At 47.4% G+C, this 72,089-nt stretch overlaps 1 protein-coding gene across 1 annotated transcript; it reads right to left on the bottom strand.

Moving 5' to 3' along the window:
- Window positions 1-24,024: 24,024 nt before the first annotated feature.
- LOC115409134 (tripartite motif-containing protein 16-like) lies at window positions 24,025-48,232 on the bottom strand. The gene is made up of 2 exons (XM_030120132.1): window positions 48,114-48,232; window positions 24,025-25,866 (listed from the first exon to the last, which is right to left on the bottom strand). The coding sequence occupies exon 2, from the start codon at window positions 25,690-25,692 to the stop codon at window positions 24,025-24,027; it is 1,668 nt and encodes a 555-aa protein (XP_029975992.1). The 5' UTR covers window positions 25,693-25,866; window positions 48,114-48,232.
- Window positions 48,233-72,089: the final 23,857 nt, after the last annotated feature.

Raw genomic sequence — 72,089 nt, forward strand, 5'->3', positions numbered from 1 at the left:
TAACGCCGTGATGACCAACATTGATCGTGAGGATTCTGAGCGACAGAACACTCCCAGATAGCATACGGATGTGGGCCACTTCAGGCAACAGTCTGGCACTGTAGGCATTCTTCTGGGCCACAAAAAACAGATGTAAGCCTAAACTGGCCCATGTGGTAAATACTACATTTGGCCCATACCTCATAAAACAAATATGGCCCAAGTTTGTCAAATACGTGGCAGAGTAGGGAATAGTTATTCTGCAGGTGAACCAAGGCTGGGCCACATATGGTTCGGCACACATGGCCCACCTTTGCTGAAACTCATTTGGGCCACTTTTGGCTGAAAGACGGCAATCAGCATCGACTAATCTGGATGTGAGCCCAAAGTGGCCCACATATGAGAAAATGCACATGGCCCATCTTTGCTGAAACACATTTGGGAAAGTTTTGGCCGAAAGACAGTGGTCAGCATCGACTAATCTGGATGTGAGCCTAAAGTGGCCCACATATGAGAAAATGCACATGGCCCATCTTTGCTGAAACACATTTGGGAAAGTTTTGGCCGAAAGACAGTGGTCAGCATCGACTAATCTGGATGTGAGCCTAAAGTGGCCCGCATGTAACATGGTGGGGTCCATACTTTGTGAAGTACAAATGTTGCAGGGCAAGAAAAGACAAGAAAAGCGATGTTAGTTTGCTTCTCTCATTGAACAGCTGTCCACTATTACTTGCTCCTAGTTGTATCTACAATTTCAATTAGCAGACACTTTTGTCCAAAGCAACGTACAACAGATATAACATACAACCATTACACTCACATTTAAAACTAGGGACAATTTAGGGTGACCAATTAATCTGACATGCATGTTTTTGGACTGTGGGAGGAAGCCAGAATAGGGAACCCATGCAAACTCCACACAGAAAAGCCCCAAGCCCTGGCCAGTACTTGAACCCAGGACCCTCTTACTGTGAGACGAGAGCATTAACTACTACGCCACCATGCATAGCTATGCAAACTGCTACTGCTTTTCTTTTGTCCAGATCATCCGTTATTAACTAAACCATAAACATAAGATAAGATAAGATAAGATAGGATGACTTTATATTCCTTTTTCAGTGGAATGTTCCATGATGTACCTGAACATATCACCCACAGTGACAGGTTTTTTTTTGTGTTTTGTTTTGTTTGTTTGTTTGTTTGTTTTTCTGTTTTTTTTTTTTGTTAATGAAGTCCACTACTAAGTCTGTATGCCGTGAAGGATCATATCTTTATTCAAACTCTACTTTCCGTTATGGTTTTTCCTACTTCAAGTCGGAGTTTTCCAAATTACCGAGTCCTTTAAATGCATCATATTTGAATTGACAAATGGGCGCAAGGAAGCAATTGCTGCAAACCTGCAGCTGTGACTTCTATCCAGAACAGAAGAGAAGTCATGGTGAGGTAAGTCCCTCAACAAAAAATAAAAGAATGAATTAATCTGTCTGTTGGAAACATTTAGCTCTTGTTGTTGGAACGTTACATTGTTTTGTCAGGTTGCCAGTGCTGCAAAAATGTTAGGTAGTTAACATTCACTTTTATGTAAGGATAAAGTGAACAGTGCTGAAAAGGCGTGCCACACAGCTCACATGTAAGTCAGCTACAATACCTATTTGCAGTATCCGTGTGATGCTGTTCTACAGCAGAAATCAAGATGAAGCTGTCACCATATGTAAAAAAAAGAAAAAGAGGGTGAAGTACAGAACAAATCTCCCCAATTCTAAATGAATTGAACTCTATGTTTTATTACTGTAACTTCAGGTTAAATGTGAAGTTTGTCAGAGTGTTTGATCAAACTGCTTTACTCAAGTTCACTTGGCATGTATCAGTGCCATCTTTCATTGTTGTCTGAGCAAGCAGATATTGGGTCAGTGATCAGATGCCTTCAGATTCATTTTATTTAAAAAAAACCTTTTTTTTTGTTTGGTTTCATGATAAGGTTTTTGTAGTTAGCACTTCACTGCAACCGTGTCCAGTAACCACAGAGCTGCTTTACTGAGTCAACAAAATGTTCTTTTGTGCATTTCTTAAAGGGCCAGATGAAGATGAGACGATGCTGGGGCCGTGATTGTTTTGCAGTGAGCGTTGGAGGTCAACAAGTGTTCCACTGAGTCAGAATTTTGTTTTTTTTTTATTTTGTTTTGCCTATTTTGGGGCACAGGTTAAAAAAATAAAGGATCATTAGTTCTCTACTTTTCACAAGTTGTTTCTCGTGTCTGGTTATTTCTTCATTTCTTCAGAAGGTATCTTCATCTTTGACCCTGATGAGTCCCAAGACTGGACCACTGCATGCCACCATTTAACACAATATCTGGAGGTACCGAAATAATATGTAGCCACAAATTCACACGACACCAGTTCTGCTTCATTTATATGATGTGTTCATGTTTGACCTAGAACTTTGTCATGGTGTAGGCTCGACAAGATCTGCCCAGATAGCAAAAATTTTTCGGCCTATATCTGGCCCATACCTGACATGTTCACACGGCCCACGTACCCCATGGAATGATGGCACTTGGGAGGTCCGCTCCTGTTTGCCAAAAGTGGGCCACAATCAAGCCTTCACACTGCCAGATGTCAACCATAAACCGGCCAAATAAACCAGCACTAAACCAAATGTGGGCCACTAGCAAAAATTTTTGTGGCCCATGTCTGGCCCATACCTGATATGTTCATACGGCCCACGTACCGCATGGAATGATGGCACTTGGGAGGTCCGCTCCTGTTTGCCAAAAGTGGGCCGCAACCAAGCCTTTACAATGCCAGATGTCAACCAAAACCAGGCCAAATAAACCAGCACTCACCCAAATTTGGGCCACTAGCAAAATTCTTTTGGCTGATATCTGGCCCATACCTGACATGTTCATACTGCATGGACTGATGGCACTTGGGAGGTCCGCTCCCGTGTGCCAAAAGTGGGCCACAACAAAGCCTTCACAATGCCAGATGTCAACCAAAAACAGGCCAAATAAACTTGCACTCAACCGAATGTGGGCCACTGTATGCTTTTATTCTGACCCATATACGATATGGAATGATGGCACAAAGGTGGTCCACAGTTGTTTGCCAAAAGTGGGCCACAACCAAACCAGCACTGTGCCAAATGTCAGCCAAGAGGAGACCAAATAAATCAGCACTCACCCAAATTTGGGCCACTGTGCACAAAATTGTTTTGCTGGTGGCCCACATTCGATTGAGTTCTGGTAGATTTGGCCTGTTTATGGTTGACATCTGGCATTGTGAAGGCTTGGTTGTGGCCCACTTTTGGCAAACAGGAGCGGACCTCCCAAGTGCCATCATTCCATGCGGTACGTGGGCCGTATGAACATATCAGGTATGGGCCAGACATGGGCCACAAAAATTTTTGCTAGTGGCCCACATTTGGTTTAGTGCTGGTTTATTTGGCCGGTTTATGGTTGACATCTGGCAGTGTGAAGGCTTGATTGTGGCCCACTTTTGGCAAACAGGAGCGGACCTCCCAAATGCCATCATTCCACGCGGTATGTGGGCCATATGAACATGTCAGGTATGGGCCAGATATGGGCCATAAGAATTTTGCTATCTGGGCTCTGGCGGTCATATGGGATTCATACAACCGTAGTTACAATTGTAACATTCATTCGTTTTTATCCCTACTGGCCGCCAGCGGCAGCGCCAAAAGCACTGGAATGACATATACCAGCTTTGTCACGAGGAATCACAGAGACCAACCTCATTGAGATGCCTCTGCAGTGCCAAAATCACACCCAGTGAATGGGGAGTGGCGGCGTTCATGCCCCCATTTTTTTGCACCTAAAAAAAAGGTGCTTCTCCCACCCAGGGGGCAGCGGCACAAATGTCGCCCAGAGCATGGGCACCGTTCTGGAGGAGTAGCAGTACACCTGATGGTAGAGAGTGGTTCACCACCTGCTGAGAATGAAACTGAAACACAACCATGATCCAGTGGGAGAAGCTCTGCTTGGAGAGAACAGAACCACCATCAGGACCTCCTGAACAGCCCAAGCAGTTCAGAGGAACGGACGCCTTGTGGTAGCATCAAAATAGTGGCCCAGGGCTCTTACTGGGCACAAGAGTTCCGCCGGGTCCTCAGGGACGCTCGACAGGGAGTCATGACGTGTAAGCCTCATAGGCTGAAAAGACTGTAGACCTGACAGCACCTGGGAAAAGGGCAAGGGTCGGTCTTAGAGTGGCTACCCTAACATTTGTGCACCCCTCCAGGCGTGACGGGCTGATAAAGCATGTACAACACTCACGCATCATGTTATTCACGCTAACAGCCATCACAATGTGGTCTTGCGTGGCACCCACTGCACCCAGGGGCTCACATTGAGGCTGACACACTAAATCCAGTGCTAAGCGCTGGGGTCTGTGGCTTTCATCACTGGAACCTGCACCCTCAGGGTAGATGGAGGTCGACGTCCCCCCAGAGGAGCCTTCAAGTATCCGAGACTGCTGGGATTAGACAAAGCACTGGGTCTGCCTTGCGGATGCTGAACCACTTACAGAAATGACCAGGCATGTCACCCATAAGGCAGGAGAAAAAAATCGCACAAATGGATCCTCCACCAACAGCGGCCACGCGACACTCGCCACATACCAGCCAAAGTAGGTACCAATCAGCTGGAAAGACAATGCACAACTGCACTTCCACCGGCTGTGTCCAAGCTGACACCAAAGCGCGTGGCAACAGCCACAGCGAGGCCCAATAAGCAGGGGAAGCAGCAACAAGTGGCCGACAAGCCACAGTTAAGCCAACACTTGCTCCTGGCTATCAACCAGGATTGTCCTGATAAGACAAGCGAGGAGCGTATGAATGGTGCTTCAACCGCAGCAACCGAGCTAACACAAACCGCATCACCAACAACCGCGGGAGGCACACCCACAAACTGGGGAGGCAGTGTGAAGACACAGCCTCCCGAGAGGGGGAAACCCGGCTCACTTCCGAGAGCCGAGTAGCCTGGCTAGCGTACAGCTACTGGACTATCAGTAAAGCCAAGCCGACAACAACTATGTCTAAAAGTGGGCATAAGAACAAGGTTGGTGTGACATTTGAGGGAAGGGGGCGTACGCACAGCAAACTCTATACTGCCAAACCCGTAAACCAGCTGAGGCCACGCTAGGGCTGCGCGGTATGACGGTATAACACCGTGTGACGGTGTAAAAGTGTATACCGGTTGAAATTTTGCCATACCGTTTATACCGGAGAGAGAGCAGATGTCTGCTGCAGCCAGTGTACAGTCGTCTCACTCGCTAACAGGACAGCTGGAGCCCAATTGTTTGGGTGCGTTTGTGCATTTTCACAGCGCGTCCCGACGTCATGCGGGGTATGTTCGCTGCGTTTCAGTGGTCAGGTAAGCACAGGGTGCACTCGCGAACAACACCAGCGTATCCCGGAGAGGTGGGAGCCATAATGGCGGACGCAGAGACTAGCGGCTCCGGGAGTGACGCTAAAAACTCAGGTCTTTTTTTTCTTTCATGTTGTGTTTTTTTTTTATTTTTTAAATAATTGAAGTTATATAAACCGGAGTTTAAAAAATATAAGAGGAAAATGAGCAAATGTGACAGTTTGGTTATTTCTAAGCAATTATTTGAATTTACAGGGGAAAAATACATACCGTGATATATACCATTACCGTGATATGAAATTTCTGATACCGTGATATAAGATTTTCTTCATACCGCCCAACCCTAGGCCACGCTCAGGAGAAGGCACAGCCGCCCTATGGCTTCCTCTTCCCCGTAGTGAGGGCATCGCTGGAAGAGGTGTGTGTACGCAACCGGTCAATAGACAACAGTGCGGTAAGCTGATTGCAGGGGGCGTACACCACCTGCATAGCAAATGCAGATCCCCGGACGAGTAGCTCAGCTAAGCTACGTCCAGGAGGGGGGGGCGCTCGGCGGCTTCTACCTCTGTCTGCCTTCATTGCACTGCCACCCACCGGGAGCAGTGGGTGCACGCAACAGGTCAAAACAATGGTAATGCAATAAGCTGGGGGAAGGTCATATGCCGCCTACACAGCGGACACCATACTACCAAGCCTGTGAGCACCAGCTGGGGTCGAGCTCAGGAGAGGAGACAGCCGCCCAGCGGCACCCTTTCCATTGTGCCCTCATAGCAGCACCACCCGCTGGGATCGGGGGTGCGTGCAGCAGGCCAGGAGAAACAACAGCAATGCAGTAAGCCCAGGGAAGGAGGCGTGTTCCACCTGCACAACCAACCTCAATCACCGGCCATCAGCCCAGCTAAAGCTACATCCAGGAGAGAGACGGCTGCTCAGCTGCTCCCTCCTCCAACAGCTTCTATATTGGTTCCATCCACCAGGAGCGGGGGTTGTGCACAGCACCTCAGAAATATAAATTAATGTTAGTAATGCGGTCAGCTGAGGGAAGGGGGCGCACGCCGCCTGCAAGGCAAAAACAAATCACCAGACAAGTAGCTCAGTTGAACCATGTCCAGGAGGGGGACGCTTGACGGCTCCCTCTTCCTTCTACCGTCACTATAGTGCTACCCGCCAGTCAGGGCGGGTGCGCACAACAGGTCAAAACAACGGTAGTACGATAAGCTGGGGGAGGGGCATATTCCAGTTACAGAGAAGTCTCTATTCCACCAAGACCTTGCCCTGATCTACCACATGGGCAATCTGGGCACGTGCCCAGTGGTCCTCAGGCTCAGAGGGGCCCTCTGCTGGCAGAAATGCTTTCTGCAGATACAATATGCAAATTAGAAGAATGAACTCTTTGTACTTAGTCATTGTAGGAAAGTGAAACGACACCACAAGTGCACAAAAAAATGCTTGGGGGGGGGGGGGTTGATGCATTCTCCGCCGGTACAGTGACCACAGTGACTACAAATTCAGCCAAGCTACAAGAGAAAGGAGGAGTACAGCGGTTCCCTCATCATTCTTCTGCCAGTGATCAGGCCACCCGCTGAAGGCGGAGGCTGCGCCACAGCCGTAAACTCCTGCCGGGGCCATGCTCAGGAGAGGGGGTGACCAACGGCGGCCCTCGTCCAGACAGCAGGCGGGCAGGGCGGGTGACGATATCAGTTAATGTAAATAAACTCTGCGGTGGCCCGAAACGATGGCAAAAGCCCAAACGTTACTCCACAACAGTGAGAAGCATGGTATCATACCAACCCCATCATTGCATCTCTTCTGAAGCCGGGCGAGGGACGCGGGCCCTGGGCCCCAAGCTAACACCGACCGCGTTGCTAACAGCCGCTGTCGCCATGTAAACAAACCCGGGGGGGAGCGAGCCGGAGCAAGATCCTCTGGATGTCTTCACCCTGCAATGAAGAGAGAGGAGCCTCCATCCTTCGCTCCATCCAGATGTTCTGCAGTGAACGATCAGTGTTTAGAAAATTAAAGTTACTAAACGTAAATCCAGTTCTATGAATGTGTGCGTGCCCACCTACGGGCATCGCTATTGGTACCCTCCCTGGCGCCAGCCAATCACTGAGAAAAATCCGAAAACTGACGCGCCAATCCCACATGCGCGCTGGCACACTGCCACGCCCCTCACTAATCAGCGTGCGCCCGCTCAACTCCCTTCTTCTGAACAGCCCAGGAGAAACGTAAGCAGGGCAGCTGGTCTTGCAGGTAGGTGGGCAAGCACACACTCGTAGAACTGTAGTTACGTTTAGTAACTATAATTTCTACTTCATGTGATGTTTAACCCACCTATGGGCTTCGGTATTGGTACACTACCAAGGCGGAGGCCGGAGGGATAAAATGTACCCCCAGCTGGAAGGCTGACAGGATTGGCGCAGAAAAAGAAGCTGGCAGGCCGTATGCCCAGTACCGCCACACCAAACCCCCAGACACTGGCGGCAGGCAGCCTCGCACTGAGGCGTCGACCACAGACATGTCCGATAAACACCGTAACACGGCGGCACACATATGCCGGCCAGGACACCTGAGTCACAAGGGCAGGCAGCGGAACCACACACGGCCTGAATCCCCCAGGGAAGCAGTAGCCAGTCTGGACAAGAACCAACACAGTTAAGCGACAGAACTCCTGTTCTCGCTGAAAACTGACATGGCCACAGAGTCTGTGCACATATCCATCAGGTAGGAGCGCACAAAGGTTCACGCAGAGGCCCAAGAGGCGGCCTGGCAGATATCACCCACCGTGACACCTCTGCACAGAGCCGCAGCAGCGGCAACGGGCCGCATAGAATGAGCGCGAATCACCGCAGGCGGCAGGCAGTTCCATGCCTCATAGGCAGCCATGATAGCGCCCCCCAACCCAGTGGGCAAGACGCTGGGAGGACAGCGGGGCGCTACACCCCCTGGCCCCAAACTGCACAAACAGCTGGTCCATAGTGCGAAAGCCAGCTGTGCGCTCAATGTAGCAACGAAGAGCCCTGACCGGACACAGCAACCGCAGCCAAGGGTCGTCTCCTGACGGGCCAGACAAGGAGCAAAGTGCCCTGATCCGGATCACTCATGACCAGAAGTCTGAAGTGATCCCCTTGGGATGAAAAGCCGGGTTAGGCCAAAGGTGAACCAGTCCCCAGTCCTGACTGAAAGCCATTCAGGAGGGATGGACCAACAGGGCGCAGAGATCCCCAACCCTCTTGGCAGAGGCCAACGCCAAAAGGAGGGCAGCCTTGAAGGAGAGAATGCGGACATCCACCTGCTGCAAGGCTCGAAAGGGGGTCGGCTCAGACCATCCAGCACAGTGTGGAGGTCCCACTGGGGAACTACATGCCTGGGGGGAGGCCGCAGCCGACACGCACCTCGCAATAACCGCTTCACCAGTGGGTGACTGCGCGTGGCCCGTCGTGATGGCCAATGCAAACACCGCGAGAGTGGATGCAGCATGCCTGCAGAAATTCCAGCACCCTGCTGACGGTGCAGGAGACCGGGTCCAGACCCCTCTCAGAGCACCACGACGCAAAGAGGTGACCGAGACCTGTAAGCCTTAACGGTGAAGGGGGCTATGGTGCTCTGGATGGTGGACACCACAGCCGGGGGGAGATCTAGCCCAACTGGTCTCACCAGCTCAGCATCCAGGCCAAGAGACTCCTGCCCAGGATGGGGCGGGACCGGAGGGTGTCCCCTGCCTGCAGTAGGGCGTCGAGTTAATCTGACGACCTGAGCGGGAACCAAGTGGGCAGTATGCATTCTCTGCACTGGCGAAAAGGTCTGCCGCGGGGGTCCAAACCTGTGTCAGAGTCGGGCTGCCACTCGGGGGGGCAGGCTCCACTCGTCGTGGAGTGGGCCTCCCCGAGACATGCTGTCCGCGCCGACGTTGAGAGCCCTGGGCACGTATCGAGCTTTCAGAGAGGACAGGTGCCGGTCTGCCCACAACAGGATCTTCCCCAACCTGCGAGAGACGCATCCATGAACACCTCGACGTGATGTGAGACGCAGCCCATGGGGACTCCCTGCTGGAGAAGAACTGGATCCAGCCAGAACAGGAGGTCGTTTTGCACCTGGGGCGGGACTGAGACGCTCCTGCGTCTGTCCCGCATCCCTGAAAGGCGGAGGCGGCTGAACCACCGTTGGAGCCTGCGGATGTGCAGAAGGCCAAAGCCAACCATGGGGTGGGTAGCAGCCATCATCTGCAGAACGGTCCCGACCAGGTGGACCTGAACCGGAGATGACACAATCAGAAATCTCAGGAGTGACAGAAGAGAGGCCCACCTCTCCTCGGAGAGGTGAGCCGTCATGGTGAGAGCATCCAGCTCCAGGTCCAGATAAGCCATCTGCTGAGCTGGGACAAGCGCGCTCTTGTCTCTGTTCACCACAAACCCCAGGAGCTCGATGTGGTGAAGGACCAGGGCCGTGCGCTCCACGGCCTCCCGGAAAGAGGGCACTAGTATCAGCCAGTCGTCGATGTAGGTGAGGATCCTGAGACCTTGACGACGGAGAGGCTCCAGCGCGGCCTCGACACACTTGGTGAAGGTGCGTGGAATGAGGGAGTAGCCGAAGGGGAGACAGTTGTACTGGAAACACTGATCTCCCACAGCGAATCTGAGGAACTTCCAGTCCACAGGGCGGACGCTCTCCAGGAGGTGACTGACTGTTAGCATGCGGAACCTCCTGGTGGCCACGTGAGTTTTCAGGACCAGCAGGTCCAGAATGATTCTCACTCCACCCATTTTCGACGCTCCTCTCCGGACGGCAGACAGGCAGTGCAAGCGGGAGGGCAGCTCCGGCAGCTCCGGCAGCTCAGGTGCTCCGTTTCACACGTCGGCAGATGACTGCAGGTGGAGCGTCCATCATGGAGGAAAAGAAGGTCTGTGTGGCAGATGTAAGGAGTTGTGACATCAGGGACATCAACTCCATTCCCACTGGATTCGAACCCACGACCTTGGGGTTGCTCTCCATACCAGTAATCCTCTCAGCCACCGGAGGGGGGCAGGTTGACAGGGCGCCTCAGCTGGCGTCACTACACCCCAGCGTAGTGATATGCAGCTCCGCCAATGTTGTCGGAGAGAGCCGCTCAACGCTCATGGCCAGGGAAACGAGGGGTGCATGAGTGGAGGCCAGTCACATGCTGTCACCTCGGTGAGGACGGGTGTCTGGTTGCAGCCAGAGCGTCCACCTGCCGCCTGTCCTGAGCAGCGGCCGGCAGGGCTGCCAACATCTGGGGGGGGCTGGCGCTCCTGGCCGTAGGAAAAACCAGGGCAAGGGAGCGGGCGCAACGAGCGCGGGACATCTGGAGAAACGCGCGGGAGGAGGCCTCCGTGACGCCGGAGCCTCGTCTTGCGCGTGTTGAGTGCCCTGGGGGGCTGCGGTGAAGACAGACATTGAGACGTTCCGCCGAGCCTCTTCCAGCGGGACAAGAGGGCAGGCCAAAGAAACACGCAGAGTTAGATGCTGACCTGAAGCAGGCGAAGCAGCTGTCCTTCCAAGAGCGGTCCGCCGCAGCCGTGGCAGGAGAACGGCCCGACGCCGGATGGCGACTGTTCACGGGCCGGCTTGTCCATGTCTTCTCTTGTCTTTGTCCTGAATCTTGAGTCTGGAGCTTCAGATCAGCCTCGAGGCTGAGAAAGAAGAAGGAAGTGGTCCTGACGCACGCTGACTATATCCCCTTGGTGAGGGGCGTGGCAGTGTGCCAGCGCACGTGCGGGAATGGCGGGATTCCCCTGTGGGATCTGTCTCAGTGATTGGCTGGCACCAGGGAGAGCACCGATAGTGAAGCCCGTAGGCGGGCTGAGCATCACACGATGCAGAATGATTGATCCAGTCTGGAGGAGGAGAAGGTCTCATGATTCAACTCCGACGCTATTTTAACATCCTCAGGATGTTGAGTCTGGATTCTGCTGATAAATACATGGAGAACCTTCCAGGAATGTCATGTGTTCCATCATTTGTAAAGTGTGTGTGTGTGTGTGTGTGTGTGTGTGTGTGTGTGTGTGTGTGTGTGTGTGTGTGTGTGTGTGTGCTAGAAAAGTAGTAAAGCAAAGTAATGATAAAGTATGTTGACTATTAACTGCAAAGTTTAGCTTTTCTATTAACTGACATAAGTTACAAGTATAATGAAGCACATTATCAGCACACTAAGAAGACATTAAAAGTATAAATCTTTAATATATTTAAGCTGCCAACAACTAATTTTTGGTAAACTTACAATCCAAAAGTACTCTTGAATCTGACTCCTCCTCACATTAGTCAGCATTAGTTTTCTACTCACAGCAGTAGAAATCCTGAGCAGACGTCCAGCCTCTCTTTCCGTCTGCTTCTCTTCTGGAGAAGTCAAACTAGTTTTCCTGATCTCCACCCAGTGAGTCGCCATGTGGCTCCACCCACTGCTGCTCTGAAGGGAGGGGGGAGGAAATGCAGAGAGAGAGATCAGGCTGTGAAAACACACTGGCCCTCATTTATCAAACGATCTTTCAAACGATCTTTCAAACGGGTGTATATCTGAGCAGTGAGCTCATCGTACGACGGGGCTCGCACGGCATTACAGAAACTTCCGTACCTCGCCGATCTCAACGTTTGAGTGATCGGGTGTTGATAAATGCGGCGGCTGAATTTGATCATCATTAACAATGTTACGCCCTGAAATATTCATAGTTCCCAAGCCGCGCCCAGTGAGGTCAAACACGGAAAAGGAGCGATTTTGGCGAAAAAAGAAACTTTTGGGAGCTGGAAATGGATCCTCTCAGGTCTGAGGTGGAGAGAAATCAGGAGGAGCTCTTTGGAAGAATAAAAAACTGAAATTAAAGGAGAAAAGAAAAATGCAGTCTGGAGGACGCTGTTCACGGCAGCGGTGAGCAGCGTCGCCTGGATGAACGGACACCGGCTGAGGTCTGAGCAGGTTATAGATCCGTTAATTTAACCCTGATATTACAAATAATGAAGCCGACTCATGTTGTACAGCTCAGAGTTTTATTGTTTTGTTTTATGATGTCTCAGAGTCAGACAGCGGCACCGCGGCCCGGTCTCCTCCCCACAGCGGGACGGTCCCACCGAGACGCACCTCGGACCGAACGGGACACAGCACAGGACCGAACAGGACCCAGGACTCAGGCCACCGAGGGCGGCGCGTGCCCCCCGCTGCTGGTGCTGCTTCAATTAAAAACAATTCATAGAAGTTTTCACAAAATGTTTGACTAAACGTCCTCTGTCTGTATTTGACCTCCCTTTAGTTCATGTTATTTTCTAGGCTGCTGGCTTCACATCACTGATTAAATCATTTTCTATACTTTAGAGTTTATTTCCATTTCAGTCGCGGTTCTTCAGGTCCTGTCTCCTCTGTCCAGACCCAGTGCGGCTCTGCTGGTTCCCACATCCTCTTGTGGCGCCGGCGCATCAAAGTAACTCTGTCGCAAGTGCAATGTTGTGTAAACTACCTAAATAAAGTCGCACACCTTTTCGGGAATGAACAGGAACAGCAGCGTTTCCCCCGCTGGATCTGAGCGTCTGAAGCTGCTCCGCAGCAGCAGCTGTGCGTCTTTGCGCACTGTTAAAACTGCTCCTCTCCGTGGCAGGATGAACCAGCGGAGTTATTGAAAGTTAAAAATCCTTTATTAATCCCACGAGGAAGAATTTTATTAGATATTCCTTAAGGGCATCATTTTATTTTTTTTTTATTTTTTTTTAATCTGTACTGAATGTGTGCTGCTCCTGCTTTATGGCGGGTTTGAGATGTGCTTTATAGTTATTTTCACGCTCCGCCAGGTTTTCTGCGCTGCACCGCAAGTCCGCACTGACTGAAACTTGCGTACACGATGTCAGAGCTGTCGTGAGATTTCATTTTTCCGAACGATCACGACCAAATTGATAAATAACCAACCCGTCTTTCATATGGACGTACGACGGGCGTGCGCCCATATACGGTCGTACTACCGTTTGATAAATGAGGGCCAGTGTGTGTTGAACTGATTGACTTCAGTCCAGCTGCTGACTCTGAAACTGTTCAGGACTGAAACAAGGAGTCAAGAAATTGTTAGTAGTTGTAGTTTGTGACTGTTGACAATATTTCTTTATTGAACATCTTGAATGGTCATTTGAAAAGTCAAATGTTCACTGTTCAGAACAATCATTCTTTGCACATTTTAATTACGCAGTAGCCTGCTAGCCATCATTTAAATTTCATCCTTTGCACATTCCTGTTTGTGACTGTTTGAATAATTATCTGTGCATTTTAAATTTGACTTTAAATTTTTCTACTCATATAAATATAGTAATTAGTGACTGAGAAATAATTCATTGATCATTTTAGAAAAGATTATCTCCCTGAAACAAGCAGTGGTCGAATTAGCTTTAACACAGGAAAAGTGGTGTCAATAAACTCATTCTTAACCAAGTAATCAATACTTTGAAGTTAATATTTACAGTTTTGTTTGTTTGTTTCCATCTTGTCAGGTCAAGCGGTGCTGTATCTTCTCATGCAGTGGACCTTTATGCCTCAGAAAATTAGAATATCATGAAAATGTTCAATATTTCTCGTCACTCATTTCAGAAAGTCAAACCCATACAGGACAGATATAGACTCATGAGACATAGTTTGAAATATTTCCAGCCTTTGTTTATTGAAATGTTGATCATGATGGCTTACAGGTAATGAAAACCCAAAATTCTGTCTCATAAATAAATAAATAAATAAATATATAAATACAATTTAGAAAGGATGTTTTAAAGAAAATATAAGACTTGTGAAAAGTATGTTCATTTCTCTGCTCTCAATACTTGGTTGGGCTCCTTTTGATGAATTATAGAAATATTAGTAAATGACAGGTCTTGTACGGAGGACTAAAAGGGCCACAATTAAATAAATAAATGCATCATCACATTAATTAATTAAATATGCTATTAAATGTATCATTAATTAATTAAAATTGCAATTCATTTTAAGTAAAAAGCCTATATTACCATTTTACTATTTAATTAATTAATTCATGGTCCGCGTGTTGCAGTGGATCATGAATTTATTTTATCTGTCAACCTCGCTCGTCAAAGTCGGTGGGTGGGAGTAACGCGAATCTCGTCGAATCCACTGCTTTGGTCTGCCTTGAAACCGGAAGTAGAAGAAGTCTGATGTCTAAAGTAAACACAGCAGTGAGTAAAAAAACTATGAAATATTAGCGTTATTGTTTAACAGAATGTAGTTTTAACAGTGTTTTAGGCGAGAATGTAGGTATTTAGAATGTTGATATGGAGTCAGTCTTTTCACATCAAGCTTATTTGAAAATTTGTTCGGACAATTTCGGACATTTGGGGACCGGACGGCTTAACGAGGAGACCCGGCGCTGAGCTGCTTCATGTCGGCTGCAGCAGGCTGTGACTCTCCGCTGTGGTTAAACAGAGGATATGGGTCGTTTTGTGTGAATCCAGCGGTGTCTTGGTCCAGTTTAATCTGTTTCAGAGTAAATCTGCTCAGCTGAGGGAAAAGTTCATGTTTTAAGCTGTTTAATTTAACTTTAATGTTTAAAAGGAGAGTTGAATGTTAATATTGACCATAAAGGTCAGTCTCAGTGTGTAAATGTCTTCCACTGGTTCTACTGCTGAATGTTGTGCATTAAGACTAAAACCATGAACTATTTCAATCAAGGAACCACTGAAGAACCAGAACCTGGTCCAGAGGTGATCAGTGGTGATCTGCAACCAGATGTGGATGGAGGGAGGTTTGTTTTTCCATGCTTCAATTAATGCACGTATGAATAATACATTGAGTTGGTAGTGTGTGATTTTTTTTTTTTTTTTTTTTTTTTTTTTTTTGTCCTCCTCAGAGACTTTGGGACCTCTTCAGGGTTGGATGTGACCAAACAAGCTAAAAATAAAAGAGGCATAATCTGAAGGCCTGATACAAGGTATCAGACCTGATTCTTTACTTTGAATGACACCAGAGAGGCTTCCTGTGACTGATAAATTGTGATCTTATTTTAAGAATTCACTGTGGACGTGTTTGTTTCTGAATAATGAGATAAAGCCTCTTCCTTCTGTAGCGGCTCTGGACTCTCTCTCTTGCGTTGTGAAGGAATCAGCCAGGACACTCCATCTCTTTGGCATCGATCCGCCGTTTAATTCTGGTAAAAACACACGTCGTCATGTACTCTCACAGTCGCGCACGTGAAGTTTGAAAACATGCTAAAAATACAAAAAAAAAATATTAACAATAAAGAAAACGTGCTAAATTTGTTTAGCATCTCATTTCCACCACTTACCACGGCGCCGGACACAGCAGACTGAGAAAGTTATGTGGGGTGAAACACCCCAAGTCTGCAGGGGCCCAAGTGTACGTCACATCCGGTCACCGTGGGAAAATTATAATACTGCACAATATTAGATGGGAAGTGGAATCAATATTTACTCCACTACACTTCCAACAGGTTGTCAGTCTGGAGTCATAAAGGCTCCTGGTGCTGCAGGTCTGAGTCTGCACCTCCACCCAGCAGAACCCAGCTGGTGGAGACAGGACCAGCTGGTTCATGGTGGATCTGAGCAGGACCAGGGCCTCATCACACCCCAGGTTGTCAATATAGACCTCAGTAAACCTCCTCTGGCGTCGAAAAACACCCTGCAGTATGATTGAGGGAAAACTCTCTGTTTAGGCAAAAGATGTGTCTGTGGCTCCATCAACGACTCCAGCAGGATGAAGAAATGCCTGAAGACCAGGAGAGCAAAGCTCCAGGTTCCTCCACCTGCTCCTGTCTGGAAGTGGATCACTGAGATGAGGTTCATCAGCTCATCCACAACACTGAGGACAGTCCAGAACCCTGCAGAACCAGACTGAAGCTCCTCACTCCATCGAGGAGCTTTTTCCTGGAGAAGCATCTGTAACAATATAACGGTGTTCTCCCTGGTGAACCCTGAAGACTAGAGTCACATCACCACCTTATCATTGACCCATTCATGTTGTTGTTGTTGTTCCTGGTAAATAAAAGAAAGAACTGTACAATGTTTTAAAACATGTCATTTTTTAACCTTCCTGATGTTTCTAACTGATTTTTGCTTTTATTCTTGAAGGTTTTGTTGAAGTTTGCTAAATAAAGTTTCCTTGAACTCCTTACTTTCTTTGTTAGACTCCTGTTTATGATTAATATCTCTCTGCTTGACAGTGTAACACATCAATGTATTTGCTGAAGAGAGAACTGAGCGGTTCTAATGATGTGTTTAACTATATAATGTATATTAGATGTATATATTAGATGTAAAACTGTCATCATGAAGACATGAACAGACAGATGACAAAAGGCACACAGGTATGGCAGGCAGTAAAACATACAGTGAAATAATTGTATTTGTACAAATGTCTGATCAGCTGCTTTTCTTCTGAGGTCAGTTCCAAGTAGTTAAACAGTAACTGAAAGGCTGTATTGGAGTGCAGGAGGCTGGAAGTAATAACACTGTATTATATACAGCATTTATCACAACATTTATGACAAGCATAGACCTTTTTCACAAAAACCGGAAATACGCAAGCCGTGGGTGACTTTTCTTCCGGTCCAGCGCCAAGTCCATTCATTTTCTCCGAGATGGGTCGCGTTTTCAGTGCTTGTCTCCAACATTTCCCCAGCATTTCCTTCGCTGATGTGGAAAGGATGGTGGAAGAGAAATCGGTGACAAAAAAGTCAAAGATGAAGAAAGGATACAAGTTTTTCCAGGAAAACTTCATAGAAAAACACGAAGGTAAGTAGAGAGTTAGCATGTTAGCCCAAGTGCTACTGAACCCTGGCGACTGTATTTAGGCATACTTTTTCATGTGTAGATCCTGATAACCGTATCCAAACATTTAAGTTTCATTTGCAGCATGACGACAACCGTTTGTTCTCTTTCTGGCTGTTTCAGTGAACGTCTTTCAGATATGATATTAGACAAATGCTATCGTTGATTAGACCAACAGCTAACAGCGTTAGTTCTCAGCTAACGTGTTTTTGTGCGTGTCTTATCATCATCATAGTATCAAATGCATTAAAAAGCCAGGTGACAGTGAGGGCAAGGTGCTGCCGGTCGTAGAGGAAAAGCCAGGAGCCTCATGAACCAGAGGTTTGACCACAGAGAGCAGAAGTTCCTGCTGCAGCTCTCTGCTGACATGCTGTCCGTCCCAGCCTTATCTTATACAGCAGCCTCGACTCCGCTCTTTTTCTTTGTCATTTTATTTCAATTCATTCCAGAGGTTATAAGTCTCTACTGCTGTTATCTGCTTTTATAATAGATCTGTGGCCAGAAGAGAGCATCCCCACTCAACCAAACCAGCTTTGTGTGGTGTGTTTCTGTTGTACTGAATAAAGTCGTGTCTGTGTGTGTGTGAAAATATATTGTAAAAGTTAGTTATTTTGGGGGGAAAAAAGGGTGGTGGTGGTGCACTACAGAGTCCCCTTACCATCAGCTGTTACCATCTCTTACCACTGACAGTGACGTATCTCCATGATGTCATGTTCATCATTCTGATCCATGTTTGTACAGATGACGCTTGCTGTTGACAGTAGACATCTGATGGCGTTTTCCTGTAGCTGTGCAGCAGGAAGAGGGTTTTTCAACCACACTGTGGCCCTGCTTCATCAGACAGCGCATTATACACAGTCTGGCCTGCAGACTGTCCTCCATCTCTGGCCTGAAAAACAGTCTACAACAATGGCATAGAGCGAGAACTCAGGTGGTGTTTAATAAGGTAGTTTATTTACTCTGTTTTCATGAAGTGCTTGTGTTTACCATGTGTTGTCTTTTTTGTTTGTGTCCTGAAATTATTAAAAAAAAAACACACACACAGACACAGACTGTGTATTACTACAATTCTTTGCAAAAATTAACATATTTCACCGTTGGTTTCAGGGAATTCATCCAGAACCTGTGAGTGATGTGGTGTGAAAGCCAACAGCAGCTGGTGAGAGTGGTCTTCAGTCCACACTGTACCAGACATATACAGGTAATAATATTCAACATTTCACTTTTGTGACAGCTAAATGCTCATGCCTTTGTGTAATGATGGCCAGATGTAACTACTGTAACTGCATTTTCCCAAAATAGAAGCACAAATAAGTAGAGGCTTTATGTATCTTTTTTTAGGACTGTTTCCCGACCCTGACTTGATGGCAGATGGACCCAGGCTGCATGAGGAACAACCCCAGCCCCTCAGTGCTCCTGTGTTGGATGGCTTGTCTGAAATAGAGCAGGTTCCATGGCCCTGTCCCATCTGGATGCCGCATATCATACCTTTGTCCACCTGAAACATCCAGTGATCTGATCCAGCACCACTTGGCTCCTGAATTCCCAGTTCTTCCTCCTCCATGGTCTCAGGATTCCCTCTCTAACTTATACTTCTGTTGTCTGTTATAAATATTTGCTGCACTGCTGTAACATGATTATTTTGATATTTATTATTATTTTACAGTTTTGCATAGTGATCCAACATTGTACATTCTTGTAAATGCACACATGGTGATTAATTACACAGCTCATTTGATATTTCATTCATTAAATAAATTGTTCAGAATATAGCCTTGGCCTGTATTGTACTGTGTGTGTGTTTAAATCAAATGAATGCTTATTGATAAAATATCTTAAGCCTCAGTTGAATTAATTGTGCTTGTTGCAGTGTGTATGACTTCACTTTTTCAGATGTGGTTGCATGGCTAAATTCAAATCCTCTCCCCACAAAGGAACAGTAACAAAAGAATGTGTTACATGGAAATCAATCGAACTTTATTCATACATCAATTCGACTGAAGACGGCAGGGAAACACTCTGCAGTTTGGCTTCCAGGTCTCTGATGTGATCTGCCACCTCATCCAGAACACCTGTGGTGATTCAGAAGAAAGATTAATTCTGGTCTTTATACAATTTATTAAAATAATAGACCCTGTTGACAGACAGACACACACACACTTATATAAGAAAAATAAAATGTGTGTGTAATCCGTTGTTTACAACAGACGGAGTTTCTTCCCTGCAGGAGGCGGGTCGCAGAGTCATGGTCCAGTTTATCCTCCATCGCTACAGTTTCTCTCTGTTTGCTCTCCGGTTCCTGGACAGACGGCTCCACAGACTGCCGTGTGGAGCAGCGGCCGACACGGACTCCTGGTAGGAAGCAGTGTGAACTCATTCCAGCTGAAGAGACTTGGAACAGCATCGGCTTTACGGCGGCTAACACTTAGCTCCTGGACGTAGCCGCCGGAGTGACATGTCGGCTGCAGACGTGCTGCTCCCCTTGTTAAGAACAAATCCGGGCCCCTCCCCGCCTAATCGCCTGAATCCACTTCTGTCTGACCTCTCCGTTCTTTGGAAACGAGTAAAAATTAAGATAAGGCTGCTTCAGCCCATTAGAAAAGCAACCAGGTGCTCGACAGCATCGTTTGTTTTTAGCTTGTGGCAGGGCTACCGGAAGCAAAGTCACCCACGGATGGCGTATTTCCGGCTAAAAAACCAGGAAGTGTGAAAAAGGTCTATGGCGCAGTGAAGTAAAGTGAAGCGTCAAACAGACAGCTGCTTCAACCAATCAGACAGTTGCTTCAACCAATCAGACAGTTGCTTCAACCAATCAGATTTGGAGTTGGCGACGCAGCGCCTTCTGGCTTCTGACAACAGCAGATCCAGGCCCTCTGATTTACATTCACCAAGAGATACAGTAGGGGGCGATATGCACCTAAGTTGTTGGTCGCCTACCTCAATTATTCCAAAGAAGAAGAAGAAGAAGAAGAAGAAGAAGAAGAAGAAGAAGACATGGAGAGAAATAAAACTTATGCCAGAAATACCACAGGGCAGCTGGACTTTCAGCCCTGGCTTTATGGAACTGAAACACACGGATAATCTATATGACAGAGCAGTTGAACTCTTTTTGAGGAAGGAAAGGAGGATGGATTTTGTTTTCAAATAATCGGGATTTTGGTGAGTAAAATGTTCCTCTTTTCCTAAATAATATTGCTGTTTTATTAAGTTGTTGATGCTCATTGTATGTGCACAGATGTAGTAGGAGACTTGTGCACTTCAGCAAAGGCATTTATTCTGGCTGCACAAGTATCTATCTGCTGTGCAACAACTCTTTATGTGCATATCTGCATAATAAGATGTTTTTTGTAGACAAAATAGTTATTGAGAGGTGGATTGGTTCAGGCGGATCTGTTCTGAAGGCCTTAATGTGAAATGCACGGTCCGCCACTGAATCTAATGTATTAGAAATTAAGATAAATAAACAAAATATTAAGCCAAGAGGATCAGCAAACCTTTTAACGCCTCATGTCTGCTTTATTAAAGCCTCAAATCAGGTTTTAAAATGTATTTAATTTTTACGGTGCGCATTTCAGCAGCGTCACCTCTCACTCACACTCTGCGCACTCCTTTCCCTGATAAACACGCACACACACGCCAACACACACACACAACAGTTGTATTATTAACCGTCAATAATAATCAAGAACATAATAAAATGAGTAAAATAAGTCTCCCCGGCTGCGCACCAGGACGGACACCTTCCCACACGGCCCCGTCCTCACCCTGCTCATTTGATTCTGGGACTGCAGGCTCCACAGGACAAAGGTGTTTATTTGTTCGTTCTGTTCATTCTAAAATTAATTTTTGGAAACGAAAAATACATGGTTTGCTGCACTTTGATGGAGGATATAATATTTTACCTGAATCTGTAACTGGCCCCTCTGGAGACGCTGCAGTGCTCCTGCTGTCAACTACCGTGTTCACTGTTCTGTTGAGATTTATTACATTAGTTTATTTATTTTTCACACCATTTATGTTGTTATAATTTAGTTGTAAACTGACCTACAGTAATTCTCTATACCTGGAGGTGACGCGTGAGCGAGTTCATGCTCCACTGCAGGTTCTGCGCTGGACAAGCAGACACTTTCAGTGCACGGCGGGGAGCAGAGGACCCTAATTTAGAAAAAGGGTTCTATGTTCCCCGGTCCATACAAAGCGGGGAACATAGGACCCTTTTGGAGAAAAGTGGGGAATTTAGGACCCTTATGTGGAAAAAAGGTCCTATGTTCCCCGGTCCATACAAAGTACAAAGCGGGGAACCTACACTGTAACACATTTTCCCGTTAAATTACCGTAAACTACTGGCAGCTGGAGTTGCCAGCTTTAAACTGTGAGAATACAGATACCTACACTGTAATAAATGAATCTATGGCCTTGTCAATTATAATCAATTTAATAGGTAAATGATATTCAATATTATTATGTTCTTGCTTTTTGTCGCAATCATTTGATTTAAAAAAACACAAAAATGTTTGGAGAGATATCTTATTTTAGTTAGACAAAAAACAAGCATTCTGTTTGTGATTCCAAACACAGAGGTAAATCAATGAATCCAACTTCATGTTTTTAAACAGTTTTTAATTGAGAACCACTTCCTGTTGAAGCAGGAAGTTGTCTTTTGAACGCTGCCCGCCTACAAGACACTTGAAGGCTTGCATGGTAAGTCTCCAGCTTTTTCCATATTTCTCTGCAATATGACAATTATTAACTAAGTTGTAGAAATGTACATTATTTTCTCATCTATAAAGTATCGAAATAACATGTATGTTGCAGATAGGTTTCAGTTTTCTGCGGTTACCTTTCCTATGCTTCTTTAATAGACTATTGTTAATACATTAAAATTGTGTAAATAACTTTCACTGAGTGAAATGTTGAGAGATGAAGCTGAAGGTATAGAGGGTTTTCACCGACGTCACGACTTGGGCGGTACCCTCGCTGCGCCGCCATATTGGAGATACTCAGTGTAAACAATCATACTGACAGTAGCCGCGATTGTGTGTTATGGAACAATTTGAGTGCGTTCAGCCATGTCGAAAGCTCGTCAAAACAGACTGAAGAAGCACAGGAATATCGGGAAGGCCTCGGGTTACAAGAGAAAGCCCGATATTTCGAGAAGCTGCGGTTTATTGGTGGTAAAGATCCGTAGGAGTTGGCTCCCCCCTCCTGGACCCTCACTGGGGACCAGGACTTTCGTAGGGGTTGGGGTTCTAAATAATTGATTAAAACGCAAATATTACCAAGCTGATGGCTACAAATAGTGTGATAGCTGAAATATGTTTTTTTTTTTTTTACATAAAATACTTTAAAAATCTTAAAATACTTAAAAATCTAGCACAAACTGTTTTTTTCAGGAGAAATACATCTCTTAAGGCTAGGGACAGAAAAATTCAAGTTTCTGTAGAAGCTAAATGTTTATGAATGATCAAAGTAACATATGAAGTCATTAATGAGCTTAACATTAGTTAGCCAGCTAGCTTAAGTTTAGTTAGCCAGCCAGCTTACCTGTGTTTAACCAGCTAGCTTAACTTTGTTAGCGACCTAGCTTAACTGTTGTTAGCCAACTAGCTTAACATTTGTTAGCCAACTAGCTTAACTTTTGTTACCCAGCTAGCTTAACTTTTGTTAGCCAACTAGCTTAACTGTTGTTAGCCAGCTAGCTTACCTGTGTTTAACCAGCTAGCTTAACTTTGTTAGCGACCTAGCTTAACTGTTGTTAGCCAACTAGCTTAACATTTGTTAGCCAACTAGCTTAACTTTTGTTACCCAGCTAGCTTAACTTTTGTTAGCCAACTAGCTTAACTGTTGTTAGCCAGCTAGCTTACCTGTGTTTAACCAGCTAGCTTAACTGTTGTTAACCAACTAGCTTAACTGTTGTTAGCCAACTAGCTTAACTTTTGTTAGCCAACTAGCTTAACTTTTTTTAGCCAGCTAGCTTAACTTTTGTTAGCCAGCTAGCTTAACTGTTGTTAGCCAGCTAGCTTACCTGTGTTGAACCAGCTAACAGTTCTGTTAGGCTAACCCTGACAAATGCTGATCCAGACTAGAATGATGACTGAATGTATTTTATTAAAGGCTCCATGTTGACTGACTTGGTTTCTCTTGGTGTCACACAAACAACATTTGAAGCAAAAACCTTTGAAAAAGAAGCAAATCGACAATTAATAAAGCAGCATTTCACTTTATGACTGATTTAATGTCTTTAAAAGAAACCTCTGTGTGTGTGTGTGTGTGTGTGTGTGTGTGTGTGTGTGTGTGTGTGTGTGTGTGTGTGTGTGTGTAAATTGTTGACTGTTGTTGTCGACTGGAGTCATTTCCAGCTAAAAGAATCAAACTTCCTGCCACTTGGTGACAGATGAAGATCCAACAAGCCAAAACAATCAGTTCACTGTTCAAGAAAATCCACAAATCTTCACTCTGAAGGATCAAATGTCAGAAAAGAATCATGAAAAAAGAAAGACTGATCAATCCAAACATGTGAAAGCTCCTAATTTCCACTTCAAATCCCCCAAAGTGTGAAAAGCTGCAGCTTCCTGTGGCCCATGAAGAAGAACTTCCTGTTTGAGAAGCTTGAAAAATGAGTCCAACTATTAGAAAAGCCTCAGTTGAGGAATCAGTGAGGGACTGACGGCTGCAGCGGCCATGTTTTTCTCCACTAACTCAGCTCCTTTCTGTCTCTCCACACTCGTCTCACATCCTTTTGTCCACGTAGAAAGTCTCTGAGAAGACGGCCGACCATCTGTTGGTTTCAATCTTCTTCCTGTCAGAAATCTCATCAACGTCTCAGCTCAGAAAATGTGGAGGCTCCTTTAGAAAACCACACAAGGAGATCTGATGGAGTCCTCTACTCAGGTTTCAGGAACTCTGCTGAGGTTCTAGAAAGTCCAAATAATAAGTTATCATGAAGTCTAACTCCAGCATGTAGCGGCTGAGTGAAGGAGGTCTGGACTCTGTGGAGGAGAGTCATGGTTTCAGAGACGCTGTAGAAAGACAGAATACCTGCTCTGTGATCCAGGTACACTCCCACCCTGGAGGACTCAGGACCTGAGACGGGAGTGTGGATGTTGTTGTGCCAGAAAATAAAACCGTCAAATATGTCACAATCTAAAGCCCAAGATTTGTCATTATATCCAAATCCACATTCCTTTCCCCTCCCTGCTCTGCTGATGTTCTTGTATGTGACTGCTACAGTAACTATTCCTCTCCTCTCCACCTCCCAGTAACTACGTCCAGTCAGACTCTCTCTGCTCAGAACCTGAAGATATCCAGTGAATCTGTCTGGATGATCAGAATAAGGCTGAATTTCCTCTGTTAAAGTTACTTTTCTGTCTCCATCAGATAATTTCAGCTCTCTGTTCACAGAGTTTGGATCCAGAGTGATCTGCTGTGAATATTGTAAGAAGTCTGCTCTGCTCTCTGGCTGTGGTTGTAGCAGTAGCAGCAGCTCCTCTTCAGTCTCTCTCAGGATGTCTTGGAGTTTGTCTCTGCTCTCTGACACAGCTGCTGCCACATCCTCAAAGTATCTGAGAGGAGCAGTCTGGATGCTGGAGGAGTGTGTGGGCTCACTGAGTGCTGACACTGAGGTGTAGCTGTGGAGAAACTGGGTGTGGTCCTCTGTGTGAGCCAGCTGCTCCAGCTGGACGTCTTTCCTCCTCAGCTCAGCGATCTCCTGCTGCAGCTTCTCCTCAAGCTCTTTGAGTCCACTCACTGCAGTTTGCTGCTGGGATCTGAGCTGCCGCTTCACCTCAAGGCTTCTGTTCTGGAGGAGACGGATCATCTGGGTGAAGCTCTCCTCGCTGTGCTCCACTGCTTCATCAGCAGAGACATTGATGGCAAACATCTGCTGCTGAAGCTGCTTCACATCTTTCTCTCGCTCCTGGATTCTCTGCTGGATGTTTAGTCGACTCCTCTTCAGCTCCTTCTGCTTCTGCCTCCTTTCTGCTGCAGCTGGGACTGTTTCATGGCCTCTGTGTTGGTCCATGGTGCAGAGGGAACAGATACACTGCTGATCAGTGCGACAGAAAATCTTCTTCACCTCATCGTGAAGAGAGCAGATCTTCTCCTGGAGCTTCTTGGAGGGCTCCACCAGCTGGTGTTTCTTCAATGGAGCTGCTTCGTAGTGACCTTGGAGGTGTTCCTCACAGTAAGAGGCCACACAGACCAGACAGGACTTGACGGCTTTCAGCTTCCTCCCAGAGCAAACATCACAGGCCACATCTTCAGGTCCAGCAGAGCAGAGATCAGCTGCAGCAGCTTGGAGTCCAGTCTTCTTCAGATCCTCCACTAACTCTGCTAACATGACGCTTTTCTTCAGGTCAGGCCTCCTCCAGGACTTGTCCCCACACAGAGGACAGCTGTAGAGTCCCTTGTTTTGCTCTTCATCCCAGTGTCTTTTAATACAGTTGCTGCAGTAGCTGTGTCCACAGGGAACCGTCACCGGATCCTTCAGGGGATCCAGACAGATGGAACAAGAGAACTTTAGTGGATCCAGCTGAGCTCCTCCCTGAGCCATTTCCTCCTCTCAACAACAGCCAGTGTTTGAAGAGTTTCTTTTCCTACTCAGCAGCTTTGAAGTCCAACCCTCCTCTGGTTTCCTGCTCCTGTGAACGCTGGTCTGCCCTGGTTCTGCTGGTGAGCTGCTGCCCCCTGCAGCTCAGAGACGTCAGTGATCCCTCAGCTGTGAGATCTGTGAAAGAGGAGGAGGCAGTGACTCAGTGTGGAGAGAAGGGAGAGGACATCACAGCTTAATTTCATTTAGGAAATGCAGCAGCTTCACTTCACCTTCCAGCCGTCGTTCAGCTGGAATGTCAAGCTTCAACTTCTGCTTCCCTGGTGACACAAAACTGTACTTAATTGTATTGTAAGTTCATTCATAGTGTCAGTAGTATATTGAAAATGTACTTCCACAAACTGCACTTTTTGTAAATATATAACAAGGATAATAACATTGGGGCAGCTGTAGGGAGAGCAATCGTCTTAAAATCGAGAGGTTGTTGGTTTGATTCCTGTCTCCCCCTGTCTGTATGTTGCAACCCCCAGCTATGGCTAAAATAGCACCACTGCTTTATGGTCATCATGGGAGTGACAAAGGCTCAGGGAGACCCACCCCCCCCCCGCCCCCTACAGGAAAATTCGGAGTAGAGCCCCAAAGGTGGTTGGTTCTCGCCTTGGGGCGCCTACACTCATAAATATTTACCCCTAACTTTTAAGATTTTTGTAATTTTATTACATGACAAATTCCCATTCATTTTTGTAAGTAATTCTAAACCACACTGATCTAATGAACATTACATCATGAACATTCATAAATGTAATAAAGTATATTTATTTCACATGCATAATCACTGGGTTTATGTTGTGGAGGTTGCGGAAGGAGGAGACGGACGTGGGACTCGGATTGAGCGTGGTTTATTCTTTGCCCTGACCGTGACAGCTGTCATCCAGGAAGCCGCCATGATGGAACACTCCCGCCTATTTATCCCCACTGACAGTGCAACACACCCCCCTACGTCACCAACCCCGCCCCTTCTAGTGTGAGGTAACTCCCTCCCCACAGACACCACAATGTGTTCATTGTAAATAAAGTTTATTTAATCTCAATGAATAACAATCAAAGTACCTATTTAAAAAACATATAGTATATTGTTTGAATTGCATAATAATAAGGTTACCTGTTCAAGTTGAATAATATATATTTGTTTGAATTACATGTTATTATGAGGTAATAAATTAAATCTAATCAAACCAACCCCGCCCCTTCTAATGTGAGGTAACTCCCTCCCCACAGACACCACACAGCCCCCCCTCCCCCTCGTACATTCAGAAGGAAGCATGCGCCCCAAGGGAGAACAAAAACAAAACCTACCACTACATCAACATCAGTCTCTTAAGGGCGGTCTAACCACACGGCCAAACCGACTGCGCACCTCCACAGCAGCAGGCGCGGAACCCACCGGCGGGGCGACAGGGGCAGGAGCCCCCACGACGGTAGTCGGCTTGGGGGGAAACCCCCGTCTCGGGGGCTGCGCCACCTCCACCGGCTCCTCCGGCAGAACATGGGCAGGCGTCAGACGATCCACTGAAACCTGGACCGGCGTACCACCCATTTCCAACACAAAGTTCTTGGGCCCTGCCTCCAGGACGAAGAACAGACCGTCATAAGGAGGCCGCAGCGGGGCCCGGTGGGCGTCATGGCGAACAAATACATATTTAGCAGGCATCAAAATCTTCGGAACATAGGAGCGGGGGAGGCAGTGGTGACAGGGAGCGGGCCAAAACCCCGACCGGCATCCATGAAACTGGGCTGCCTGGCAGCCCCAGACCAGGGCCCCGATGGATCCGTGAGAAATTCTCCAGGGACCAGATCTGCAGAGGATGCCTGCAGATGCCTGCAGATCCTCCTTCGGGGTCGAGCGCAGACTCAGCAGAACCCACGCCAGACGATCCACCAAGTCACAGCCCGTAAGGGAGGCACGGAGGGCAGTCTTCACAGAGCGGTGAAAACGCTCACACAGCCCATTAGCCTGAGGGTTAAACGCCGTGGTGCGGTGGAGCTTCACCCCGAGGCCCCTCGCCACTGCCGTCCAGAGCTCGGAGGTGAACTGAGGACCCCTGTTCGAAGCGACGTCCAGCGGGTCCAGCGGAGTGCCGAAACGGGCCACCCAGGTGGATATGAAGGCCCGTGCCACCTCCGCCGACGTCGTCGAAGCCAGTGGAACCACCTCCGGCCACCTGGTGGTCCGGTCCACCATCGTCAGGAGGTGAGTAAAGCCCTGCGAGGGGGGCAGCGGACCCACCAAGTCCAGGTGGACGTAGTCAAATCTCCTCTCGGGCATGAAGAACGACTCCTGGCGCCTTGGTGTGGCGATGAATCTTGGCCCGCTGACACGCCACACAAGAGGCCGCCCAGGCCCTGATGTCTTTCTTGAGGCCCGGCCAGACGAACTTCGCCCCCACCAGCTTCACCGACGCCTTAGTGAAATGCATGTAACACTCATAGCTGTCTAGTCATGAACACTCTCAATTTCGTTTCCTGGAATATCCGTGGGGCTGGTACAAGGGAAAAGAGATTCAAAATTACCCATCGGCTTCAGGAGTTGCAGGCAGAAATTGTCTTATTACAGGAAATTCATTTAACAAACTCATCAGTAGATCTTCTCCGATCAACACAGTTTCCACATGTGTACTCAGCCTGTTACAATTCTAGGCAAAGAGGAGTAGCAATTCTTATCAGTAGAAGGTTAAACTTCTCTACTGACAGTTCAATCATAGATCCAGAAGGCAGATTTGTTATTATCACATTATCTATCCAGAATGTTAAATTCTGCATTGCTAACGTGTATGGACCTAATGTTGACGACCCCTCCTTCTTTCACTCCCTCTTCTCCTCACTGGATGATCACTCAGGTCACACATTGATTATAGGAGGGGATTTCAAAATGGTTTCTGACCCACAATTGGACAGACTGAGTACCACAGGAAGTCAACGACTCTGGCAATCCTCAGAAACTGTGAAACAGTACATGAAGGATTTTGGTCTTTGCGATGCCTGGCGCTCTCACCACCCCACTGCAAGAGAATACACATTCTTCTCTTCAGTTCACCATTCTTACTCTAGATTAGATTATTTCTTAACTAGCAGCACACTGATGAATGACATCTCAGAAATCAAAATTCATCCCATCATCATAAGTGATCACGCACCAGTTTCATTTACTCTCAGAAATAAGAAGAATAAACCACCAACTAGAAACTGGAGATTTAATACATCATTACTTAAAGATCCAGAGTTTATTAGCTATCTAACAAGAGAATGGTCTATATATTTAGAAAATAATGACTTGCCAGATACTTCAGCTTGTGTTCTTTGGGAGGCAGGGAAAGCGGTGATGAGGGGAAAAATAATTTCCTTCTCCTCACACAAGAAAAAGAAAGAAGCTTCAAGAACTTTAGAATTGGAATTAAGAATTAAATCTCTGGCACGGCCTCCCCGATCTGAAACCGAGTGGTGTTCTGTTATTGGACTTCTGTGCTAGTCACAGTTTGTCCATAACAAACACCATGTTCGAGCACAGGGGTGTCCATAAGTGCACTTGGCACCAGGACACCCTAGGTCGGAGGTCGATGATCGACTTTGTTGTCGTGTCATCTGACCTCCGGCCGCGTGTTTTGGACACTCGGGTGAAGAGAGGGGCAGAGCTGTTGACCGATCACCACCTGGTGGTGAGTTGGATTCGCTGGCGGAGGAGGAAACTGGACAGACTTGGCAGACCCAAATGTGTTGTGAGGGTCTGCTGGGAACGTCTGGTGGAACCCGCTGTCAGCATGGCTTTCAACTACCACCTCCGGGAGAGCTTCTCTCATGTCCCGAGGGAGGCTGGGGACATTGAGTCCGAGTGGACCATGTTCTCCACCTCCATTGTCGAAGCAGCTGCTCGGAGCTGTGGTCGTAAGGTCTCCGGTGCCTGTTGTGGCGGCAACCCCCGAACCCGGTGGTGGACACCGGAAGTAACGGCTGCCGTCAAGCTGAAGAAGGAGTCCTATCGAGCCTTGCTGGCTCATGGGACTCCCGAAGCAGCTGACGGGTACCGGCAGGCCAAGCGAACTGCAGCCCAAGCAGTTGTGGAGGCAACAACTCGGGTCTGGGAGGAGTTCGGGGAGGCCATGGAGGAGGACTATCGGTCGGCCTCGAAGAAATTCTGGCAAACCGTCCGGCGCCTCAGGAGGGAAAAGCAGGTCTCCGCCAACACTGTTTACAGTGGAGGTGGGGAGCTGCTGACCTCAACTGGGGATATTGTTGGACGGTGGAAGGAATACTTTGAGGACCTCCTCAATCCCGTCGGCACGTCTTCCGTGGAGGAAGCAGAGGCTGAGGTCTCAGAGGTGGACTCGTCCATCACCCAAGCTGAAGTCACTGAGGTGGTTGGCAAGCTCCTCGGTGGCAAGGCACCGGGGGTGGACGAGATTCGGCCTGAGTACCTTAAGTCTCTGGATGTGCAGGGACTGTCTTGGTTGACACGTCTCTGCAACATCGCGTGGCGGTCGGGGACGGTGCCTCTGGATTGGCAGACCGGGGTGGTGGTCCCCCTGTTTAAAAAGGGGGACCGGAGGGTGTGCTCCAAATATAGGGGGATTACACTCCTCAGCCTCCCCGGGAAAGTCTATTCCAGGGTACTGGAGAGGAGGATCCGACTGATAGTCGAACCTCGGATCCAGGAGGAACAATGCGGTTTTCGTCCTGGTCGTGGAACAGTGGACCAGCTCTACCCTCTACCCTCCATAGGGTGCTCGAGGGTTCGTGGGAGATTGCCCAACCAGTCCACATGTGTTTTGTGGATTTGGAGAAGGCATTCGACCGTGTCCCTCGTGGTGTCTTGTGGGGGGTGCTCCGGGAATACGGAGTCCGGGGCCCCTTGTTATGGGCCGTCCGGTCTTTGTATGACCGGAATAGGAGTCTGGTCCGCATTGCCGGCAGTAAGTCGGACCTGTTCCCGGTGCATGTTGGACTCCGGCAGGGCTGCCCTTTGTCACCGGTTCTGTTCACAACCTTCATGGACAGAATTTCTAGGTGCAGCCAGGGGCCGGAGGGGGTCCGGTTCGGGAACCACAGGGTTTCATCTCTGCTTTTTGCAGATGATGTTGTCCTGTTGGCTTCATCGAACCCGGACCTACAGCATGCACTGGGGCGGTTCGCAGCCGAGTGTGAAGCGGCAGGGATGAGGATCAGCACCTCCAAATCCGAGGCCATGGTCCTCGACCGGAGGAAGGTGGCTTGCCCCCTCCAGGTTGGTGGAGAGACCCTAGCCCAAGTGGAGGAGTTCAAGTATCTTGGGGTCTTGTTCACGAGTGGGGGACGGATGGAGCGTGAGATTGACAGGCGGATCGGTGCAGCGGCTGCAGTGATGCAGTCGTTGTATCGGTCCGTCGTGGTGAAGAAGGAGCTGAGCCGAAAGGCGAAGCTCTCGATTTACCGGTCAATCTACGTTCCCACCCTCATCTATGGTCATGAGCTTTGGGTCATGACCGAAAGGACAAGATCCCGGATACAAGCGGCCGAAATGAGCTTCCTCCGTAGGGTGGCTGGGCGCTCCCTTAGAGATAGGGTGAGGCGCTCAGCCACCAGGGAGGAGCTCGGAGTAGAGCCGCTACTCCTCCACATCCAGAGGAACCAGCTGAGGTGGCTCGGACATCTGTTTAGGATGCCTCCTGGACGCCTCCCTAGGGAGGTGTTCCGGGCATGTCCCACTGGGAGGAGACCCCGGGGAATACCCAGGACACTCTGGAGAGACTATGTCTCTCGGCTGGCCTGGGAACGCCTTGGGATCCTCCCAGAGGAGCTGGAGGAAGTGTCTGAGGACAGGGAAGTCTGGGCATCCCTGCTGAGACTGCTGCCCCCACGACCCAGCCCTGGATAAGCGGTAGAAAATGGATGGATGGATGGATGGATGGATCTCTGGAGGAGGCTTATCATGTCGCCCCACAAGAGAACATACTGAAGGATATAAGGAAAGCTAAACTTGAACTGAATGAAATTCTAGATAAAAAAACTCAATTCCTGATCCAACGACTCCGTTTAGAGAACTTTGAGCATAGTAATAAATCTGGAAGATTCCTGGCGAATCAGTTAAAAACAAACAAGGAGAAAAACACGATTTCAGCTGTTAAAGACTCAGAAGGAAACATTAGCCATGACCCGGACAAGATCAATAATATCTTTAGAGATTTCTATCAAGGATTATACTGATCACAAATAGACACAACAGATGAGGAAATTAATACTTTCTTAAATGATATTAACCTTCCAAAATTGAAAGATGAAAATAGAATAGTGTTGGATTCTCCTCTTTCAGTGGATGAACTCCATAAATCTCTGCAGGATATGCCCAACAATAAAGCTCCAGGTCCAGATGGCTATCCAGCAGAATTCTATGAAGAATTCTGGACCATGTTGGCTCCCACTTTTCATAAAATGGTAATGGAAATAAAAAATAAACGAACAGTACCCTCAAATATGAATTTAGCCAAAATAACTTTAATACTTAAACCAGGGAAAGACCCCACACTTCCGTCCAGTTATCGTCCTATTGCATTAATAAATGTAGATCTCAAAATAATCAGCAAAGCCCTATCCAGGAGAATAGAAAAGATAACCCCTCTCATAATACATCCTGACCAAACAGGGTTCATTAAAGGTAGACATTCATCCACTAACATGCGCAGATAAATTAATATAATAGATTACTCTACAATACATAATCTAGAATCCATAATTATCTCTTTAGATGCTGGAAAAGCTTTTGATCGAGTAAATTGGAAATTTCTATTTGGAATATTAACCAAATTTGGGTTTGGAACGTCTTTCATAGATTGGATTAAAATCTTATATAACAACCCAGCTGCATGTGTGAAGACTAACGAGCAGACTTCTCCAAGCTTCTGTCTGCAGCGAGGAACCAGACAGGGCTGTCCACTCTCTCCCTCACTGTTTGCCATCTTTATCGAACCTCTGGCAGCTGCTATAAGACAAAATAAAGACATCAGAGGGATCCTGGCTAACAATAAGATAGAACATAAAATAAGTCTTTATGCAGATGACGTATTGCTTTTCCTGCAGAACTCTATATTTTCTATCTCCCAGACAATCACACTTATTGACAAATTTTCACTAATATCTGACTATTCTATCAACTGGTCTAAGACTACAGCCATGCCTATAAACTGTGATTTACAAAGTATACCCAATGCTACAATCCAGTCTGGAAACATTAGATATTTAGGCATAAACATTTCTCCGAGGATATCAGAACTTTCAAAACTAAATTATGTTCCGTTACTGAAGTCAATAGAGGATGACCTCTTACGGTGGAGACGCTTACCTGTATCTCTTATGGGGAGGGTTGCCACCATTAAAATGATGACTTTACCTAAGGTTAACTATTTATTTTCAATGATACCAACCAAACCATCGTCTGGCTGGTTCAAATCACTGGACTCATACATATCTAAATTTCTCTGGAAAAATAAACCATCACGTATCAGTTTAAAGACGTTACAACAGACTAAAGACAGAGGTGGACTAGACTTGCCTAACTTTAGTAATTACTTCATAGCCAGCAAGCTGCAATATATCTCCAAATGGCTTAAACCTAACAATTTAGATGAGCCATGGCTGGATGTAGAGCAAGCATTATGTGAGGATCTAGTCATCTCTGACCTGCCATTCATCAGTCCCACCATCAAATCCCATCTGTGTTTTAAAAGTGTCAACATCGGTTCCTCTTTAATGGCTTGGTGGGACTTTCTAAAGCTAACCAAATCTTCTCTGATCCCGTGTAAACTCACACTCATCTGGAACAACCCGGACATCCTGCAAAACAAAAAGATGATAAACTTCACTCAGTGGAGAAATAAAGGAATCAGCCAGCTTGAACATATCATTGAAAATGGCAACTTTCTATCATTCAATACTCTCATCTCACAATATGGAATCAGCAGCACAGCATTTTTAGAATATCATCAACTTAAATCTATCATAGATAAAAAGTATACCTTTAATCAATTGCAGGGACAGCTACCTCTCGGGGGTGAAGAATTCTTAAACCTCAGTTCCCCAAAGTTGCTATCAAAGACATATAAAATATTATCAAAGGTAGAAGATGAAATCTTCCTTCCGACCTTAAAATGGGAGGCTGACTTATCTAACAACTTTGACCAAAATGCGTGGTCACAAATATGTTTAAATACTTTCAAAATGACAAAGAATTCAAATATACAACTAATACAATTCAAAATTCTGCATAGAATTCATTACACAGGACGAAGGATGTTCCAGATGGGTCTATCACAATCTAATATCTGTTCACATTGCAATGATAACATGACTGACAGCTACCTCCATGCCTTGTGGTCCTGCACACCAGTGCAGAGGTTCTGGCTTCAGGTGTGTGAAGACCTGTCAACATGGTTCACATGCAATATTCCTGCAACTCCCACACTGTGTCTTTTGGGTGATTTGGGTGAAATTAACATGTCAATAAACTCTGTCTCCATGGTTCTCACCATCTTGTGCATCGCAAAGAAAACTATCCTTGTAAATTGGAAATCCAGAAATAATCTGAGTAATAGGCAGTTTAAGAATCTTCTATTAGATCATATTAGCTTGGAGACGATGTCTGTCTGTTCAGAGGATCAATCAGCTGAATCTGGTTCCCTCTGGTCCCCTGTGATCAGCTCCATCACTTAATGTAAGGGGAAGATGAGGGCCTCTCCTCTTTGAGGGTCGGTTGTTGGTGGGGGGGGCCTGATGGCTGCGGGTGGTTGGCGCTGTATTGGGGTTGGGATCTGGGCTGCTTCGCTGGGGGCTGTCTTCGTGTTTGGTTTGGATTGGGGGTGGGGGGGGCGCCGGTTGTTGGGGCTGTCTGGCGGCGGTGGGGCGAGGGCCCCGGGGGGCCGGGGTCGGCGGGTGCCGGTTCATGTCCGGGCGGCCGGGGTGTCCTGGGACAGGTGTGGCTGGGGGCCCTGGTGCCTGGGGGCTCTCCCCTTCCGTGAGGGTGAGGGGGTTGGCCTGGCTGGGGGGGCCGGTCGGCTCGGGCGTGCTGCCACGGCCTAGGTCGGTGCACGCCCTGGTGTCTGGTTGCTGCCCCGGAATCCAGGGCATCGGGGTGGGTGGTTGTGGTGGTGGGGGACAGGGGGCGGGGTGGATGGGGGGGTAGATAGGGGAGTGGTGGGCTGTGGGGGTTAGGGGGTTGGGGAAGGTGCGTGTATGTGTATATGTGTGTGGGTGTGTATGTGTGAGTATGTATGTATGTTTTTGTATGTGTGGGTATTTATGTATGTGTATGTGAGTGTGTGGGTGTGTATCTGGATAGGTATGTATCTGTGAGTGTGTATGTATGTGTGTGTGGGTGTGTATCTGTAAGTATGTATGTATGTCTGTACGTGTGTGTATATGTGTGGGCGATTGGAGCAATGTATGAGAGAGTGCGGTGTCCTGTGGGGGGTGGCCCCGGTGGGCCTGGGGGCGGTGGGCCCTGGGTCTGGGTCCTTCTGCTGCCCCCTGTCTGTCCTCACCTTCACTCCTCCTGATGCATGATGGGTGTGTGCTTCTTGGGTCGGTGGCTCTCTGGCCATGGTCGCTGTCCGCCCTGGTCCTGGAAGGGGGTGGGGGGGGTGGCGCTCCTGGCCCTGTCCTTCATCGGGGGGCTCCTGGGTGACGGGGGTGCTGCGGCATCCCCGGACCCCCCTCTCCCCCCGCTCTCATGCACACACACGTAGGGCTTTGGGAGGCGGGCTTATCAAGTTGGGTGTGGTGGAGGGGGCCATCTCAGTGGCCCCAATTACTGCACGCTTCAGTGGCTCGCCTCTCAGTCTTAATTTCACTTAGTCATCTAACACGACCAAATACATACATACACACACGTTGGGGGGTCTTGGCGCGCCGTGTCGGGGGTGGGGCTGTTCAGGTGGATGAGACTGCTCGTTTGGCCTCACTCGCAGCACGGTGTGGTTACTGCCCCTCAAATTTTAATCGCAAACAACATATACTCCATCAACACTCACGAGACGGAGGGGGGAGGGAGGGCAATGGGGTCTTCTGCGCCCCCGTTTCCGGAGTCCTTCTGGTGGGGGGAGGGGCGGGGGGGGGGGGGGGGGGGGGGGGGGGGCTGTTGTTTTCCCCACAGGCCTGGGGTTTGCAGGGGCTGTGGTTTGGGGGGCTGCTGGCTCTGGGGGGTGCATATCTGTCTGCGGCGGTGGGGTGGGGGGGGCAGTTGTGGGTGGCGGGGGGTCCTGGATGTGGGGTTCGGTGTTCCCTTGCCTTCCGGGGATGTCTCCCACAGGATATGACAGTTGGATGACGCGGGAATGTGAGTGTGTTTGGGTTAGGGTTGACTGTGTGTGTGTGTGTGTGTGTGTGCGCACGTGCTTATTAGCGTGTGCGTGAGAGTGTGTGCGTGTGTAGGAATGTGAGTGTGTGTGTGTGTGTGCATTTGGTTTAGGGATGAGTGGTTGTGTGTGTGTGTGTGTGCATGTGTGTGTGTCAGTATGAGTGAGTGGGTATGAGTGTTGGGTTGGGGCGGGGGGGAGTGAGGCGGGAGAGGACAGAGGGTGGGAGTGGTGGGCCGGGTGGTGGACGGGGGGGTGGGTTCCGGGTGGGGGGGGGGGGGGGGGGGGGGGGGGTGATGCCCTGGATCTCGGGGTGCGTGGCCGGAGCGCTGGGGGGGGTACTGGCCTGGGGTGGGTAGCCTCCTGTGTGGGCTGGTTCTCCCGGAGGGGTCATGGCCCTCCGCCTGGGTGGGGGGTTGGCTCCTGGGCTCTTGGGCCTTGGGCTCTCGGCCCTGCCCACCCCGGGCGTCCGGCGCCCGGGGTGGACCGGCTCCTGCCGATCGTGGCTCCGCGGGGCCCGGGCCCCGGGGCTGCCGGGGTCCCCGGCCGGGGCTTTCCTCTGCCCCGTTTCTGGACCGGAGCGGGGGCGTCTGCCTGGGGGGGGCGGCTTGGATCCGGGCACTGTGATGACCGCCGGCTGTCTGGGCTCTGAGGGCCTCTCTGGCCTGCTTCTGGCCTTCTCAGAGGTCAGAGGTCATATATGCATGATCACCATCACCATCACTGTCACCATCATATTCATATGATCACGTTGATCTTTAATCACTCTTCACATACTCGGTTACCTTGTCTTCTTGTGGTGGTTAGACTAATGGTGATCTGTAGCAGACCTCTCTTGATGCACGCCCCTAGTTTACTACTAGTTACGACGAGCTATATTCAAAAAAAAAAAAAAAAAAAAGGGTTTGTGGTGTCCTTGCATTTCCTTCCTCCCCTACATCTCCTTTATTTTTGTGGCCTGGTCTGTTCACTAATATGGTTCGAAAAAAAAAAAATGTATGTATGGTTCTGTAATTTTCTGTGTTGGTTGTCGGCTCTGTTTTGGTGTTGTCTAGATTGGGAGTTTGGGATTGTTCTTGGTTGCGTGTGGTGCATCGACAACACTGTTTTGTATTGTGACTTTGTACATAGGTTGTGCCCCCCCCCCCCCCCCCCCCCCCCCCCCCCCGTTCTCCCTCTCTTTATCTTTCTCTCTTTCTGTCCCTGCTCTCTGAGCGTTTCCGTCCCGGTTCTGTCCGGCAGCCATGTCGGATGCCAGCTTTAAATAAAGGCAGCAGCAGGAGGAGACTCAGTCTCGTCCTGCTGCTACCATTAAAATCTGTTCGGATAGTAAAAGGCTACAATCATACAATATTGCACGCCCCAGATGCCGAACAGGACAAGTAAAAAAAAAAAAAAAGTTTCACCGACGCCTTCACCCCAGGATGCGACAGCATGTGAATGGCATCAAACACCCGGCGGCGCCAGCCTGCAGGCACCATGGGGCGGGGCTGACCAGTGGAGACATCACAGAGGAGCAAAGTGCCGCCGTCCTGAAACGCCACATCGTGCAGCTTCAGCCCCGTGGCGGCCGTCCTGTACTCCTGGACCTCCGCATCAGCTGGCTGGTCGGCGGCCATAGCAGCATAATCCACCCCCAGCTGCACAGAGTTCACATGGGCCCGAGAGAGGCAGTCCGCAACGGCGTTGCTTTTACCCGCCACATGCAGAATGTCCGTCGTGAACTCCGAAATAGGAGAGAGGTGGCGCTGCTGTCTGGCAGACCATGGCTCTGTGGCCTTGGCCATAGCAAAGGTGAGGGGTTTATGGTCCACAAAAGCGGTGAACCGCCGCCCCTCCAGCAGGAACCGGAAGTGCCGCGTAGCGAGGAAAAGAGCTAAAAGCTCACGGTCAAATGTGCTGTACTTCCTCTCACTGTCCCGCAGCTGCTTGCTGAAAAATGCGAGGGGACGCCAGGCTCCATCCACCCACTGCTCACAGACCGCCCCCACTGCGTAATCCGAGGCGTCTGTGGTGAGTGCGACCGGAGCCGCCGGTGAGGGATGCACCAACATAGCGGCGTAGGAAAGCGCATCCTTGGCCCTCTGAAATGCTAGGAGTCTCTCGGCGGTCCAGTCCACGTCGTCCTTGGCAGTCGCGCCCCTCAGAGCCTCATACAGGGGGCGCATCAGGTGAGCTGCATGCGCAATAAAGCGGTTGTAGAAGTTCACCATGCCCAGGAACTCCTGCAGGGACTTGACAGTGCGAGGACGAGGAAAAATGGCGATCACCTCCACCTTTGTGGGTAACGGAACCACCCCGCGTGAGGAGACGCGATGACCCAGGAAGTCAATTTCCAAAAGGCCGAACTGGCATTTGGCTGGATTAATAATCAGCCCGTGCTCCGTAAGCCTCCCGAAGAGCCACCGCAAGTGTAACAGGTGCTCCTCGGCCAAGGCACTGGCCACCAGGATGTCATCCAGGTACACAAACAGGAAAGGCAGCCCCCGCAGCACAGAGTCCATCAGCCGCTGGAAGGTTTGCGCCGCACCTTTAAGACCAAACGGCATCCACAGGAACTCAAACAGGCCAAACGGAGTGATCACCGCAGTCTTGGGCACGTCCCCGGGGTGGACTGGGACCTGGTGATAGCCCCTCACTAAATCCACCTTGGAAAAGATAACTTTCCCCGCCAGGTGGACCGAGAAATCTTGGATGTGCGGAACGGGGTACCGATCGTGCTGGGTGATGTTATTCAGACGCCGAAAATCACCACACGGCCTCCAGCTGCCATCTGATTTCGGTACCATGTGCAGAGGTGAGGCCCACGGGCTGTCAGAGTGTCGCACAATCCCCAGACGCTCCATAGTGGCGAACTCCTCTCTTGCAATCCCCAGCTTAGCCGCATCCAGCCGGCGAGGGCGCACATAAACCGGCGGACCGACCATGGGAATATAATGTTCCACTACGTGTTTGACGAGGAAGGCAGAGAAGGTGGGGACTGTGAGGTCCGGAAACTCAGCCAGGAGCCACTGGTACACATCCCCGGGGGGCAACTGAGTAGCAAGGGACAGCAATCCACCCTTCCCCAAAGTGCAGGAATAGGAGGAGAAGGAAAACGCATCCACCAAGCGGCGGTTAATAATGCCAACTAACAATCCCTGCGCACACAGGAAATCTGCTCCAAGGATTGGAACTGTGACATCAGCCATCACAAAGTCCCAGCCGAACCGTCGCCCGTCAAAACACACAGTCACAAACCTGGTGCCCAATGTCCGGATCAGAGTCCCGTTAGCGGCATCCAGCTGCGGCCCGTGCTCCCCGCTGGCTCTGTCCGTGCTGGAAGCGGGAAGAATGCTCCACTGTGCGCCCGTGTTCACGAGGAAACGCCGTCCGGAAACCGTGTCTTTAACGAACAGCAGCTTGTTAACATCCCCAGTGCCCCCAGCCGCTACTGAGCGCTGGGTCTGCCTTTTCTTTGCCCTGACCGTGACAGCTGTCATCCAGGAAGCCGCCATGATGGAACACTCCCGCCTATTTATCCCCACTGACAGTGCAACACACCCCCCTAAGTCACCAACCCTTCTAATGTGAGGTAACTCCCTCCCCACAGACACCACAATGTGTTCATTATAAATAAAGCCTATTTAATCTCAATGAATAACAATCAAAGTACCTATTTAAAAAAACATATACTATATTGTTTGAATTGCGTAATAATAAGGTTACCTGTTCAAGTTGAATAATATATATTTGTTTGAATTACATGTTATTATGAGGTAATAAATTAAATCTAATCAAAAGGCATCACACTTACGTAACTATTTTCCATTCATTACAATCTTAATGATGCAACAATCAGAGTGCCTTGTTGGTTCAACAGATTTATTACATAACACTGAAGCCTCTCAATATCAACACCATCAAGACCGTGACCCTCCACTCGGACTGTGTAGATGCCCATGGTCTTCTCTGCAATGTCTGCTTCAGCCTCTCTGGATCCAATGTCCTGAAAAATAGAGAAAATAAAATGATAGGCTGTGTGCCCCAAACCTTGACCACCAAAATCTATGCAGCTCATCCTTGAGGCCAAATGAGTGTTAATTTGATAACATACTCTTAAGGCCAGGGCTGGCTGGTATAAATGGGCCAGCAGGGCTGAGCCCTCCCAGCACAAAAAGACAGCTAACACAAAAAAGATGAGAAAATTATTTTTGAAATAACTTACAACAGATTACTTTAAGTTTAGATAAAACCAAAGGCAGCAACAGCACCAATCATTCAAAAGAAAAACAGAATATCTCTAAATGGGTTTATTTTTTACAGCCCCAGCAGATACATTCATTTGGTTCTTGTAAGTGATTGACAGGTGTCATGTCCCGCCCCCCGTGGTTTACTGAGCATTTTGGGCTAACTTCAGTTAGCCCACAGGCCACTTGGCTTTTGACCAATAGCGGCGAGTTAACGCAGCAGGGCTGCTATTGGTGGCAGAGCTGGGAAGGAGGGAGAAAAAGTTCAGCTATGGCGGCATCAGCATGAACGAAGTGGATTATTTGCTTTGATTGAATGCACTTGCCACGCTGTCTATCGAGAGGGACTTCATCCAAAATTTACCCGACTTCAACGACATGGTGGTTAACCTGTTTGCATCCCAGAAAGGCATCGATGTGACCTTCTTTTCAAATAAGGTAGGCCCATGTCGACCTGTTAAAGGACTGTGACGCCTTGTTGTTGCTGAGGTTAGCTGCTGTACTGAAGGCGTGTTTGGATACATGGCACCAAGCAGCTGCAGCAGGCTATCTGTGGGCAGTCGTTGAAGTTGGATTGGAACACGTTTTGTCGTGCATAAATGTATATGTGTGTGCGTGCATGTGCACGTGTGTGCGTGAGAGAGAAAGAGAAAGAGAGAGAGAGAGAGAGAAAGAGAGAGAGAGAGAGAAAGAGAGAGAGACCACACTTAAAAAGAACAGTGTACCTATAATTGATGTAACTGTGTGTATCATAGATGATGTTACTTTTGCAGCTCTGTTAACTGTTTAATCGGTATTATGCAAGCATTTGTTAACCCCCCCCAACAAATTTCACCACCATCCGCCACTGCTTAAGGCGCAGTAGATATTGTGTTCATGAGAATGAAATGGGTGCAATTCAAGGCAATAATGGCCTTAAAGGCACTATCCGTGATTTTAATTTAACCAGGGTGAGAAAAATGCTTTTGACATCATGTACTAGCAAGTCCATGCTACATTTCTGTGAAAAAAAAAAAAAAATCACACATTGATCAATGTGTTTTGGATATCTGGCCCCGCAAAGCGCTGCCTGAGGATTTAGCGTGACGACCTCTCTGCTCCACTGGCAGCAGCAGGGGGGGCGGGGGGGAGCGCCGTCTTCAGCGCGTGCACGACAGACCAGCATGGAAGCCGAAGGAGCAACAGGGAAAGTGGTGATACCTCCACTTGCTGTTACAAATTCATTTTTGCAGCTACTTTCTGCATTGAACATGTAGTGAGAAGGTAAAATATGGTTTACCTGAGACGAAGTGGCCATTTATTTTGAACAAAATAGAATCAAAGTGGCTTGTGCTGTGTTTCCTCCGGAGGATTGTGCACGCTTAGGCCTCAATCACACATACGCGGTCACTGCGCGGGCACCGGGCGGACGCGTAGACGGCGCGGGTGCTGGAGCGGTGTGTTCAGGCATCCCTTTCTCACAGCGCGGTCTGCGTGAGCGGGTTGTCCGCAGCAAAGGGCTACGAGTGTAATATGTCTGAAGTAATTCCAGAGGCGTTTTGGGAGCGAAAGGATGTTTATTCCCAAGAGCAGGCATCCAGAAACGTGCATCAGCATCGGGAGTCAAAAACACACAACACAATGCGGCTTCCGTAGCTCCGGCATAGACCTATAGATATAGATCTCTAGATATGTGTATCTAGACATGCGCGCTCCTCTCAACTGCGCCGAATAGTAAATTCAAACGGAACATATATCTGCATATATGACAAGTAGGATCTGTCTACATTGTTTCCAATGGGACCCGCTCCAAGCCGCGCGGAAAAACAGACGGAGCAGAACACTGGAAAAGCCTCTGGTGTGACCAGTCTGTGGGCAGACATGAGCTCAATACATGCATAGAAAGCCTCGCCGACACGAGATGTGTGTTTATGCCATTGGTTTCAACGGGACGCCGCGCACAGCCCGCTCAAGTCCGCACAGAAAAATAGACTTGATTTCTATTTAGAAACCGCCGTGCGTGCAGTGTGAAAGGACTGATCTGTTTGCATGCAGTTCTGACTTTTCCGCGTAGACACCGTGCAAACCCGGACAGATCCACGCCCGCACAGCCGCGTATGTGTGATTGAGGCCTCATGGGATGTGCATGTAGCGTTGTGCACGCTGAGTGGGAGCAGAGCGGAGGGGGGAGGGGGAGGGTTTTCTCAATGTGAGGAACCAGTCAGAGAGCTCGGGGGCGGAGCCAACATTTCAAACTGAAGTCAGTTCTCAGAATCACGGATAGCTCCTTTAAGACCTTTGATCACCTCCTAAATCCTGGAAAACAAAACAAAAAATGTCTAAAAATTCATTACTTGTCCTTGTTACTTCACTGTAAATTCTAACAAGTTAAGTTTACTCAAACGAATTTAGGAAACTGATTACCTTGGGAAATTTAAGTAAAAGAACTTAACTGTGTCAAGTAGAGTGAAATTATCATATCTGAGTGAGCTTCCTCTTTTAAAGTTGTGAGCACTGAAAGCATCTGAGTAATGGTAACTTCCAACCAGGTTTTTTGAACTAAAATTCCTTGAGTAAAATTAAAAATGGTCACAAACGGTGCCACACACTCAGAAGAGTCAAGTAAATATCACTGAGTGGAACAAGTAAGCATGGAAAAAGTACAGAAAACTTGGTGAAACAAAGTAAACTTATAAAACTAGCATGAATTAAGTTGAATATACTATTTACACCTAAGTCATGTCATTGTTTGCATTTACAGTGTTGTATATAAGAGATCAAGAGATTACAGACAGCCTCCTCTAGAAAATGGAGCACTTTTCTGCCAAGATGACAACAATTAAAAATCTGAATATTATCCTTTAAAGGAATATGCCGAAGATTTTTACCCACGCCCTATCCCAATCATTCACAAAGGTTGACAAGCTCATAAATACCTTTTTTGTGTCTCTTGGTCCAGTGGCTGATTACCAGCTGTTAGCATCATAGTTAGCTTAGCTCAACTGCTGGAAGTCAACAGGGAACAGAGCCGGACTGACGAAAGTGGACAAAATCCTCCTTCCAGTGGTCCAGGGGATGGCGTATTAGCACGCAAAGTAAATCCGAATGGTTATAAAACATTTTAAAAGACATGTTTTCTTTTCAATCCCTTAAAATAACGTTTTGATACCCACAGACCTGCACATACGCAGTGCTCCGCGGAAGGATATACCGGAGCACAGCAGTAGAAGCCAAAGACTCAGCCACTGTGTGCCGGTATATCCTTCCGCGGCGCACTGCGCATGCGCAGGTCTGTGTGTATCAAAACGTTATTTTAACGAGGGGGGGGGGGGGGGGCAAGCCGGAGCGAGATCCTCTGGATGTCTTCACCCTGCAGTGAAGAGATAGGAGCCTCCATCGTTTCCTCCATCCAGATGTTCTGCAGTGAACGATCAGTGTTTACAAAATTATAGTTACTAAACTTAACTCCAGTTCTACGAGTGTGTGCGTGCCCACCTACGGGCTTTGCTATTGGTACCCTCCCTGGCACCAGCCAATCACTGAGACAGATCCAAAAACTGACGCGCCAATCCCGCATGCGCGCTGCCACACTGCCACGCCCCTCACTAAGGGGATATAATCAGCGTGCGCCCGCTCAACTCCCTTCTTCTGAACAGCCCAGGAGAAACGTAAGCAGGGCAGCTGGTCTTGCAGGTAGGTGGGCAAGCACACACTCGTAGAACTGTAGTTACGTTTAGTAACTATAATTTCTACTTCATGTGATGCTTAGCCCACCGACGGGCTTCGCTACTGATACACTACCAAGGCGGAGGCTGTAGGGATAAATGTACCCCCATCTGGAAGGCTGACAGGATTGGCGTAACACGATGGCACACATACGCCGGCCAGGACACCAGAGTCACAACGGCAGGCAACAGAAACACACACGGCCTGAATCCCCCCAGGGAAGCAGTAGCCGGTCTGGACAAGAACCAACACAGTTAAACAACAGAACTCCTGTTCTCGCTGAAAACTGACATGGCCACAGAGTCTGTGCACATATCCATCAGATAGGAGCACACAAAGGTGGACGCAGAGGCCCAAGAGGCGGCCTGGCAGATATCACCCACCGTGACACCTCTGCACAGAGCCGCAGAAGCGGCAATGCTCCATGCAGAATGAGCGCGAATCACCGCAGGCGACAGGCAGTTCCATGCCTCATAGTCAGCCGCGATAGCGCCCCCAACCCAGTAGGCAAGACGCGGGGAGGACAGCGGGGCACTACACCCCCTGGCCCCAAACCACAAAACCAGCTGGTCCGTAGTGCGAAAGCCAGCCATGCACTCAACGAAGCAATGCAGAGCCCTGACCGGACACAGCAACCGCAACCGAGGGTCGTCTCCTGACGAGCCAGGCAAGGAGCAAAGTGCCCTGATCCGGATCATTCTCCACCGAAACTCCGAAGTGATCACCTTGGGATGGAAAACCGGGTTAGGCCAAAGGTGAACCAGTCCCCAGTCCTGACTGAAAGCCATCCAGGAGGGATGGACCGGAAGGGCGCAGAGATCCTCAACCCTCTAGGCAGAGGCCAATGCCAAAAGGAGGGCAGCCTTGAAGGAGAGAAAGCGGACATCCGTCTGCTCCAAAGGCTTGAAAGGGGGACCCCTCAGACCATCCAGTGTGGAGGTCCCACGGGGGAACTACATGCCTGGGGGGAGGCCGCAGCCGACACGCCCCTAGCCCCAGTGGGTGACTGCTCGTTGAAAAACGCCCGAAGCCTTGGTGGCCCATCATGATGGCTGATGCAAACACTGCGAGAGTGGATGCAGCGTGACCGCTCTCCAGCAAAGCCTGCAGAAATTTTAGCACCCCACCGACGGTGCAGGAGACCGGGTCCAGAACCCTCTCCGAGCACCACCACAGGCACCACCAAGATCTGTGAGTCTTAACGGTGGAGGGGGCCCTGGCGCTCAGGATGGTGGACACCACAGCCGGGGGGAGATCTAGCCCAACTGGTCTCACCAGCTCAGCATCCAGGCCAAGAGACTCCTGCCCAGGATGGGGCAGGACCGGAGGGTGCCCCCTGCCTGCAGTAGGGCGTCGGGTTCGTCTGATGACCTGAGCGAGAACCAAAGTGGGCACTGTGCTTTCTCTGCACTGGCAAAAAGGTATGCCGTGGGGGCCCCGAACCTGTGCCAGAGTCGGGCTTCCACTCGGGGGGAAAGGCTCCACTCGTCAGGGAGTGGGCCTCCCCGAGACATGCTGTCCGCGCCGACGTTGAGAACCCCGGGCACGTGTCGAGCTTTCAGAGAGGACAGGTGCCGGTCCGCCCACAGCAGGATCTCTGCCGCCTTGAGATGTAGGGAGGGAGACCTCGTCCCGCCAAGCCTGTTCAGGTACGCCACCACCGTGGTGTTGTCTGACCTGATCAGTACATGGCTGCCCCGCAGCCTGGCCTGGAAATGGAGCAGCAGCCGCTGCACCGCAGTTATTTCCAGCACATTGATGTGAATGGATGTGGAGTCCCAGGCACCACCCACCACGAGGTGACCTAGCATGCTTCTCCAACCTCTGAGAGACGCCTCCGTGAACACCTCGACGTGATGCGACACACAGCCCATGGGGACTCCCTGCTGGAGAAGAACTGGATCCAGCCAAAACAGGAGGTTGTTTTTTACCTGGGGCGAGACTGAGACACTCCTGCGTCTGTCCCGCATCCCTGAAAGATGGAGGCGACTAAACCACCGTTGGAGCCTGCACATGTGCAGAAGGCCCAAGTGAACCATGGGGTGGGCCGCAGCCATCATCCCCAGAACGGTCCTGACCAGGTGGACCTGAACCGTGGGTGACGCGATCAGGAACCTCAGGAGTGACAGGACAGAGGCTTGCCTCCCCTCGGAAAGGCGAGCCGTCATGGTGAGAGCATCCAGCTCCAGGTCCAGATAAGCCATCTGCTGAGCTGGGACGAGCGTGCTCTTGTCTCTATTCACCACAAACCCCAGGAGCTCGATGTGGTGAAGGACCAGGGCCGTGCGCTCCATGGCCTCCCGGTGAAAGGCGCTAGTATCAGCCAGTCGTCGATGTAGGTGAGCATCCTCAGACCTCGACAACGGAGGGGCTCGACACGCTTGGTGAAGGTGCGCGGAGCGAGGGAGTATCTGAAGGGGAGACGGTTGTATTGAAAACACCAATCTCCCACGGCGAATCTGAGGAACTTCGAGTCCCCAGGGCAGACGCTCTCCAGGAGATGGCTGACCGCAAGCCGAACCTCCTGGTGGCCACATGAGTGTTCAGGACCCGCAGGTCCAGAATGATTGTCACTCCCCTTTTTCTTGGGAACCAAGAAATCAGATCAGTAGAAGCCCAAGTGTGCCTCAACTCCGTTATCGCGCCCCGGTGAAGGAGTGAGGATGCTTCCTCCATTAGCGCAGCCGCCCCGAGGGGCATGAGAGCCATGTGCGGAGGATTCCTATGAAGGGAGGCGGGCGACGAGCAAACTGCAGGGTGTAACTGCACCTCAGCGTCCTGGACGACCAGGGTGAGAGTGGACCCAACATCTCACGACATGCGTGAAAGTGAAGTGTAAGCGGTTGTACCACGTTCACATCCAGGAGCCCCGGCCCGCCCGTCCTCTCGAACAAAGAGGTGGAGGGCCCATAACGAAAGAGCTACATGCAGTGCGGATTGGGAGGCCGTCTGTCCAGTCCCCAGCATCTCGCGGCAGCAAAAGCAAGTGGAGGGGGGCATGGTGCCAAGTCGCATCGAGGCCCGGGCACCGCTGGTAACCCCGGTCGCTGGGGAAACAGCGTCCAGCTGTCCCGCTGCATTGAGCTGCCAATAATGGTCCAGGCACCGTAAATTCTCCTCCGCTCCACCGCGAGGCTGTCGCAGGAGGGCGGGGAAAAGGGATACCGCTCTCCATGGTCCGCGCACCGTCGATTACACCTCTGCTCCGCCGCGAGCATGTCGGAGGAGGGTGGGGGGTGAGGTGTGGGAGAGGGATGCTTGGTGCTCCTCGCCGGGAGGCGGACAGGAAGCACAAGTGGAACGGCATTCCACACTGCCGTGGGGGCCAAACTGCTACGCTCGGGAACCGACACCACCTCACCATGGGCGCCCGTCCTGTGTGCCTCACGAGCACCAGCAGTCGGCCTGTCCGTTGCCACCGGAGAGGGAGTGAGAAGACCCTCATCAAGCGCAATACGCCATAGTGGCACGAGCGCGATGCGCAAACATAATGATCCCATCCGGGGGAGCCGCCACGGACCGGGAGAAGTCACAGCTGCGCTCAGCTCACCCCAGCGATGCGAGCGCGGTGTGATGAAAAGGATTGGGCCCCTTAGAACTCGGGGGCGCTTGGCCGTGGCCACAGTGTCCCCGGTGGCCCGGGTGCCGGGAGGCACGCTCGGCGCTCCTCGCCAGACGGCAAGCACAGTGTGAGCGGGGGGTGCCAGCGGAGGGGGACAGGATAATTGCCAACGTTGTCGGAGAGAGCCCTCAATGCTCATGGCCGAGGAACCCCGGTTCATGAGCGGAGGCTAGTCACATAATGTCATCTCAGCGAGGATGGGTGTCTGGTCACAGCCAGAGCGTCCCTCGACCGCCTCCATCTGTCGCTTGTCCCGAGCGGCGGCCAGCAGGGCCACCAACGTTGCAGGAGGGGGGGGTGCACGGCGCTCTTGGTCATAGGAAGAACCAGGGTGCGAGAGCGGGTGTGACGAGCGCGAGACATCTGGAAAAACGTGCGGGAGGAGGCCTCCATGACGCTGGAGCCTCGTCTCACGCGTGTTGAGTGCCCGCCACCGAGCCTCTTCCAGCGGGAGAAGAGGGCAGGCCGAAGAAACATGCAGAGTTAGATGCTTACCTGAAGCAGGCGAAGCAGCTGTCCTTTCTAGAGCAGTGCACCGCAGCCGCGGCAGGAGGACGGCCTGACGCCGGATGGCGACTGTTCACGGGCCGGCTTGTCCATGTCTTCTCTTGTCTTTGTCTTGAATCTTGAGTCTGGAGCTTGAGATCAGTCTCGAGGCTGAGAAAGAAGAAGGAAGTGGTCCTGACGCACGCTGATGATATCCCCTTGGTGAGGGGCGTGGCAGTGTGCCAGCGCATGTGCGGGATTGGCGGGATTCCCCTGTGGGATCTGTCTCAGTGATTGGCTGGCACCAGGGAGAGCACTAATAGCGAAGCCCGTAGGCGGGCTAAGCATCACACGAAGTAGAATGATTGGTCCAGTCAGAAGGTGGAGAAGGTCTCATGATTCAAGTCTGACACTGTTTTAACATCCTCAGGATGTTACGTCTGGATTCTGCTGATAAATACATGGAGAACCTTCCAAGAATGTCATGTGTCCCATCATTTGTAAGGTGTGTGTGTGTGTGTGTGTGTGTGTGTGTGTGTGTGTGTGTGTGTGTGTGTGTGTGTGCGTGTGTGTGTGTGTGTGTGTGTGTGTGTACTAGAAAAGTTGTACAGCACAGTAATGATAAAATATGTTGACTATTAACTGCAAAGTTTAGCTTTTCTATAAACTGAAATAACCTCCAAGTATAATGAAGCACATTATCAGCACAGTAAGAAAATATTAAAAGTATTAGTCTTGGATATATTGAAGCTGCCAACAACTAATTTTTAGTAAACTTACAATCAAAACAAAGTACTCTTTAATCTGATTCCTCCTCACATTAGTCAGCATTAGTTTCTACTCACAGCAGTAGAAATCCTGAGCAGACGTCCAGCCTCTCTTTCCGTCTGCTTCACCTGGAACACCGTGCACAGTTTGCAGAGATGTTGATGGATGTTTTCCTTCCTTCTAGTGAAACTGTGTTTTTTTTCTGTGTTACAGTGACATCAGCCACATGTTTGTATGTAATAGATAAATCACTGGTAATCATCAATAGAGAGAGATTTCTCCTCCAAAGTCTCAGAAAGTCTGAAGAACCAAATTCTCTTTCACTGAAATGAAATGGATGTCATTTAAACCAGCAGGTCAGAATCTCATGGGTCAGTGTCAACCAGCTGATCTGATTGGTCAATAAAAGAAGATTTGACTGCAGGTCAAAGTCTTCTCTCACACAAAGTTAAATATTACTGGAGGCCTGGAGGAAGTCCAGAACCAAGAACTGTCTGCAGATGGAGTTCTGTTCCTCTCTCCTGACCACCAGAGGGTGCTGCTTAAAGCTCTGAAGGTTCCAGTGTTCAGACCATTGGTGAAAGCAAGCCGGAACGCACCGGGACGCCTCTGAAAAGCAACTTTCCCTCATGCATACAAAGCGAGCCCTTTTTTTTCCAAGCACATTTTACCGAAATAAGTGTAAAATTGATGAATACATAAAACTCATCTCCAGACTACATCTTCTGTGACGTGTTGAACAAGGTTAATGCGCCTGACCAGCACTGGAGTCCTCGCTTACCGTGATCGGTTGTAGCTTGTAGCGGCAGTCTCTCGCTGTAGCGTAACGTTAATCCAATGTCCACTGTTGTGTGTTTTTTGCAGACAACAGGGTAGTCATTTTTGCAAAATAAAAAAAACATAAATCCACAAGTAATAAATTGTGAGGGTTCACGAGTCGTCTCTCTGTCATGCGAGCAGCATCACTCCTTCCGCTAACAAGCACACGTGGAAGTGAGGTAAACTCAATGCTTCTTTTCATTGGATGGCTGGTTGCCTAGGTGATGTAAGGGTGGTCAGACATCAAATGGATGTCATTTAAACCAGCAGGTCAGAATCTCATGGGTCAGTGTCAACCAGCTGATCTGATTGGTCAATAAAAGAAGATTTGACTGCAGGTCAAAGTCTTCTCTCACACAAAGTTAAATATTACTGGAGGCCTGGAGGAAGTCCAGAACCAAGAACCGTCTGCAGATGGAGTTCTGTTCCTCTCTCCTGACCACCAGAGGGCGCTGCTTAAAGCTCTGAAGGTTCCAGTGTTCAGACCTTCAAACCCCCCCCCCCCCCCCCCTCCCCCCCCCCCCCCCCCCCCCCCCCTCTCCTGTCAGTGTCAGCAGTCTGTGGTCAGTCTGGTGGTTTTGCTCACAGCAGGGTGTCTCTCATTCCTGATCAGAGGAGTGTCAGTAGAGATTCAAACAGGAAGAGTTTAGAATGAGCTGTAACAACGCTGACTTCCTGCTTCAGTAAATGACTGAGATCCAGTACAGTGTGCGTGTGTGTGTGTGTGTGTGTGTGTGTGTGTGTGTGTGTGTGTGTGTGTGTGTAACAGATTTCAGTTGCTGTTTCCTTTATTGTTTCAGTACATTCAGTTTTTTCCTTGAGCTCCTGGTTTGGTGCTGTGCTTCGTCTGCAGTGTGTGGTGACTGACTGGACTGCAGCAGAGGAGAGCAGTGAGGTGGTTTCCTCCCATGATTCAGTCAGGATGTATCTCAGGACCTGGAGGCCCTCGGCTCAGACAGAAGGAGCAGACTGGACCGAAGGCTTTCTGCGCTGTGTGGAGACTGTTTCTGGTGTTTGTTCTTCCTGCGGACCAGACTGGACCGGTGGAAACCTGGACCCTGCAGCCGGACCAGGGACAGACCGAGGACGGCCCTGAACCCCGGGGAGGCCGGCCGTGGGTCGGCCTCAGAAGACCCCGGGACCACCAGGACTTCAGAGCAGGTCAGAAACATCCAGCAGCAGTGGAGCTCAGATCCAGACAGGAAGTCTGACCTGCTCCCCCAGCGGAGCAGCAGAACCCCTCACACTGGACCGAGCTCTTTTCATTTCAGTCTGGAGCCACTCGGGGGCGCCACGTTTTCAACTGTTCTTCACAACTGTTCCACAGGTTGACGCCTCTGACAGAAGAACCGTTCTGCTTTGTAGTTGTTCTCACTGGTTCCTGTTTCACTCAGATTAGACCTGCTCTCTCAGGTTAGACCTGCTCTCTCAGATTAGACCTGCTCTCTCAGGTTAGATCTGCTCTCTCATAAAACCTAATCTCTCAGATTAGACCTGCTCTCTCATAAAACCTAATCTCTCAGATTAGACCTGCTCTCTCAGATTAGACCTGCTCTCTCAGGTTAGACCTGCTCTCTCATAAAACCTAATCTCTCAGATTAGACCTGCTCTCTCAGATTAGACCTGCTCTCTCATTAGACCTGCTCTCTCATTAGACCTGCTCTCTCATTAGACCTGCTCTCTCATTAGACCTGCTCTCTCATTAGACCTGCTCTCTCATTAGACCTGCTCTCTCATTAGACCTGCTCTCTCATTAGACCTGCTCTCTCAGATTAGACCTGCTCTCTCATTAGACCTGCTCTCTCAGATTAGACCTGCTCTCTCATTAGACCTGCTCTCTCATTAGACCTGCTCTCTCATTTGACCTGCTCTCTCAGATTAGACCTGCTCTCTCATTTGACCTGCTCTCTCAGATTAGACCTGCTCTCTCAGATTAGACCTGCTCTCTCAGATTAGACCTGCTCTCTCAGGTTAGACCTGCTCTCTCATTAGACCTGCTCTCTCATTAGACCTGCTCTCTCATTAGACCTGCTCTCTCAGATTAGACCTGCTCTCTCAGATTAGACCTGCTCTCTCATTAGACCTGCTCTCTCAGATTAGACCTGCTCTCTCATTAGACCTGCTCTCTCAGATTAGACCTGCTCTCTCATTAGACCTGCTCTCTCATTAGACCTGCTCTCTCATTAGACCTGCTCTCTCATTAGACCTGCTCTCTCATTAGACCTGCTCTCTCAGATTAGACCTGCTCTCTCAGGTTAGACCTGCTCTCTCAGATTAGACCTGCTCTCTCATTAGACCTGCTCTCTCAGATTAGACCTGCTCTCTCATTAGACCTGCTCTCTCAGATTAGACCTCCATCAATCTGCAAAAGACAATGATAATGACAGCACAATAACAAAAGGAAAAAAATCAATATTAGAAATGGAAACATATTCAGATGTCAAGATATGATGAAGAATCAGAAACATGCTGGTCTGAAGGATGAACTGACCTCTGACCCACAGCTGTTGAGGTGATTGGCTTTGCTCTGTGGAAAGAGAACGTCTGTCCCGAGCCACAGAAAACACTTCCAAATGCCGATTTATTCTGGGGAGCATGACCAAAGGAATGCAGCCAAACTGAGTTCACATCCGGATTCAGAGCTGCAGAGTCAGCCAGATATTGCAGAGCAGATCGGTCGTTCACAGTGACAGCACACCACACATCTCCAGAGCCTCGGTTCTCTGGTGATGTAAGAAAGCTTCTTCTTTCTATGAAGAGCAATGACGCACAGTCGACTTCAATGTTCCAGAAAACATCAACAGTGTTGACCCCATCAGTAATGTGTGGCGCTCTCCTGGCTACAGTCAGAGAATCCAGTGTTGTGGTGTGTGGTGGTCAGTAGAACTGCTCATCACGGTGTTTGTAAAGTGTGTGAAGTGGACGGCGTTCAAATCATTTTCTGATCTGCCAGATGAGTCCGTTTTCCAGCCACAAGAACCTTTTGGAATTATTGGACTCAGTCTTCATTCTTTAGAGGAAGTTCTTTCAGAGAAGACAATTAAAAACATTCCTGCAATAACCCTGCAATCAAGATCTTTGTCGGAAACTTATAATCTCTGCTTTACTAGGGGAAGTGCAGTGAAGACCCTGCATCATCATCATCATCATCATCATCATCATCATCATCATCCCTGCTGCTGGTCTCTGGTTGAATTCCTCCTCCCTGACCTGCTCTCTGATTATGATGTTGATGAGTGTGCAATTCATTTTGATTCGGTTTGTCTGTCAGTTTTGGACACTGTGGCTCCGTTTGAAGCTCGGCGCCCCAAACCTCGATGTGAGCCTCGGCTGAATGAATCCACTCGTGCTGCTAGACGTGACTGCAGGAGAGCTGAGCGCAGGTGGAAAAAGGATGAGTTGCAAATTTCTTTTCAAATGTTAAAGGCCAGTCTGCACAGACATCAGAGATGTGTAAAATCAGCCAAAGCTAAACATTTCTCTGATATGGTTCCTGCTAACAGGCACAACCCACGTGTTCTTTTTAAACTGGTGAATGCAGCTCTGAATGTGCCCCAATCTGACAGCCCTGAAGCCTCTCCTGAAGTGTGTGAAAACTTTCTGAACTTCTTTGCAAATAAGGTTGTGACCACGAGGGCTCTTATTTCCCCTCCATCTGTTCCTCAGTCTGACTCTGTCACCTGCACTGCCTCTTTCTCTCAGTTTGAAAAAATTGTATTTTGCCAATTGAAAGCATTTCTGGATGAGCATGAGATCCCTGAAGTTTTTCAGTCTGGTTTTAAAAATCTCCACAGCACAGAGTCAGCTCTACTTAGAGTTTTTAATGATATTTTGCTGTACACTGACTCTGGTCATACTGTTGCTCTGGTTCTGTTAGACTTGACCGCAGCTTTCGACACAGTGGATCGTGAAATCCTCCTGTGCCGGCTTGAAAACACAGTGGGCATTCACGGGTCTGCTTTGGAATGGTTCCGTTCCTATTTAGCAGACAGAAGTTTTTGTGTCAGAATGGGTGATTTTACCTCGTCCTCGGTTCCCTTGAATTGTGGTGTGCCACAAGGTCCGACCCTTGGACCACTCCTTTTTTCACTGTATTCGTTGCCGCTGGGGTCTATTTTTCGTAGGTTTGGTGTGTCTTTTCACCTTTATGCTGATGACAGCCAAATCTATTTTCCCCTGAAACGTGATGATAGCTTTAGTGCCACTGAACTGTTAAAGTGCATTGATGAAATTAAAATGTGGATGTCGGCCAATTTTTTGCATTTCAATGATAAAGAAACAGAGGTTCTCCTTGTTGGACGGAGCAATGTTGGGGATGCTGTTCCAGTGAACCTTGGATCCTTGTCACAGTTTGTTGAACCTCCTGTCTCTAATCTACAGAGAAACCGAGCGTGTACACCAGAGAGGAACTGCGAGCCTATAAGTCACTGGATGCTTATGAAGACGTTGTCTGTGGTCATGTACAGAACGTCAAGTACCATGACACGGACTCGGAGGTTTGTGTTTTGAAATCGCAAATTCTCCCAAGTCCAAGACAAGGACGCAAGACAACGATGTATGAGGCGTGGGTCGTAATCAACCACTGAGAAAACGACGTCCTCACAGCGAACTGCTCCTCTGTGGCGGGGTCAGTAGCCTGTTGTTTGGGGTTGTTGGCTTGTAGATGACAGTTCAGAGCTCCATGATATATGTAGTTGTTATGCAAAGATGAAATATTCCTCTGTGTTACTGTCCTTTCACCTGGCTGTGACCTTCTTTCCTTATCAAAAAAGAATGCTTTGCCCTGTAACTTTCTCATGACCTGGGTTTAAAACTAACAAAAGTACGGTGAACATCTTCAGATGCATTTTCCAAATGTCCAGACGCATTTTGCAGATTCCACAGACACACTATGTATCGTTAGAAAGCTTAAATTCTCATGAATTCCCTGGTATAAACCACTTTCAGATGTGATTACCACAGCGGGTAATATAAACACATTTGTCCAACAAACAGCAAATAAAGTAAACAGAGCAACTCACCTTGGAAGATTCTAAACTAGCATTAATCACAGATGAAAATAATCCAGCAAAAACTGCCACAGTCCAAACGTATGCATCCAGACAAAGTCACAAAGTATAGCCTTTTGTCCAAAACATGTCTTGAAATAATAATAATAATCCAGAATTAGACGCACCACCACTGCGTGCGCGTCCCATAATAATCCATAATTTTATCAGAAATAAAGTTTGACTCACGCTGTGGGATCCAATATGGCGACTGAACGGTTTCTGTTGCTTATTCATCACATTTCAACCAATCAAGTGACTCATCGCTGCCTCCGATGGCTAACCAGCCAACCGCTGCTGAGACTGATGGACCTCGTCATCGGTCGTCATCACAGTGCTTCCACACTTATTTCCAGGTGTTTTATGAGGGAAAAAATTCAGGCGAGAATGAAATTCATCCTAATTCAGTGTGCTGCAACATAAATAACTCTGTGCCAGTAGCACCTAGAGTAATTCTGACTGCACTGGGTGAAAATACAGGTTGTTACCTACTTCAGAGCCAGAACCCAGGTTTGTCTGACGGTAAATGTTACTTTCAGGCCCCTGTCACAACATTATGGATCAGCCAGGATGTTCATTATGTTTTTGTTAAATTTCAGCTTGGGTCATGCTGCAGCCATGCAGCTGCAATATTATTCAAGACTGAGCTGTATGTTCGGATGGGAAGGACAGAGAAAGCAGCAGTTACGTCAGGAGAGTGCACGTGGAAAGACATCAGCAGGAAAGAAGAAGTCAGACCAGCTCCACTGAGGGAAATCAGCTTTGCCAAACCAAAGAGGCGAAGCAGGCAACTTCAGCAGCTTCAGCATCAGCCAGGAAGAGAACTCTATCACCCAGAGGCATGTAAGAGTGGACAGAGCCCAGATCAGTTTCCTTTTGCCATAGTGCATGGAATTCATTCTCAGGATTTCTCCTCAGTGTTTTGACATCATAATGTAGCCTCAGAAAGGTGTTCCTCAGTTATGCAGGGATGAAAAGGCCTGCAGACCAACCTGGCATCATGACTTCTCATCAAACATAAAGGGCCAGTCTGAATAGTTTCAGTATCATTTGTTGTGTTAGTTTGTCATTTTGTCTTCAGATGACTGATTCTAGAAATCTGATCATCTCCAGCTGAACTGGTCTGGTTCTGGAATAATTCAGTCAGTATTTTTAAAATGTGAACATGATGCAGCTCACTAAATGTCTTTTTTTGTTGTTGCTTTTTTATTAGTGTTGACAGATGACGACATCCGGGAGCTGCGGGATGTGGACCCAGCTGCTGCAGTGCTGACAAGCCTGGAAACAAGTGATCCGACACGGATTCAGAGGAGCATCCAGACCGACCCGAGCCCCTGACTGCTTTATTTGACGTCACACTCAGGGAACTCTCACCAGAGGAAATGCAGGTGGAATGTGAGGATACATTTCACAAACTAAAACTACGCTGCAGCCTCTTCAATGTGAGAAACTGGAATTTGTGACACGGCAACAGTCAAAGTCAAATGAGGCACGCCTGTAGAGCTGGTCGGATCACAAGCACCAGATTTCATCACGCAACCAAGACTGACAAGATCAGCAGAACACACATGAAGGACACAATGCAGTCCAACAAAACACAGTTAATGTCCCCTCTGTGCTCTGGGGTCAAAACATGGAGGAAACGGCAAGACAAGCCTGCCCTGCATTTCTGTCCCAAAGCCATCCTGATGTCAGCATCAGCTCATGTGGCTCAGTAGTGCAACCTCCTGAACCACGCCGGGGGTCGTCCCCAGGTGGGATAGCAAGTCGTACCTGCTGTGGCAAAGGGGTGGCGGAGATGAAGTGTCCCTACAAATACAGGAATAGTCTTCAAGGATGGACAGAAGATGACCAGTTTTGTCTCGACAAGTCGTTCTCATTAAAACATTCACACCCACACGACTCCCAAACTCACCTGCACATGTCTGTGTGTGGTGTGAGCTGCTGTGACTTTGTGCTGTGGACAAAGGAGACGTTCATTGTGCAACGTATCCTAAGAAATGATGAGTTTCTGCAGGAGGCTTTGCCAAAAGCACATGAACTCTTCATGTCATGCGTGTTACCTGAATTACTGGCAAGAAGACACGATCCTGCCTTTGTGTCACACAGATCCTGCAGATACTGTGAAAGACCAGGTTTTGGTAAAATGATCATCTGTGTCAAATGCAACAACCACCTTCACTACAGCTGTGCTCAAATAAAAAGGAAGCGAGCAACATGGTTATGTAAGAAATGTAAGAGAGATGAGCTGATGAGACAAACCCAGCTTACTGAACCAGAACAGATGGGTTTGGTATTGCGATATATGTATTCATAGAGACAGTTTGACTTTTTGAAATGATTATTTACTGTTTACAACATACAGAACCAGTTTGTTTCTAATATATTGTACATACTCCAACTTTCCATGTTAACTTTTAGTGGCACTTTAATGGCACCTGAATGAAATGAAACTCTGGAACAACTGTCGCGCCGCATTATGTAATAACGCTGCATTATGTAATAATGTAATACATTTTCACATCATTATGTAATAACTTGCCGCATTTTGTAATAAAATTCTTGAACGCAATATGTAATAAAGTTTGCTGCATTTTGTAATAAGTTGTTACATATTGCACCGGTTATTACAAAATGCGAGTGTTCAATTTTTTTTTGAAGAAAATGTAATAACTTGGTGCATTATGTAATAAACCACCAAAATGTATGTCTTAATTTAAAAATAAACATGATAACGTCAGAACATTGATTTTAAGCATTCTAGCTTGACTCATAACTAACAATTACTTTTACAAACTAGTAAGATGTTTCATTAGTCAAAACTTATTTACATATCAGTGTTCACTGTAATCATAGAGAATGTGTTTGAAAGTTCAGAGACAAAAACTGCATTAAATGCATCAATCATTTTCTGACTGATCATCTTTAATCTTACTAGTGGTGGTTGTTTTAAGAGAAGTTCATGTTGGAGGAAAAAGTATTTCTACTGTTGCTACTTGGAATTTCTTTTTTCAAGTCTTAAGTCAATGTCTTGGATATTGGATATATTGCTAATGTTTTTGTTAATAGGCAATTGTGGATATCCCTCTTTTTTATTTTAATAACAGATTAGAAATGTCTCATTTTTATTTTAAAGATTGTTTTGACTGTTTTTAGTCAGCAGAATTACTACTGCAACAACACATCATCAGCAGGGTAAAACTAACCCGTCTCCCGACGGTCTAATCCCAGCTCTCGTTCCCTTTTAGTGGGTGAACAATCCAACGCTTGGTGAATGATAGGAAGAGCCGACATCGAAGGATCAAAAAGCGACGTCGCTATGAACTTGGCCGCCTCAAGCCAGTTATCCCTGTGGTCACTTTTCTGACACCTTGTACCCACTATAGAGAAGGACATCTAAGTTGCATTAGCAGAAATGAAACTGGAGTAACGTTTTTTCTATTCTATATTAGTTTTTGTCTTTTGTCTGCTTTCTATCACGTATATACGAGGGGGGACCCAAAAGTTTCCGGACTGATTCTATTAATAAAAAAATACAATGAATTTCCGACTTTGGCCGCCAGATGTCACTACAGGATAGCCTCATGCATAACTGTGCCAGGTTTGGTCTTCCCCCGTGATGCGGTCAGCTGACAGTCATTGTTTGTGTTGACAGAGTGACACCTCGCTCTTCGATTTTTCAAGATGGCGGATATCCACGGATATGCGCTCTGTCAAAACATTTTGTTTTTTATTGGGAAAACAGCGGCAGAAACACTCACCATGTTGCAGACATTCTTTAAGAAGGATTCTTAGGGTGTCTGAGTGGTTTGGGCCCTTTAAGAGCAATCAGATTACATCACGAAGACCAGGCACGCAGAGGACAACGATCCACTTCCAGAACAGAGGAAAACGTCACAAAAACTGAAGCAGACGTCCTGGTAGATCCACGCAGGACTTTTGATGACATTGCAGATCTGATGGGAGTATTGTAGAGATCCAGACAGATGATCCTCAGGCGGTTATTAGAAGCAGTGAGACGAAGGCACCCGGAAATGGCCGCATCATAACAGACAGCAGACCACAGGACGCCCCGTTACGCACAGAAATAGCACCAAATGTTGTGCGTAAAGCATATTTTTTGGACTAAAACCGCGACCAGCCAGCCTCCCCACCGCCATATTCCCCTGATCTGGCCCCAGACGACTGCTTTTTGTTGTCAAAGATGAAACTGGAGCGGCAGCGGAAAGGTAAGACAGGCATACAGGCGGGGGAGGGGAAATCGAAGTTCTATCTTTCCGGCACAGTTACGCACGGTCATGGCGACTCTTCTGAACAGTGAAAATCTCGGGTGCAGCGTTGTATTCAAGCCAAAGGAGAGGATTTTGAAGGTGACAGTTTCAAATAATTGCGAAGATTAAAAAATAAAAAGTTATAACTACAGTCCGGGAACTTTTGGGTCCACCCTCGTACATATGCGTATATAATCCAGATGTGTGTGTCTTCTGACATTTCAGTGCACTGATGATGTTTCTGTCTGTAACATGCATTTAATGCAGTTTTTGTCTCTGAACTTTCAAACACATTCTCTATGATTACAGTGAACACTGATATGTAAATAAGTTTTGACTAATGAAACATCTTACTAGTTTGTAAAAGTAATTGTTAGTTATGAGTCAAGCTAGAATGCTTAAAATCAATGTTGTTCTGACGTTATCATGTTTATTTTTAAATTAAGACATAAATTGTGTTGGTTTATTACATAATGCACCAAGTTATTACATTTTCTTCAAAAAACAATTTTAACACCCGCATTTTGTAATAACCGGTGCAATATGTAACAACTTATTACAAAATGCAGCAATCTTTATTACATATTGCGTTCAAGAATTTTATTACAAAATGCGGCAAGTTATTACAAAATGATGTGAAAATGTATTACATTATTACATAATGCAGCGTTATTACATAATGCGGCGCGACAACAACATTAAAATAGAAGTGATACTGCACTCAGAACTGTTGAGATCATGTGTGGGGAAAGGACAATTAGACAGCAGTAACAGCCGATGTGGGGAGCTTTATTACAGTGCAGGAAGTTTTAAGTACAGTCGGCCTAAATACATGTTTCACAAATGTAAAATCATGTTTTAAGTCATACATGTGCAACTCTCTGGGGAGCCACACTCTTCCAGAGGTTTGTGAGGGCGCCACATACAATAACAACATCATCCAGTGTGTTAACCTGAGACACTGGAAGAACTGTTTGCAAAATCTTATTTCCAGCATTGTCATGTGTTTAGAAGACGTTCAAAGAAAATGTTGGAGCCTTTAAAATCCACAGGACTTCTTGACCCCCAGTGAATCTTCGGCATCACCACAGTAGTGAACAATAATGTGTGAAGAGCTGAAAAAATGTGGAGTTTCACCCTCGAATGATTCCTATTCAACAGGACTTCATCTCAGAAAAAGCTGTGAACCCACTGAATTGTGGGAAACTGTGTGAGTTGGAATGTCTTCAGGTCCATGAAGGAGACCTTCCTCATTCCTTTACTGCCTTCAGCCACCAGGGGGCGGCACAACCTTTATCTTCTGTCTCTTTCAGGGGGAGATGAAGAGTGAAGCACTTCCTGAAGACATTTCCTCAGTTTCCCTGGAAAAGTGAGGATTTTTCATATTAGATAGATTTTATTTCGGCCGTAAAGCATCCATGGCAGATATGATATGTATGCATGCATCTACATATACACTCACACACATGGACACACACAGACACTAATATGTATACACATACATGCATACCTACATACATACACCTAAACACACATACACACATATACACACATGATTAACATCATTTGGCCGAAAAGGTTTGGGGCTGAAGCCGAGGCTTGTTTTGCCACCATCACCTCACCACTGTGTGAAAATGAAGTAGAGCCTGACACAAGTGGAGCCAGGAGAACGAGACAAAAATCTAAACAGAACACGGCAAAGGGAAACATTTTCGTTAATCAACATATTCTTCCTGCTGTTTTTGTTGCAATATTTTTCTTTTTTGTTTTCCATTTGTTCTTTTCCTTCCTTTTAGTTCGACTCTCTCTTCCCCCTTCTTTTCCCTTTCCTCTCCCTGTCGTCTCCCCTGCTGTCCAATTTTCCTCCCTCCTCCTTGAACTTCTCCCCATTTTTGAGGCCGCTAAGAGTTGTACTTAGAGTAAATGGTCAAGCGAGATAGATTACCAAAAACCAAAAACAAACATAATGAATAAATCAATAAATTAACTCATGATTAGTTAAAAAAAAAAAAAAAAAAAAAAAAAAAAGAAAAAGAAAAGAAAAGTTCAGCTTGGTTGTGAGTTTTGTATGATATGTGTTGTTGGGTTTGTCTGCTGCTTCAGTGTAATATATTTATTAATGACCCTTGTTTTGTATGATTTTTTGAATATATTCAGAGACTTTGCTGTTTTGAGTTCCTTGTCCAGGCTGTTCCACAGATTCACCCCTTTGACTGAGGTACAATGTCCTCTAGTGTTTGTTCCTGCTTTTATTTTATTGAATATTGCAGTGCCCCTTAAATCATATCTGGTCTGTCTTTGTTTGAACAGGTCCTGCATGCAGTCTGGAAGAATATCCTGATCTGCTTTATACGAGGGGGGACCCAAAAGTTTCCGGACTGATTCTATTAAAGGTGGAATACAACATTTTCTCGAAAAGACGAAGCCCCACGTCTGTTACTCACTTTTTGAACAACGCGCATGCGCCAGACCATCCGCCCGGCTCTCCTGCTTCTCCCAGAAAACGCGGAAGTGTACGAGCATGATCTCCTCTTCTCCGGCGTGCACGGCTCTGTACAGTTTCTGCGATCCGCCTCGCTCATAAATAAAGCTTTTTTTTCCGAAACAGCTACAGTTTCATTATGTCAGACTCGCCATCGGTAAACACTAGCTCAGAAGCTCACCGGCTACATAAACACTCTGAATGCGCAAAAGGGAGAAGCTGATTGGGCGCAAGCACGGAGAACCGCCTTACGAAAGCAGCTCGTCAGAATGATTGACAAACAGACCCACCAATTATTTAGGTGATCCACCCAGAAATCAAAATGTTGTATTACACCTTTAATAAAAAAATACAATGAATTTCCAACTTTGGCCGCTAGATGTCGCTACAGGATAGCCTCATGCATAACTGTGCCAGGTTTGGTCTTCCCCCGTGATGCGGTCAGCTGACAGTCACTGTTTATGTTGACAGAGTGACACCCCGCTCTTCGATTTTTCAAGATGGCGGATATCCACGGATATGCGCTCTGTCAAAACATTTTGTTTTTTATTGGGAAAACAGCGGCAGAAACACTCACCATGTTGCAGACATTCTTTAAGAAGGATTCTTAGGGTGTCTGAGTGGTTTGGGCCCTTTAAGAGTAATCAGATTACATCACGGAGACCAGGCACGCAGAGGACAACAATCCACTTCCAGAACAGAGGAAAACGTCACAAAAACTGAAGCAGACGTCCTGGTAGATCCACGCAGGACTTTTGATGACATTGCAGATCTGATGGGAGTATTGTAGAGATCCAGACAGATGATCCTCAGGCGGTTATTAGAAGCAGTGAGACGAAGGCTCCTGGAAATGGCCGCTTCATAACAGACAGCAGACCACAGGACGCCCCGTTACGCACAGAAATAGCACCAAATGTTGTGCGTAAAGCATATTTTTGGACTAAAACCATGATCAGCCAGCCTCCCCACCGCCATATTCCCCTGGTCTGGCCCCAGGCGACGGCTTTTTGTTGTCAAAGATGAAAGGCATACAGGTGGGGGAGGGAAAATCGAAGTTCTATCTTATCGGCACAGTTACGCACGGTCATGGCGACTCTTCTGAACAGTGAAAATCTCGGGTGCAGCGTTGTATTCAAGCCAAAGGAGAGTATTTTGAAGGTGACAGTTTCAAATAATTGCAAAGATTAAAAAATAAAAAGTTATAACTACAGTCCGGGAACTTTTGGGTCCACCCTCGTGCATTAGAACTGCTGTGTTTAAGTTTGTTAAGTCATCCAGTTTCAGTCGTTGGTTTTTAATAAAAAGGGAATTTGTTGGAGCATGATAGTCGCTATGATTGATCATTCTTACTGCTTTGTTGTAGTATGAAGATGGGATGGATCATTGTTTGATACGTGTGCCCCCACACTTCCACACAGTATGTTAGATATGGTAATAAAAGTGAGCAGTACAGTGTGTGGAGTGATTTTTTGTTGACAAAATATTTTACTTTGTGTAAGATAGCTATTGTTTTTGATATTTTTCTTTTAAGTTGTCAATATGGGCCTTCCAATTGAATGTGTTATCTATAATCACGCCTAGACATTTGGTTTGGTTTACTAATTCGATGGCTCTGTCGTTAATGGTTAGTTTTGTTGGAATTTTGATCATTTTGTTACCAAATAGCATGTCATTTCTTTTATTTATATTTAAAGGTACATTAAGGAGTTTACATGTTTTATGCGAAACAGCGCCCCCTGCAGGCCTTGGGCGTAATGCAGCTTAGTGAAAAACTGTTGCCTGTGGCTCGCGTGCACGGAAGAGGGGAACTCCTTCCTCGCTCGTGTAGTAGCGCTCCAGTAAGATTAAAGTTTCTTCTCCCTGGTGGAGTCTGTGTGGAGCTGTGGCAGAGCTAGAAGCCAGTCTGTTCTGACTTTCTGGAAGCTCCTGCTCAGTTGTTGCTCACTAAGCATCTGGCGGAGTAATGGCGGACAAAATGAAACCTAACCAGCCGGAGCGCGCATTACGTCATTCCTTTCAAATTCTCCCCAAAAAAACTCTGGTGCCGGACCGGCACTGCGACTTTCAAGTGACAATTTTGCGCTGTTAGAGGTACTGGTAATGAATATGTCAGGGCACATTGTACACATCATTAAACATGTGGAACATATTTATGGTGGAAAATAAGTATTTTTAAGGTTGTAAAACTCCTTAATGTACCTTTAATGATCATTGATTTAAATTAAACCACATTTTAAGAATGTTTAGATCATTTTCTACTGCAGGCAGGAGCTGTTCCAGATCTGGACCGGAGGCATACAAGCTTGTATCGTCAGCATAAAAGAACACCGTTAACATTTTGCCGGGCATCGCAGATGTCATTTATATACAGTATGAAAAGCTTGGGGCCAAGAACAGAGCCTTGTGGGACTCCATATGTAATCAGCTGGGTATCAGAATCTACACCATTAAAATGCACATATTGCTTCCTGTTAGTAAGATAACTTTTTAGCCATGTGAGTGCGGTGCCCCTTATTCCATATCTGTTCATTTTATTGAGTAGTGTCTCATGATGGATGGTATCAAATGCTTTTCTGAGGTCTATGAACACTCCGACGGTGAATTCTGAGTTGTCTGCTGCCTTTGAAATGCTCTCAATGAGTTCAGTTACTGCCACTGATGTAGACCTTTTGGCTCTAAAACCGTATTGATGATTATTTAGCAAATGGTGCTTATAAAACTGTCCAACCTGTTCATGAAAAGCTTTTCCAGGATTTTGGAAAATTGAGGAACTAGTGAAATTGGTGTGTAGTTAGTGAGTGATTGTCTCTATTTTTATTAGGGATGTGCGAGTACCGATACCAGGTATCGGTATCGGGCCGATACTGGCCTTATTTCAAGGTATCGGGTACTCGTGAATGCTACCGATACCAGCCGCCGATACTCACGGCAAGAAAACCCCACGCGTAGTAAGCCCTCCTCACCAGCAGTTGGCGGTAGTGCAACCAAATGGGATGCAAGCTGCCGACAAACATGAAAGAGGAAGAAGCTCCTCTCTGGAGCGCTGACAGGGCAGGGCTACACTGCAGCGGGCTGACTTCTCCATGAGTCTCATCCAGAGCAGAGACAACAGGATGAATCCAGAACGGCTGCTCAGCTCACCAGAACTCCGCCGGTGTGGAAATTCTTTTATATAAGTGAAAACGAGCCGAGCTTTGCAGAATGCTAACTCTGCAATGCTAAAATTGCTAAAGGAGGTGCGCGATGTTGTTCATTTACCACTAGTAATTTGTTTAAACACCTCAGGGCGAAGCTTGTGGACGAGAGTCTGACGCTGTTGTGCTGGAAAAAAAGAAAACTCCGGCAGCAACTCGACGGCAAACTCTGCAGAAGACCGAGAAACTGAAGAGCAGAGATCCGAGAGCAGCACAGAGAACACCAGCAGCTCTTTAAACTCAGGGGTTTTTCTATCTTTGACTTTAGTTCATAAAAAAAATCATTAAAATTAGTACATTTAAAAACCTTAGTTTATGTAAAGTGTAAAACTCAGAGAAATTGTTTTATCTTGCACTTAATTTCATTTAAATAAGTGCAAACTCAGTGGCTTGTTTTATTTTTCAGACTATTATTTTGGACTTAAACATAGTGGCTGGGCTGCCTTTTTATTGGAAATAAAATTCATTTTCAAAAATAATCTCATTGCATTATTTTAAATTTTATGTGTATAAAGTATCGGTATGCAAGTATCGGTATCGGTGAGTACTGAAGATGAAGTACTCGTACTTGGTATCGGTCTGAAAAAAAGTGGTATCGCACATCCCTAATTTTTATATATAGGAATGATTTTTGCAGTTTTCATTTCATCAGGAAAAATCCCGGTTTGGAATGATAAATTACAAATATAAGTGAAAGGTTTTAAGATGATATCAATTCTACTTTTAATGAAGGTTATGTCTATATTAAAGCCGCAAGCGGCATTGGTCGGGACCGAGCCTCCCCGCCGGCCAGCGACTGAGACGTCCACCCACTAACATGAAGCTTTTAGAATCTGTCTTCCATTAACACAGAGTTGTTAGCATCTCCCATCCACTAACATGGATTAGTTAGCATCTCCCATCCACTAACATGGAGTAGTTAGCATGTCCCATCCACTAACATGGAGTAGTTAGCATCTCCCATCCACTAACATGGAGTAGTTAGCATGTCCCATCCACTAACATGGAGTAGTTAGCATCTCCCATCCACTAACATGGAGTAGTTAGCATTTCCCATCCACTAACATGGAGCAGTTAGCATGTCCCATCCACTAACATGTAGCTGTTAGCATCTACCACCCACTAACATGGAGCTGTTAGCATCTCCCATCCACTAACATTGAGTTGTTAGCATCTCCCATCCACTAACATGGAGTAGCTAGCATCTCCAATCCACTAACATGGAGTAGTTAGCATCTCCCATCCACTAACATCAAGCCGTTAGCATCTTCCATCCACTAACATGGAGTATTTAGCATCTCCCATCCACTAACATGGAGTAGTTAGCATGTCCCATCCACTAACATGGAGTAGTTAGCAACTCCCATCCATTAACAAGGAGTAGTTAGCTTTTGCCATCTGCTTTCCAGAGTCACTGAATGAAGTCATTGAGTGTCAGAGTTTGATTGACAGCTGCTGTCAGCTGTGTAACTGCACTGTATGCCCATATATGGTAATGTGAGTTAGACTGGAGAGAGGAGAAAATAAAAGTCTTTTTTGGGGAAACAACTGCTCCTTGTTCCTTTGCTGTTTGGCATAACTGAACAAAAAATATCACGTTTGATAGGAAAATTTGTTGTCTTTACGTTGGTGAGGCTTTCAGAGCAGTCAGACTTTTAGTTTGGACCCCAGAGGCCTCAGCTTGTGAGAAGCGCGAGATTTTTCCCCATCCGGCTCCATTATAACTGAGAGCAAAAAAAATGCAAGGCGCACACCAACTTATACCTGTGAAAACATACATATATCATGAAATTTTCCCCACTTATGTTACATCATCTTGTTCGGGAGAACCTGCTGGAACTTTTCGTGTGCTCGGTTTGTTGATAGGAGTCACAGTTTAGCCACAGTTGATGCTTGTTCGAGGTGCTGAAAAAAGGCGACTTTTTTCCTTTTTTCCCCATTATAACGGATGAGGGCCGGAGCAAGGCAGGATTTCAGACTTCCAACTTTGAAAGCTAATAAAATCCACACCGTTAGGCTTTTGACAAAGTTGTTCACAACTTTTGTAGAGAAATTTGTCCTCTTTCACGTCATGTGACTCCTATGTCTGCACGACAAACAGTCTCGGAGGAGATAATTTTTTCGTGAGTAGTGATTTTGACCAAAATTTTACTTTGAAAGGGAAATAGCGGACTTCCTGTTGGATTTAGGTCAGGGGTGTGAGCGCGTGAAATGTAGATCTTGATGAGACGAACGCGTGAGTGTTGGTTTGATCTCTCTACGACATTCCTGCGGGCCGTAGCGACTGTTTTAGACGTTTTTTGGGATCTAGGTGGCGCTAGAGAGCAGATCTGTTTATTTTTTCCATTTTATCAAATGTTTCACCGGTCATGATGTGCGTGCCAAATTTGGTGAGTTTTCGTGCATGTTTAGGGGGTCAAATTGGGGTTTGAAGCCGCGAGAGTATAATAATATTTAAAGCCGCAAGCGGCATTGGTCGGGACCGAGCCTCCCCGCCGGCCAGCGACTGAGACGTCCACCCACTAACATGAAGCTTTTAGAATCTGTCTTCCATTAACACAGAGTTGTTAGCATCTCCCATCCACTAACATGGAGTAGTTAGCATCTCCCATCCACTAGCATAGAGTTGTTAGCATGTCCCATCCACTAACATTGAGTAGTTAGCATCTCCCATCCACTGACAATGAGTAGTTAGCATCTCCCATCCACTAACATTGAGTAGTTAGCATCTCTCATCCACTAACATGGAGTAGTTAGCATGTCCCATCTACTAACATGGAGTAGTTAGCATGTCCCATCTACTAACATGGAGTAGTTAGCATCTCCCATCCACTAACATGGAGCTGTTAGCATCTCCCATCCACTAACATGGAGTAGTTAGCATGTCTCATCCACTAACATGGAGTAGTTAGCATCTCCCATCCACTAACATGGAGTAGTTAGCATCTCCCATCCACTAACATGGAGTAGTTAGCATGTCTCATCCACTAACATGGAGTAGCTAGCATCTCCCATCCACTAACATGGAGTAGTTAGCATCTCCCATCCACTAACATAGAGTAGCTAGCATCTGTCATCCACTAACATGGAGTTGTTAGCATGTTCCATCCATTAACATGGAGCTGGTGGCTTCAGTCATCCACTAACATGGAGTCGTTAGCATCTCCCATCCATTAACAAGGAGTAGTTAGCTTTTGCCATCTGCTTTCCAGAGTCCCTGAATGAAGTCATTGAGTGTCAGAGTTTGATTGACAGCTGCTGTCAGCTGTGTAACTGCTCTGCATGTCCATATATGGTCATTTCAGTTAGAGTGGAGAGAGGCGAAAATAAAAGTTTCTGTTTGGGAAACAACTGGTCCTTGTTCCTTTGCTGTTTGGCAAAACTGAACAAAAAATATCACGTTTGATAGGAAAATTTGTTGTCTTTCAGTTGGTGAGGCTTTCAGAGCTGTCAGACTTTTAGTTTGGAGCGCAGAGGCCTCAGTTTGTGAGAAGCGCAAGATTTTTCCCCATCCGGCTCCATTATAACTGAGAGGGGAAAAAATGCGGAGCGTACACCAACTTATACCTGTGAAAACGTACATAAATCATGAAATTTTCCCCACTTATGTTACATCATCTTGTTCGGGAGAATCTGGTGAGACTTTCCGTGTGCTCGGTTTGTTGATAGGAGTCACGGTTTAGTCGCAGTCGCCACTTGTTCGAGGTGCTGAAAAAAGGCGACTTTTTTTCTTTTTTCCCCATTATAACGGATGAGGGCCGGAGCAAGGCAGGATTTCAGACTTCCAACTTTGTACGCTAATAAAATCCACACCGTCAGACTTTTGACAAAGTTGTTCACAACTTTTGTAGAGAAATGTGTCCTCTTTCTCGTCGTGTGACTCTTATGTCTGTGCGACAAACGGTCTCGGAGGAGATAATTTTTTCGTGAGGAGTGATTTTGATCAAAATTTTACTTTGAAAGGGAAATAGCGGACTTCCTGTTGGATTTAGGTCAGGGGTGTGAGCGCGTGAAATGTAGATCTTGATCAGACGAACGCGTGAGTGTTGGTTTGATCTCTCTACGACATTCCTGCGGGCCGTAGCGTCTGTTTTAGACGTTTTTCAGGATCTAGGTGGCGCTATAGAGCAGATGCTGGTTTTTTTTCCATTTTTTCGAATTTTTCGCCGATCCGGATGTGTGTGCCAAATTTGGTGAGTTTTCGTGCATGTTTAGGGGGTCAAATTGGCGTTTATTTGGGCGTTAGTATAATTAAAGCCGCAAGCGGCATTGGTCGGGACCGAGCCTCCCCGCCGGCCAGCGACTGAGACGTCCACCCACTAACATGAAGCTTTTAGAATCTCCCATCCACTAACATGTAGCTGTTAGCATCTCCCATCCACTAACATGGAGTAGTTAGCATGTCCCATCCACTAACATGGAGAAGTTAGCATGTCCAATCCACTAACATGGAGTAGTTAGCATCTCCCATCCACTAACATGTAGTAGTTAGCATCTCCCATCCACTAACATGGAGTAGTTAGCATCTCCCATCCACTAACATAGAGTAGTTAGCATCTCCCATCCACTAACATGGAGTAGCTAGCATCTCCCATCCACTAACATGGAGTAGTTAGCATCTCCCATCCACTAACATGGAGTAGTTAGCATCTCCCATCCACTAACATGGAGTAGTTAGCATATCCCATCCACTAACATGGAGTAGTTAGCATCTCCCATCCACTGACATGGAGCTGTTAGCATCTCCCATCCACTAACATGGAGTTCTTAGCATCTCCCATCCACTAACATGGAGCAGTTAGCATCTCCCATCCACTAACATGGAGCTCTTAGCATCTCCCATTCACTAACAGTGAGTTGTTAGCATCTCCCATCAACTAACATGGAATTGTTAGCATCTCCCATCCACTAACATGGAGCTCTTAGCATCTGTCTTCCACTAACATGGAGTAGTTAGCATCTCCAATCCACTAACATGGAGTAGTTGGCATGTCTCATCCACTAACATGGAGTAGTGAGCATCTCCCATCCACTAACATGGAGCTCTTAGCATCTGTCTTCCACTAACATGGAGTAGTTAGCATCTCCCATCTACTAACATGGAGTAGTTAGCATCTCCCATCCACTAACAAGGAGGAGTTAGCTTTTGCCATCTGCTTTTGACAGTCACTGAATGAAGGCACTGAGTGTCAGAGTTTGATTGACAGCTGCTGTCAGCTGTGTAACTGCACTGTATGCCCATATATGGTAATTTCAGTTAGAGTGGAGAGAGGCGAAAATAAAAGTTTCTGTTTGGGAAACAACTGGTCCTTGTTCCTTTGCTGTTTGGCATAACTGAACAAAAAATATCTCGTTTGATAGGAAAATTTGTTGTCTTTCACTTGGTGAGGCTTTCAGAGCAGTCACACTTTTAGTTTGGACCCCAGAGGCCTCAGCTTGTGAGAAGCGCAAGATTTTTCCCCATCCGGCTCCATTATAACTGAGAGGCAAAAAAAATGCAGAGCGCACACCTTTTCTTACCTGTGAAAACATACATATAACATGGTATTTTCCCCACTTATGTTACATCATCTTGTTCGGGAGAACCTGCTGCAACTTTGCGTGTGCTCGGTTTGTTGATAGGAGTCACGGTTTAGCCGCAGTCGCCACTTGTTCGAGGTGCTGAAAAAAGGCGACCTTTTTCCTTTTTCCCCCATTATAATGGATGAGGGCCGGAGCAAGGCAGGATTTCAGACTTCCAAATTTGAACGCTAATAAAATCCACACCGTTAGACTTTTGACAAAGTTGTTCACAACTTTTGCAGAGAAAATTGTCCTCTTTCACGTCGCGTGACTCTTATGTTTGTACGACAAACGGTCTCGGAGGAGATAATTTTTTTGTGAGGAGTGATTTTGAGCAAAATTTTACTTTGAAAGGGAAATAACTGACTTCCTGTTGGATTTAGGTCAGGGGTGTCAGCGCGTGAAATGTAGATCTCAATGAGACGAACGCGTCAACGTTGGTTTGATCTCTCTACGACATTCCTGCGGGCCGTAGCGACTGTTTTAGACGTTTTTTGGGATCTAGGTGGCGCTAGAGAGCAGATCTGTTTATTTTTTCCATTTTATCAAATGTTTCACCGGTCATGATGTGCGTGCCAAATTTGGTGAGTTTTCGTGCATGTTTAGGGGGTCAAATTGGGGTTTGAAGCCGCGAGAGTATAATAATATTTAAAGCCGCAAGCGGCATTGGTCGGGACCGAGCCTCCCCGCCGGCCAGCGACTGAGACGTCCACCCACTAACATGAAGCTTTTAGAATCTGTCTTCCATTAACACAGAGTTGTTAGCATCTCCCATCCACTAACATGGAGTAGTTAGCATCTCCCATCCACTAGCATAGAGTTGTTAGCATGTCCCATCCACTAACATTGAGTAGTTAGCATCTCCCATCCACTGACAATGAGTAGTTAGCATCTCCCATCCACTAACATTGAGTAGTTAGCATCTCTCATCCACTAACATGGAGTAGTTAGCATGTCCCATCTACTAACATGGAGTAGTTAGCATGTCCCATCTACTAACATGGAGTAGTTAGCATCTCCCATCCACTAACATGGAGCTGTTAGCATCTCCCATCCACTAACATGGAGTAGTTAGCATGTCTCATCCACTAACATGGAGTAGTTAGCATCTCCCATCCACTAACATGGAGTAGTTAGCATCTCCCATCCACTAACATGGAGTAGTTAGCATGTCTCATCCACTAACATGGAGTAGCTAGCATCTCCCATCCACTAACATGGAGTAGTTAGCATCTCCCATCCACTAACATAGAGTAGCTAGCATCTGTCATCCACTAACATGGAGTTGTTAGCATGTTCCATCCATTAACATGGAGCTGGTGGCTTCAGTCATCCACTAACATGGAGTCGTTAGCATCTCCCATCCATTAACAAGGAGTAGTTAGCTTTTGCCATCTGCTTTCCAGAGTCCCTGAATGAAGTCATTGAGTGTCAGAGTTTGATTGACAGCTGCTGTCAGCTGTGTAACTGCTCTGCATGTCCATATATGGTCATTTCAGTTAGAGTGGAGAGAGGCGAAAATAAAAGTTTCTGTTTGGGAAACAACTGGTCCTTGTTCCTTTGCTGTTTGGCAAAACTGAACAAAAAATATCACGTTTGATAGGAAAATTTGTTGTCTTTCAGTTGGTGAGGCTTTCAGAGCTGTCAGACTTTTAGTTTGGAGCGCAGAGGCCTCAGTTTGTGAGAAGCGCAAGATTTTTCCCCATCCGGCTCCATTATAACTGAGAGGGGAAAAAATGCGGAGCGTACACCAACTTATACCTGTGAAAACGTACATAAATCATGAAATTTTCCCCACTTATGTTACATCATCTTGTTCGGGAGAATCTGGTGAGACTTTC

Source organism: Salarias fasciatus, chromosome 22 (assembly GCF_902148845.1).
Source record: "Salarias fasciatus chromosome 22, fSalaFa1.1, whole genome shotgun sequence".
Lineage (NCBI taxonomy): Eukaryota > Metazoa > Chordata > Actinopteri > Blenniiformes > Blenniidae > Salarias > Salarias fasciatus.

What these genes read in the sequence shown, in the direction of transcription:
- LOC115409134 (XM_030120132.1), bottom strand. Translation starts at nt 25,692, where the DNA reads ATGGCTCAGGGAGGAGCTCAGCTGGATCCACTAAAGTTCTCTTGTTCC.